General features: G+C 33.7%; 4 protein-coding genes and 1 long non-coding RNA gene across 7 annotated transcripts; 4 read left to right on the top strand and 1 right to left on the bottom strand.

Annotated features, from left to right (window-relative positions):
- Positions 1 to 28,517: 28,517 nt before the first annotated feature.
- On the top strand, positions 28,518 to 29,414 carry LOC111400337. The gene has a single exon (XM_023027752.1). The coding sequence runs from the start codon at positions 28,518 to 28,520 to the stop codon at positions 29,412 to 29,414; it is 897 nt and encodes a 298-aa protein (XP_022883520.1).
- A 54-nt stretch (positions 29,415 to 29,468) lies between these two features.
- Positions 29,469 to 30,587, top strand: LOC111400336. Its single transcript, XM_023027751.1, has 2 exons — positions 29,469 to 30,157; positions 30,203 to 30,587. Exons 1-2 carry the CDS (start codon positions 29,469 to 29,471, stop codon positions 30,585 to 30,587), a joined length of 1,074 nt encoding a protein of 357 aa, XP_022883519.1.
- Positions 30,588 to 32,932: 2,345 nt separating this feature from the next.
- On the top strand, positions 32,933 to 33,695 carry LOC111400335. The gene is made up of 2 exons (XM_023027750.1): positions 32,933 to 33,283; positions 33,597 to 33,695. Exons 1-2 carry the CDS (start codon positions 32,933 to 32,935, stop codon positions 33,693 to 33,695), a joined length of 450 nt encoding a protein of 149 aa, XP_022883518.1.
- A 4,593-nt stretch (positions 33,696 to 38,288) lies between these two features.
- Positions 38,289 to 39,649, bottom strand: LOC111402651 (probable carbohydrate esterase At4g34215). Its single transcript, XM_023031024.1, has 2 exons — positions 39,034 to 39,649; positions 38,289 to 38,576 (listed from the first exon to the last, which is right to left on the bottom strand). Exons 1-2 carry the CDS (start codon positions 39,619 to 39,621, stop codon positions 38,379 to 38,381), a joined length of 786 nt encoding a protein of 261 aa, XP_022886792.1. The 5' UTR covers positions 39,622 to 39,649; the 3' UTR covers positions 38,289 to 38,378.
- Positions 39,650 to 43,012: 3,363 nt separating this feature from the next.
- Positions 43,013 to 45,680, top strand: LOC111401361. 3 transcript variants are annotated; one of them, XR_002703998.1, is made up of 4 exons: positions 43,013 to 43,703; positions 43,964 to 44,075; positions 44,667 to 45,015; positions 45,403 to 45,680. It is a non-coding gene; the product is annotated as an uncharacterized LOC111401361 (long non-coding RNA). The 3 variants fall into 3 exon arrangements; XR_002703997.1 differs by having other exon boundaries at positions 43,014 to 43,703; positions 44,006 to 44,075; XR_002703996.1 differs by lacking the exon at positions 45,403 to 45,680 and having other exon boundaries at positions 43,018 to 43,703; positions 44,006 to 44,860.
- Positions 45,681 to 72,089: the final 26,409 nt, after the last annotated feature.

Below are 72,089 nucleotides of genomic sequence, written 5' to 3'. Positions count from 1 at the left end.
TTCAATTTGTGAGGGACTAAAATGACCTTATAACGATATTGAAATCGTTCCTAAAACACAAAATGACATCTATATTGTTTCAGTATTATAAACACAATACTTAATTGATTTGCGTAATGACATTGAAATCGTTCTTGAAATACAACAACGATGCGTATATCGTTTCAATATAAAATACACACTACTTAACTACTTAAGAGGCTTAGATGCATGCCATGGAATAAGTAAACAACATCCATGTCATTTTAGTACAATTTTCAGAAAGAGCCAAAGAAGATACATATTTCTATTGAAACAATTCGAATGTGAAAGACAATTATGGAATTATAAATGTTTTCATAGCTTCGTTTGAGTGAGATTGAACCTGGTCGATGACCTATTTTTATCGTCATATGTACGACTGACGTATAGAGGGTGACCATAGATTGTCGAATCATCATTTTTAAGCATAACAATACAATTGTCGTTGCAAGTGAAAAGAAACGATACCAATGTCCTTATAGTTATTATTTGAACTGTAACGATTTTGAACTTATCAAATTTGTAATGAAATAATATGGACGACGTTATGTTATATCGTGATTTGGTACATAATGATATTCATATCATTTCATTATAAATTTGACGAATTCGAAATCATTGCAGTTCAAATAAGAACTAAAACGACCTATACATCGTTTCTTCGAAAATAAAACGATATTTATATCGTTATGTCTAAAAACGATGACTCGATAGTCCACGACCACCAAACATATGTAAAATTATCGAAATAGGCAATCAAGTGGGTTCGGTCTCATTCGAAATAAACTATGGTAACATTTGTATTCCCATGATTGCATACCACCTTCGAACTATTCTTGAAGAAAGTATTTTTGTTCGCTCTTTCTAAGCCATTCAAGTGGTATCAACCCACTCGATGACTTCTTTTGATTGTCCCACTTATGTTGAAGGCACGACGGGTGCCTGTCGATGGTCGAATCATTATTTTTAGCTAGAACGATACCATTATCATTTTATATTTAAAGAAACGAAATCTATATCAATGTAATTGTGATTTGTATTGAAACGATTTTAAATTCATCAAATTTGTACGAAAGCGATATGAATATCGTTACTTTACTTGTGATTTTGATATATAACGATATCATTATCGTTTCAGTACAAGTTCGATGACGTTGATATCATTTTAGTTTAAGTCATAACTAAAACTCCATATATATTGTTTCAGTTAAAGTAAGACGACAATTATATCATTTCTGGTAAAAACAACGATTTGATTGTTCACGACCACCACACATGCATCTGACATATTTAAGATGATCAAAATAGGCAATCAAGTAGGTTCAATCTTATTCGAAAGAAAATATAGAAACATTTGTATTCCCATTATTGCATACCACCTTCGAATTATTCCTGTAGAAAGTACATTCGTTCGTTCTTTCTAAGCCATTCGAGTGGTATCAACTCACTTGACAACGGGTGTCAGTGGACGGTCGAATCGTTGTTTTTAACCAGAACGATATCGTTATCGTTTTATATGAAAAGAAACGATATCTATATCGTTGTAATTGTGATTTGTATTGAAACGATTTCCAACTCATCAAATTTATACTAAAATGATATAAATGTCATTACTTTACTTGTGATTTTAATGCATAACGATATCATTATTGTTTCAATATAAGTTTGACGACGTTGATATCATTTTAGTTTAAATCATAACTAAAACTACATATATATCGTTTTAGTTAAAGTAAAACGACAATTATATCGTTTCTGCTAAAAACAACGATTCGACCATTCACGACTACTAAACATGCATTTGCTATATATAGGATGATCAAAATAGGTAATTAAATGGGTTCGATCTCACTCGAAAGAAATTATGGGAACATTTGCGTGTCCAATGATTGTATACTACATTTGAACTATTTTGACGAAAAGTATCTTCCTTCGCTTCTTTTAAGCCCACTTTATGACCTCTTTTGATCATCCTACATATGTTGAAGGCATGACGGATGGTTGTGGATGGTTGAATTGTTATTATTAGTCAACACAATATAATTATTGCTTTGTATGAAAAGAAACGATAACTATATCGTTGTAATTGTGATTTGTATTAAAACGATTTCAAACTCGTCAAATTTGTACTAAAACGATTTGAATGTTGTTACAGGTTTGAATCAACATATATTATTTTGCTAAATTTAAATTCAACATTCAACCATTGTTATAGTGGTTAAGCTTCCAATATTTTAACTAAAGGTCAAAGGTTCGAATTCATTCCTTGTGGAGTTAATTTTGATAAATATTTTAAAAATAAAAATGTTGCTCCATTAATTGGGTGCAAAATGATTCGAACTTTGGACTTCCTATGTATAAATATAAGCTTTCACCAACTAAGCTACAAGAAGAGTTTGATAAAAAAGCAATTACCAGTTATATAATCTAAAAAAATTGCCTATCATCCAAAAAAAAAAAAAAAATTGTTTCCGGCACGCAGATCCTTCATACCCACTGTTGTCACGCACCACCATTACTGCAACTACCAATTTCAAGAGCATAAATACTCACTTTGTTCAACCTAATAGCCCCAAATCCACCGTCACTTTAAAACTCAGCACAATCTCTGGCCTAAGAAGAAGGAGAAAATATTATTTTTGACCTGAATGAGAAGTATTTGAGAATTTGAAGGAGAAGAATATTTATTTTTGTAATTATAAATTTGGAGAAGAAAGGTTTACGTGGGGGATGAAGGAGAAAATGCCAAAAATCTCATTTATTTGGTTATGGAAGAAAAGGGTAAAATATGCTTTTGATACTTTAAAATAATTAAGTTTTCTTACTTTTTAAAGAATTTGGTCAAAGGCCATTTAGACAAAATGACATTGAGGGGTGGTTATTCCAACTCATTTCCCCATAATTTATAGCAGGTGCAATAGCAACTGCAATAGGGTTGATTACTTGGAAAAAAAAGTTTAATATTCAAAACATGAGGTCAACATTTCAAAGCAATCAAACATCTCACTATTTCTCTCTTTTAGGATGTGTTTTAGTTGTTACAAAATGTACTAACCTACCGATTTGTAGGTAGTATGGGAAGTCAACTTCACCCTGCAATAAAAGTAATCAAATGAGTGAAGAGTACATTTAATGGCAATATTTTGTAAACCAAAAAGAAGGCCTAAATTTTGAACTGGTCGAAACATATATAATTCATGAGAAAAATAATAAATTTATTAATATCAATTCTGCAATAAATTTCCCAAGACAACTAAGGAGGGAAGTCCAATCAACCATCAAACAGCACTGAAAGGATTCGCCAGCCTCCAATGTGTGATTTTTAACAGCCTCGTGGAGACAGAATTATCATAACACCCTCTTTGGTGTTGGATTGAATTCTTTTAACTGTCCAATTCCTAGAGCAAAATGAAAAGACAAAAATTTCCCCATCACGGCATTATGGTCCCAACTCAAAATACCGAAAAATTCACTCTCCATGATAGCTAGAATGTCTCACGAAATAGTGAAAAAGTTGAGTAAAGTGAATTATTTCTTATTCTTTTACCTTGCTTGAGGATGGGTGCTGTGAGTATCAAATGCAAAACCAGCAAGAACTGCAACATCACCATGAAGAAAGTCGAACCCAAAAGAAATGTATAGGGACTTGCGGCCTAGATGCAGCATAGTCGAAGCTCATTGCTCAACCTCAAGATCACTAATTGAGTTGAAACCAACAACGAATAAAATGACTTGGATTCAAACAAAACATAAGTGTTTGTTAGCTAAGATGTGAGGTTACCATATTTTCTTAAACCACAGTTCAATCAAATATGCCATAGCTGGTGAAATTTGTCTCACACTAGTTCAAGTTTATGCAACAAATCTGTCTCACAACTTGTAACGAATTGTGATCAAATCAATCAGGGCAGAAATTGGAATTTTCAAATGGAGATATTTAGGCAGCTTAGTGTTTTAGAATAAAGTCATTTGGAATTTACATTGATAGAAAAATATCAAGTATTTATGAAAGGAAAATATAACAAAAGCAAACATAGTTAAAAAATTAAAAGACTTCTGAAATCGAAAAATGTATATGCAAACATAGTTAAAGGAACAATACGTTCCATAAAATTATCCAACAACGAGAAATTTTGGCTCTCCTCTGCCAAAGGGTAAGTGTCAACTATTCATTTTCACTATCATTTCCAGATTATGCTCAATATAATAAAGAAATAAAATTGAAAAATTGAAGTTTCTTAAATGCATTTATATAAAGAAAAATCAAAACATAACCACATGGTTAAGATGACTGAAACACAAAATTTTGATCAATTATCAAATTCAACAAGTAATATTTATTTGCAAAAATCAATACGTAATCATCGATTCTCCGTAATTAAATTAATTTCATACATTAGTCTTCATCACAATGTAAATCACATTTAATTTTTTTCTTCAAATGAATACATCAAAGTACACGAGAATATGCCTGTGAAAGAAATGCAGGTACCTAAGTTTCATGAAAATGCAATCTGAATACAACTCTTAGCTTGCTTCTCCATCGAGCTGACTTGAACATTTTTCATTATTTTACCTCAATCCCACATCATGTTTTCCTCAATCAACACATCAATCGTCGGAAACCTAATAAAGTTCCGATGCTTAACGAATACATCAGAGTACACGAGAATCTGCCTGTGAAAGAAATGAAGGTACCTAAGTTTCATGAAAATGCAATCTGAATACAACTCTTAACTTGTTCTCCTTGCTCCTCCATCGAGCTGACTTGAACATTTTTCATTATTTTACCTCAATCCCACATCCTGTTTTCCTCAATCAACACATCACTCATCGGAAACCTAATAAAGTTCAGATGCTTAATATTTCTTATTTCTAATAATGATTTAACATAATGTGTTATTTGTTAGATACATTCAACAACGTTACATAAAATATAGGTTACAGACATCTTTAAGCAAAGTTGAGGGAAGGTGTGGAGAATTTAGACTTAAGAAAGAATTCCTAAATCAATTGGTTCCTTTCTTGGTAAATGAGTCAGTTACCTATTTGGGTTAGATTTGATTGTAATTGCCTGTATGTTTTTTCTTTCCTAAATCCCAAAATATCAATGTTTATAATGAGTTTAGTTGCTCAATAAAAAAGATGCTAGAAAAAAATTGTTCATCCTAAACTCCAGCAGCCTTTGAGCATATTTGCAGTCCATGTTTTTCTTACTTTCTTGTACCAAAGCCCATCTACAATTACTAAGCGACTCTAGGAGGACAAAGGTATTACATGCCATCAATAGAGACTAACCTCTTTCTGGTGTGATTGTGTTTATTAAATCCCTAATTCTACAAGCAAACTGGAAAAGCCGTTCAAATTGCTACGTTTAAGAAATTAACAGAAAAACACATATATGAAGTCAACTGACAACAAAACTACAAGAGCAAATTAAATAATTATCCAAAAGAATAATGTACAAAGTACAAAAATCACCAAATGTAATCAATTTGAAGATTCTAATCCTTACATGTCAAAGAAAGTTTGAAGTTCGATCCCAGAATTCTTTCAGCTGAGCATTGTTGATGGCATCTCCGGTGATATTTCAACACTATCCAAGTGCATCAAAAAGTTCTCTGACAAATTCTTTTGATTCCTTGTTCTTATCTTTTGTTGGAAAATAACACTGATATTGTCCATATTATATTCACAAAATATGCCATTTATGTTCATGAAATCAAAACGCAATTTTGTCTAACCGAAATGAATTAGGGAAGATAAAACGACAGATTCAATCATTTCTTTTCTTTATTTCAAACCTACATGAAATCAAAAGAATGTTATTAATTTTCTGAAATCAAATACGAAGAAAGAATTAAGAAAGAATCAAGGTGAGATGCGAGTGATGCGATCAGCCGAGGCAAGTATTAAACACTTTGTCCTTAAGATGACTTTGCCCCGCATCGGTGCTAACGATTTTTCGGCAATCATCTCCCAAGATACAACGACCACGTCAAGCCATAGGAGCACTCCAAATGACTTTAACTAACGAACTCGAACGGAGTTCACTTGCTACCATAATCATGACTTTTTGATGCAAGTGTTTTATACAAACTAAAGTGTAAGCATGGAAATGAATGATATGAAACTATCTATTGACTTCCATGAATTTCTTGAATGATAAAATTTAAACATGGGGTCTATATATAGTAGTTGGAAAGGTATATCAAAAGACACAACCACACCAAGAGACACATCTCTTGAGACTTATTTCTATATATTAAGAGACACAATTATTAGAAATTAATCATACCCATATCAAGAGTCATGATCTTTCTTATGAAAATACACATATTTTCATCCACATATTTCTAGAATATTCTAGAATATTCTTTAGATTTTCCAACAATTTCAAGTATTAAGTGGCTTACATTTGGTTTAATTTCTCATTCACCAAATAAATAATTCCACTTAAATAATCATCTAAAATTGTTTGTGACAAATTTTCGATAAAAAATTCAACAATCTCCCACATAAATGAAAATTAATGCAAATGTTTATACAGACACTGGTAGAGAGAAAGAGAGAGAGAGAGAGAGAGCAGAAAACACTGCATCAGGTAAGGTAACTTCTGACTTTGAACCTTCTTTAGTGAAATACCATCGAATTTACTAGCTAATTAGCAAACGCGATGTTCTTGAACCATCAGCTGTTGGTGTAAACAAAGACAACAGTACTCACACAATGTCTCCTATAAACCGTTCATAGTTCTCATGAGTTGGTTCATTTTGGCCCTGAACCCATCTTGGTTCTGTGAGTGTTTAGAGAATTCAAACCTTGAATAATTCTCATTGAAGCGGCCCCACTTTACACTTACATAGGTGATCTCCTATTAAGAGTATTCTGTCATACTCTACTTGACTTAATCAAGATATAAGAATCATTAAAAGTTTATCTTAGCCTCCAACCACTCCGCAGAAAGCACTTTCGTATCATAAGAATGAGTTAAGAAATTAGTTTCTTAAGTGCTTCATGGAATTCTCATAACTTATTTGTCCCTTTGAACCAAGATCTTGGGATCTCCAGTCAACATGATAGGTTACCATCATAAGGACTCTTACTCAATAGGCTTAATCTCATTTCCTTCGATATGCAGTATACTTGATCTCTTTATAAATATATCCACATCTTTACACCAATGAGATCAACTGCTTATGGTATTATGTCGTCTAGACTTACCATTACATGTGACTTAGTATCTTATCAAATTTAGCTAGCCAACGATCGATTCATTTGACAAATACACATTGTCACCACCAAGAAATCCTCTTATGAAGTTACATGCTTCTCATTAGCTTTATCTAAAGCTTTATCAATTTCCAAACATGATTGGGGGATTTCTAACAAAACATTACATTAGTCTATCATATTTTCTAGTGGATTTCATACATGGGTATTCAATATCATCATTAAAGCATTGCAATGCATTTGAACTTTATGAATATTCTCTAATATTCCAATTGTTCTTATATATCCAAATAACCGTCATGATCGGTTTTCATCCCATTTTATCCACTTTAAGACTTTCATCCATAGACTTAGTGTATACCATCAAATCACAATATCCTTCAAATACCACAGGATATCTTGTGAAATGAAATTCATAGGTCATGTTGTATTTCAAATACCAAAGGACCCCTGTTAATGCCATCCAATAATCATGGCCTGGATTCCTCGTGAATTTACTAAGTTTATTCACAGCAAAAGCATTATCCAATCAAGTACAGTTCTTAATATATATTATAATGCCAATTACTTGTGAATATCTCAGTCGTGACACAGTTTCACTCTTATTTTGACAAAGTGTAGACTTGTGTCAATATGGTTTTTACCGAACTTTCCTTTAATACTTCAAACTTTTTAAATATTTTCTCAACATAATGAGACTAGGAAAGTACAATTCATTTTGATGTTCTAGAGATTTTTACCTCTAATATTACATCTGTCACACCCAAATCTTTCATGTCGTAATGCTTCGTAAGCATTTTCCTATCATTTAGCACCACTTCATGAATATTGCCCATCACCAACATATTATCTTCATATAGACACACAATCACATAGGCATTTGATGTATTTTTCACGTATACACACTTGTCACATTCATTTATTTTGAACTCGTTTGACAATATTGTTTTGTCAAACTTTTGGTGTCATTACTTAGGAGCTTGTTTCAATCTATATAAGGACTTAACAAGATTATAAACTTTATGGCTTTCACTTGGAGACACCTTCAAGTTGCTCCATGTATATCTCTTCTTCTAACTCACCATTTAGAAATCTCGATTTCACATCCATTTGGTGAATCTCAAGGTTATGTATTGCCGCAATTGGGATTAGTAACCTTATAGAAGTGATTCTTATCATGGGTGAGTAGGTAAAGAAGTTAAATCCTTTTTCCTACTTATATCATTTGGCAACCAATCTAACCATATATTTGTCAATGGATCCATCAAGTTTTAATCCATTTACACCCTAAGGCTTATTCCCATGTATGAATGAATTTACATTATGGAATCTATCTCACTATTGATAGCTTCCTTCCAATGCGGTACTTCCAGAATAGACATTGATTTTTCAGAAGTCTTTGGGTCATTTTCTACCATATATGTTAGAAAATTTCAGCCAAACGAAGTGGACGTTCTAGCCCTCTTACTATGCCTTGGTTCCTTCTCATTTGAAGACCCATTTGTAGTTTTATATGTTTTGTTATTCAACTTACATTTTCTTATCTTTGCAAGGAAACACATTCTTAAAGAATATCACATTCCTTAACTCAATTATGGTACCCTCGTATACATCTGATTTGTATACGAGAAAACGATAGGCATTACTATTATTGGCAAATCCAATAAATATGTAATCAATCGTTTTGAGACCAATCTTTATTTGTTTAGGCCTAAGAATCTCAACCTTCGTCAAACATCCCCACACTTTTAAGTGTTGGTAGGGATGATGATGACATTTTCGTAACTCATATGGAGCCTCTTCCATTTTCTTGAGAGGTACATGAAAGTGTAACTTTAAACTAAATTACCCCACAAGTCCTAAATTAGGGTTATATATCCAAGTAGTAGCGTTGTACCCACATGACTTGAACTTTTCATATAAGTTCTCAAGCATTTATGATAACCCCCATATTTTTGGATTATTCTTGAACTTTGAGTTTGTCAACTCTTTCATAGTTCAATCAATTTATCACTTAGATAATATCCAAATCGAATATTTGGTGAAAGTTTAAGTACTTTCAAGATAGTGGTCATTGCTTCACGTGACTGAAAAATTATTTTCCATTCGAAATTGTACTTCAATCAACCATATTAATTTAATCATCACTAGACCAACAATGCTTTTTCAATCATAAATCAACTTAATTGGTTCCACGATTGAAGTGAAATTCAACAATGAAGAAGACTGAGCATCTTCAACCATGTGCAACTTTCACATTTTTGACATTTCACAAATAATATTATCCACGTCAAATAATAAGGTACATTTCACATTATTCATCATATTCACATTTGAATGAATTAATCAACCATCAGTTGAAAAGTTGTGTTTGCAAACAACACAACCTTATAAGAGGACACACCTCTTAAAATTATTCCTAGAATATTTCATAATATTCTTCACAATTTTTGCATAACATTATTTTTATATTTTGCAAATGAATGTCATTTTACAATCATTATTTTTAAGGATTTTAGACACCACCACCAACTATAGACACCATTTGTGCTCTATAAACTATTTTCATACCCCAATAATTGGGCAAGCAATTTTCACTTCAAAATGATTAGGACAAAACCACGTTTTTTTCATTCTTATGCAACTATAATTTTGCACAAGTCATCTCATTTAATTTCATAGAAATAATTGAGGCTATCATCATCAATCAAGGTTTGTATAATTTCCAAACCAAAATCCATGGACATATATCGAATTTACAACTTCATACCACATATGTCACTTGTCGGATTGACGCATACCTTATTTGTAACTTACCGTATATGTCACTCACCGTATATACAACTTACCGTATATGCGGCTTACTGTATTGGCATCTTAACATATTTGCTGCTTATCGCATTTGCAGCATACCGTATATGCAGTTTACTGTATTTACACCAGCATACCGTATTTGCAATAGATTATCGTATTTGCACCAGCATACCATATATTCAACTTATATGTAACTTACAATATATACCAAATTTACATATACAAACCAAAAAGTCTATCCGAAATCTAAATCCTCGTATGGATTCACCAAATGAATTCACTATTTGGAATTCACATTTATACAAATGACACTATAATGTCTTGTTCCATATCTACTTTCCATGATTATCATATAGACACCCAACAAAGTTGCCTTTCCAACCGAAGGAACATAGATTTCCTCCATGCGTATTTGTATAATTATTCCAAACAAGGAGCAGGCCATTGTATTGACAAATAAATTCTATACATCAAAATCATGAAACTACGTGCCCATTCATAATTTTTAACTTTGAATTTTCAACTTGCAAAATAAGAAATGGTCCCACAATGTCCATTATAAATAATCAATTCATAATTGGAAATTATTAATGTCAAACATGCAATGGACACAAAGACAAAATGGGCACATGCATAAGTCTACCGTTTTCATTTTCTTTTGCATTTAAAATTGAAGAGTCACATTAATCCAAACATTTCCTCCCATGGCAGTTACAGAATATACAATGGGACATCAAAATGTATTCTATAATTTCAATACTAATGGTCAGAATTTAATCTCCAACATGAATTGCATTAGATATATATTTAGTGAATCCTTATTCTATGCAATAATTTGGAGTCCCTTCCAAATTAATTCATAATCATTCATTTCCTATTTTTCGGTTAGAAACATAAAGATAATATGGAAATTCCATGATAGTCCCCAATTTTCACACTACGATTTTACTCATATCCATGCCAATGCAAAATTATAGAAATGATACATTACATGAATCAACCAGTCGCCATATTGAGTAGATCCCATTTTCCACTGCAATTGGATGAGAAAGTCACCATTAAATATGCACTTGTTCAGCTGTTTATGTTTGTAATGTCCAAACTCAAACTAATTTATGGATTAATGAAAGAAAATATTCCAATAAAATCATGTAGCATATAAAGCCATTAATCTTTTAATATGGACAAACCCTTTGGATTTAAAGGTGCCATCATTTTTGTAAATAAAATTAACAAATGAACTGCTAACGTTTACAGTTCCAGCAAATAAAATTATTTGGAATAAGCAATATAATAAATTCCATCAACATGAATGCACAAAACCCAATTTGAACAATAAAGTAAACATGCTTTTTCAATTGGGCAATACATTTGGCAGATTTTTCATAGAATATAAAATGCACAACAAGCACCAAAATTCATCTTAAGATTGTTGGAAAATAACACCGATATTGTGCATATTATATTCACAAAACATGCCATTTATGTTCATGAAATCAAAATGCAATTTCGTCTTACTGAAATGAATTAGGGAAGATGAAACGACAGATTCAATCATTTTTTTCTTTATTTCTGTTTGAAAAATGTTGTAATTGGCAATCTGTGACCAAAAGGACTAATTTGTCGAGTTTGTAACGTCAAGGACCAATTTGTCAATGTCTAAAAGTTTAGGGACTTGTGTTGTAATTTTGCAATAATTAATGTATAGGTCTAGGGTAAAGTTGGATGCTTTGAAGATGAAAACGGCGCAAGATTGGTGCTAGGGTTTCGTCCTAACCTCGCTCGAGCCTAAATAACAAAACTAGCGCTGCTGGAGTTTCACCACCACTTCGCTCGAGCGAGAGTGCATCGCTAGAGTTTCGCCAGCACTTCGCTCGAGCGACAGTGTCATCCAACGTTTGGTAATTTTCCTTCCTCCTGAATTTTAAATACTCCATACTACAAAAAATGACCTACTATATAAACAAAAATTTCGCTTTTCATTAACAACCTTTGGCAAAACACATAGCACAATATTTTCCTCTCTACCAAAGGATCAATTGCAAAACTCTTCACCATTTGATTCATTGAAGAAAAAAAAAACATCAAACACCTTTTCAAACAAAACACCTATCAAAAATTCTCACTACTTCCAGAAGATCAGTTGATTGAAGATTCGGGAATGAGGTTGATTGAAGAGCTGGAGTTCTTGTTGATTCACGGGAAATAGAAGAAATACAAGGCTGGGATTTTGGCACAGATCTGCAGAATCCAGGAGAGCTTTGGTTGACATAGTTAGGAGGTCAGAGTATTGTTAGATATAGTCATGTCTGGTGTACTGTAAATTGGAGTCTTCTATAATGAATCCCTACTGGCTTGTGCCCAGAGTTTTTACCCAGTTGGATTTTTTCCGTCAACAATTTTTGTGTTATTTATTGCTTTCTGTCAATTTAAATTCAACCGGCAATTCAACATTGGTAGTTAAATCATGTGAATGAATCTGGACAAAGTTTAATTTATGTGACTTGTTGCATAACTTAATTAAATTGTTAAATTCCGTATAGACACAAATTCACCCCCCTCTAGGTGTTGGTTGGGTCGAACTATAGCCTTTTCAAGTGGTATCAGAGCTAAATCTCGAGTCCTAACCCATAGTTGTCTAGATGAGTCAATCACTTTTTGTACCTCCGTACTTTGACGGAAGTAATTATGCTTACTGGAAGGTTAAAATGCGTGCGTTTCTTAAATCCTTAGATGAGCATGTTTGGTTGAGTGTGCAAAATGGCTGGAAACCTCCCTCCACTATCGTATCAGGAACTGTTAACCTTACTGATATATCACTGTGGACTAAGGATGAGATAGCTGAGTGTAATTGGAATAGCAAGGGACTTCATGCCTTGTTTATGGCCATGTCTCCCGAAGAGTTTAGGAGAGTGTCAATGTGCGAAACTGCTAAAGAGGTGTGGGATATTCTTGAAACTACACATGAGGGAACTAAAACGGTAAAAAACTCGAAATTACAAATGCTAGCTTCTAGGTTTGAAGAAGTGAGGATGAAAGATGATGAATTTTATGCAAAATTGAATGATATTGTTAATTCTAGTTTCAATTTAGGCGAGAAAATTCCCGAGTCTAAAATTGTTAGAAAAGTACTTAGGTCCTTGCCCGAGAGATTTAGGCCTAAAGTTATTGCCATTGAGGAAAGTAAGGATCTAGATGAAGTTAAAATTGAAGAACTTGTAGGATCCTTGCAAACTTATGAACTCACTATCATACAATCTAAGAAAGGAAAGTCCATTGCTTTAAAATCCATCAAAGAGGGTGAATCTACCAATACTGAGTCTCTGAGGGACGATGAGAAATTTCAAAAGGCTCTCAAGAATAGGAGAAAGCCTCAGGATAGAAAAAGTGGAGTCCCTAGCAGATTCTCAAAAGAAAAAATTGAAAGGTTTAACAATAAAAGTTCTAGTGATAAACCACGTTAGGTTAGGTGCCATGAATGTCAAGGTATAGGTCACTATAGGAATGAGTGCCCTAGTTATAAGAAGAATCAAAGAAAAGGGCAGGGAAAGGCCTTAGTTGTTCCACTTACTGATAATGAGTTTGAGACCAATGATAGGCAGGAGTCATCTAGTAGTGAAGATGAAGGGAACTATATGGCATTTGTGTCTACTATTAAGAGTGAATCTGATAAGGAGAGTGACAAGGTTGAGGAAGAACTTCACAACAATAATTCTAGTAATGAGGATGAGGATGACATAGACATACATGAGGCCTATCAACACTTGTTCAATGAGAGTCTTAAAATTAAAAAGATCAATAAAGCCCTACTCAAAAAGGTTGATGAACTTGAAAGAGAAAAAGAGAGACATGCTAGTAATCTCCAGAATTCACTTAAGAGTGTCAGTGAGTTAAAATGTGTCAATGAGAAGTTGGAAGACAAGGTTAAGACATTAACTAGTGAATTGGAGAAATCTAATGCTCATCTTCAGACTTTCATAAGTGGAACTAAGAAATTGGATGATATTTTGGGAATGAATAAGCCTACGGGAGATAGGAAAGGTCTAGGATATGTTAAGGGTAATACACATGGTGTTGGTCCATCTAAAATTGTATTCATTTCTGCTTCTAGGAAGTCTAACGCTGTCAACAGTCCAAATAAGGGTAAGAATGTTTCGGGGGAACAAAGTCATCAATCACGTAGAAATTTTATGCCCAAACACCCACAGACACGTACCTTTGAGTCTAGGTTCATTCCCACCTGTCACCATTGTGGAGCTCTAGGACACACTAGGCCTAGATGTTATAAGTTAGGCAATGAGCGTAGAAATCAGAATATTCCAAATCAGGTCAGTTTTCTGACTAATTATGTTAGTCATTTGACTGGGTATGGTTACCTTTGGAGATGGGAGCTCTGTACCTATTCTTGGCAAAGGTACTGTACAAATACATAGATTACCTGTGATCTCAAATGTGCTTTATATGGAAGGTTTAAAGTCGAACTTGTTAAGTATTAGTCAGATTTGTGATGCTGATTTTGAGGTTAGCTTTGTGGAAAGAGATGTACCGTGTATGATTCATTCGGTGGGGTGGTCCTTGAAGGGGTTAGAACGTCTAATAACTGTTATGGAGTCCTACCTAATTCTAACTATGTGTGTAGGAGTGCAAAAATTGATGTGAGTGAACTCTGGCATAAAAGATTGGGTCATTTAAACTATAAGAGTCTAGTACAACTGGCTAAAAAGGAGTTGGTAGGTAGTTTGCCTAAAATAGGTCCTAGTGAAAATGTTGTGTGTGGACCATGTCAACTGGGTAAACATATTAAAGGAATCCATAAAAAGACTTCTAAAATTTTGACCAAAAGACCCCTGGAATTGATACACATGGATTTAATGGGACCATCTAGAACTGAGAGTCTAGGAGGTAAGCTGTATTCTAGTTGTGGTAGATGATTTCTCGAGGTTCACATGGATAGAATTTCTTAGGGAGAAATCTGATGCATGTGACCTTATAAAATCTTTGTGTAAACGGCTTAGTAATGAACTCAATCACAAAGTGTCCAGAATGCGAAGTGATCATGGAAAAGAGTTTGAAAATTTCAATCTTGAGAGCTTCTGCATGGATGAAGGGATACTACATGAGTTCTCTTCCCCTATCACTCCTCAACAAAATGGGGTGGTTGAAAGGAAGAATTGTGTTCTTTAGGACATGGCTAGAGCCATGCTTCATGACAAGGGGCTAGCCTTACATTTTTGGGGAGAAGCTGTTAATACTGCATGCCAGATAATCAATAGAGTTTACCTTAGACCCAAAACCGATCAGACTCCATATGAGATTCTAAAGGGTAAAAAGCCTATTGTCAAATACTTTCGCGTGTTTGGGAGTAAGTGCTACATTTTGCGTGATAGATAGAACTTGAGTAAGTTTGAATCTAAGAGTGACGAAGGAATCTTCTTAGGGTATTCTAGAAATAGTCGAGCATTCCGAGTATATAACTCACGTACTCGTACTATGATGGAGTCAGTCAATGTTATGATAGATGATGGTGTGAGTGAGGGGGAGAATGTTGAAAATTATGATAGAAATGGTAATCTTATAAGGTCTAGCGATCCTACTGAACCGCTTGTGCCTGAATCATCTCTTAAAATTTCTGAAACTCCTGAAAAGGAAACACATCCACAAGATCAAGACACAATCCCTAAGAAACCATTAACTAGGGTCAAGTCTAATCATCCTAAGGATAATATCATTGGGGATCTGGATGAAGGTATGAGACTTCGTAAGAGAGTACTGAACAATCTAGCATATACTAGCTATGTTTCACCAGTAGAGCCTAAGAAAGTCGAAGAGGCCCTTAGTGATGAGTGTTGGGTGAATGCAATGCAAGAGGAACTCAATCAATTTGCTAGAAACAATGTGTGGATCTTAGTACCCAGGCCTGAGAATTGTAACGTTATTGGTACTAAGTGGATCTTTACGAACAAGACAGATGACCAAGGTATTATAACTAGGAATAAGGCCAGATTAGTTGCTCAGGGTTATATTCAAGTTGAGGGAATTAATTTTGATGAGACTTTTGCCCCTGTTGCACGACTTGAGTCTATTCGGATTCTGCTTGCTGTTGCCTGTACCTTAGGGTTCAAGCTACATCAAATGGACATTAAGAGTGCCTTCTTGAATGGATTTCTTCAAGAAGAAGTCTATGTGGAACAACCAAAAGGATTTGTTAATCCAAAGTTTCCCCACTATGTCTACAAACCCCACAAAGCACTCTATGGTCTGAAACAAGCTCCTAGAGCTTGGTATGAGAGACTTACGTCATATCTTGAGGAACATGGTTTCTCTCGAGGTGGTGCTGATAGGACCTTATTTATTAGACATATTGAAGAGACCATCACTATCACTCAAATTTATGTCAATGACATCATTTTTGGTTCTCCTATTGAGTCTCTAGCATATGAGTTTGCCGAGTGTTTGAAGCAAGAATTTGAGATGAGTATGGTTGGTGAGTTGAGAGTTATTTCTTGGACTTCAGGTGAAACAGACTGAGGATGGCTTGTATATTTCACAGTCTAAGTATGCAAAGGATCTAGTTAAGCGATTTGGGTTAGACAGTAAGAAGCATACTAGGACACCTATGAGTACTAGCTTGAAGTTAGGTCGTGATCCTTCAGGTAAGAGTGTAGATCCTTCCCTATATCGAAGCATGATAGGTAGTCTTCTCTATCTCATAGCTACTAGACCTGACATTGCTTTTAGTGTTGGAGTGTGTGCTCGATTTCAGGCAGATCCCAAAGAATCACACTTAAACTCTGTTAGACGCATCATTAGATATGTGAGTGGTACTGTTGATCTAGGGATTTTCTGTTCTAGAAATTCTAATCTTGATTTGGCTGGCTACTCCGACGTCGATTGGGTGGGGAATGCAGATGATAGAAAAAGTACTTCTGGGTGCTGTTTCTACATGGATAGCAATCTAATAGCCTGGTTTAAGTAAGAAACAAAATTTCATATCCCTATCCACAGTAGAGGCCGAATACACAGCAGCTGGAAGTTGTTGCACTCAGCTTCTCTGGATGAAGCAGATGCTGAGTGATTATGGGATTAATTAAGGGACCATGACTGTTTTCTGTGATAATACCAGTGCTATAAATATTTCTAAGAATCCCATTCAACATTCCCGAACAAAACATATTGACATACGACATCATTTTATTCGTGAACTTGTTGAAACACATGTTGTCTCCTTAGATCATGTTTCTACTGACAACCAATTAGCCGATCTACTTACGAAACCACTAGATGGGATGAGGTTTGAGTCGCTTCGGACGGCTGTTGGTATTTGTTTGCCTATCTGATCATGAATTCATGCATTTATCATATCTGCACTTATTCATTTCATATCTTGTATTTGATAAAGTGTGTGTGGTGCATTTTGTTTGTTAGTTATTTTTTTTAGTTTTGATTTTGAGTATTAAGTTTGTATTTGAAATTTAGAATAAATAAATAAATAAATAAATAAAAAATAAATAAATAAAAATTTTTGTGTGCATCGTGTATGACGTTATGATGTTTGCATTCAGGATCAAACTCTATTTTTCATCATGTGTATGAGTCTGAGGTTCCATCGTAGTTCTCACTTTCTGTGGAGTTCTTGGTATATGGCTCATCATGCATTTTCGCACAGCACACACTGTAGTCCTGTAGGTAGGTCTTGACCGCATGGGTGAGACTTGGGATGGTATTCTTTTGTGATCGGGGTTGTTTGTCCATTTGACTTGATCTGTGACGAGTGTAACCTAATCAATATTGTCTTTCCCCATTTTGTACATTATTCTTTAAACTTATTTCTGTCTTTGGGGCCTATTTGACTCGAACAATTAAGCCTTAGGGGTTTCTAACCTGGTGCCCTATGGTCGTCTGGCTTGAGAGTCACCGGCCCAAATTTCGTTACAGGGGTCATTTCTGTCGCCTAATGAAGATAGGATTGCACCTAAGTTCTTATGTTATTAAAAACAAATATATATATATATATATATATATATAGGGGGAGTAAAATTGTGACAATTATACTGTTTGATATAGGTCCTCGTGGAATTGGATTTAACTGGCACTTGGTCAATATATACTCTTTTACAGTTGTTTTCACGTGTCATTTCTCACTAATTTAAGGTTTTGAGTCTAACTTGCATGGACTACATGGCACATTTCACGCTGATGTTTTGTATAAAATTTACTTCATAGGATTTTGAACTATGTGTGGACTTATGATTTGTCTACATGCTCTGAATGTCGGGTTTGTGATTTTGTGCATATTATTCGTATCGTCTACATATTTGGGTACGTGCGTCATCATTGATTTTTTAGTTTGACTTTACAAAAAAAAATAATAATATATACATACAACTGAAAATAAAAATAAAAGTTTTGGGACCTATTTTCGTTATTTTCCAAAATTGAGCTACTTTTCATAAATTTCAAATGTTTGATGCTATTTTTGACATTTCATTTTCGCTCGAGTCTCGCTTGGACTTCGTTCGAGCGACAAAAGTAGAAAGGATGTCGCTCGAGTTTTGCCCCGGTCTCGCTCGAGCGACATATATATTTAAAATGCGGTTGTTTCAATTTTTCGCGCATTTCATCATTTTTTTCCTCCTCCTTCAATTCTTTTCTTCTTCCATCAAAATTATTCACTCCCAATTCATTTTTGGCCTCAATTCGACATCTTTAACATAATCTTGGGTCTGAAACACTGACTTCTTGGCAAAATCTTTAGGTAATTTCCAACTTTCTTTGCTTTCAATTTTTTTTGGTTTGTTTGATCTCTTTTCTTGATCGTTGTGTTGTTTTGTGTTATTTTGGCATTACATCTTGCTTGTACACATGTTTTGCATCAAGTATTGCTTTCCATTTCCCAAATTATAGTGCATTCCTATGGTTTTCTTCACATTTTTTCTAAGTTTTTGGTCCATGTTCATCAATGTAGTTCTTGCACCTTGTTGATTCGTTTGATGTGTGGTTTGTTTGATTGTGAATTCCATAGCATGTAGTTTTTAGGGATGTGTTTGGATTTGTGATTGGGTCTCGTATGTGCTTGGAATTTGGTGCCGAAGTCACGCATGCCACATGTTCGATGAAAGTTCACTTTTTTATGCTTATTTGGTTTCTTTTGATTTTTTTTGATTTCCTTCTTTTCCTTCTATTCTTTCCTACTTGTTTGAGTGTCATTGCATGCCATGTGTGTTTTCATTCATGTTTATGTGATTGGATCATATGTGCTTCCGTGTGTGCATCTTCTCATATCATGTTGCATCGTGATGCGTGCATTTCACATTATGCTTATTCTTTTCAACTCCGCATGTGCCAGATGGCTTGTAAGCGCTCTCGTACCTCTGTACAGCCCGCTAGTGGATCAACATCTTATAGTAGATCCCGATTTATTTCTGCTACAACTCAGGAAGTTTTCACGTCTCAGTTCTCCTTACGCCCCATTCTCATGGAGCGTGAGGTAATTCTATCTGACCTTCCTGTTGAAGTCGCCGCTATTTTTGTTTTTCGGAGTTGGGAGCCCCTTCTTGTTGGTCTTACACCGCCGCCTCCACTCCCCGTTCAAGAGTTTTATGCTAATATTTATGAGGTGGATGGGTCGTCGTTTAGGAGTTTTCTTAGAGGTCATTCTTTTCGAGTTACTCCATCTGCAATAGCTCTTGCGTTAGGTATACCTCAGATTCCTCATCCGACGTATCCCTATCTTCTCCCTGCTTCTCTTCTGGCCGATGCCCTTGTTCGGTTGACTCTTTTGAACACCCCGTCTACTGGGGGGCCTACGGCTATGGCCACGGGTTCATTACCCACTGATCGACAGGTTTTGTTGCGCATCGTGTGCACAAACCTGTGGTCTGTTGCCCATACTTCTTCTTTACCGATGGTATGGGCTCGTTTTCTATATGTACCACTTCATGGGGTGTCTATTGACCTTCCTACTTTTGTGTGCCAGTAGATTCTAGCTTCTTTTCATACTCCTGGGGGTCATTTAAGGTGACCTTATGCCTATTTGATTCATCGGGTTGTCCTTTCTCTTGGTGCATCTTTCCCCGAGGGGTCTTATACTCGTATAGGTCGCCCGATAGGACAGCAGACCATTCACCAGAGTCGATCCCATGTCTCATCCTCTTCGGCTCATGCTGCTGCTCAGGCTGAGCCCGTTGATATTTTTGATTTTTCGGAGCCCTTTGATCTTATTACTGATATTCTTAATGGGGGTTCCGTGTCTTTCTTCCTCCTCGTTCGGATTTTTCTTCAGCGTTTCACTTCGAGCTGCCTTTCCTTCGACATCTACTTCTACTCTAGGGGTGGCTTCCTTGCCTGTTGATCCCATGGTGATGCTTATGGGTCAGATGTCTACTTTAGTCGCGTAGCAGACTCGTATGATGGCAGAGATCATGCAGTTACGTGCTGCTTTAGAGCATCAGTCTACTAAGCTTTCTTCATTTCGGCATGCTCTATCAGTGTGTCAGCGTCAGTTGCGTTGGATTCGTGATCGATTAGATGAGAGCTCGAGTGACGAGACTAGTGATGAGTCACCGAGTGCGGGTGGTGCTGCTTCTTAGTTTTAGTTTTAGTTTTCGATCCTTTGTCATTTGTGACAAAAAGGGGGAGTAGATAGTTTAATCTCAATTTAACTGTGATATATTGGATTAACTGTGATATAACTGTGGTTTGATATCTATTTAATGACTAGATTAAGTTTTGATATCTTAGCAATATTGATGTATGTTTTTGGTGTTTTTTGACTTACATTAATATTGCTTCTTAATCTGGTTAATTACATATGTACTATTCCTTATTTTATCTACTGTTTCCATTTCATGTGCTTTTACACTTGGTATTGAGTTTCTGTATTTCAGGAAACAGGTTCGACAGGAGATAGTTGCTTTGGTTGGATGAATAGGTCGTTAGGAGTTACATTTTTTTGTGACTGTCTTGTGTAATTTTGTCACATAATACCAAATGGGAAGTTTGTTAGGAAAATGTTGTAATTGGCAATCTGTGACCAAAAGGACTAATTTGTCGAGTTTGTAACGTTAAGGACCAATTTGTCAATGTCTAAAAGTTCAGGGACTTGTGTTGCAATTTTATAATAATTAATATATAGGTCTAGGGTAAAGTTGGATGCTTTGAAGATGAAAACGGCGCAAGATTGGTGCTAGAGTTTTGCCCTGACCTCGCTCGAGCCTAAATAATAGAACTTGCGTCGCTGGAGTTTCGCCACCACTTCGCTCGAGCGAGAGTGCGTCGCTAGAGTTTCGCCGGCACTTCGTTCGAGCGACAGTGTCATCCGGTGTTTGGTAATTTTCCTTCCTCGGGAATTTTAAACGCTCCATACTTCCAAAAATGACCTACTATATAAACAAAAATTTCGCTTTTTATTAACAACCTTTGGCAAAACACATAGCACAATATTTTCCTCTCCACCAAAGGATCAATTGCAAAACTCTTCACCATATGATTCATTGAAGAAAAAAACATCAAACACCTATCAAAAATCCTCACTACTTTCAGAAGATCAGTTAATTGAAGATCTGGGAAGGAGGTTGATTGAAGAACTGGAGTTCTTGTTGATTCACGGGAAATACAAGAAATACAAGACTGGGATTTTGGCGCAGATCTGCAGAATCCAGGAGAGCTTTGGTTGATACAGTAAGGAGGTCAGAGTGTTGTTAGATACAGTCATGTTGGGCGTACTGTAAGTTGGAGTCTTCTATAGTGAATCCCTACTGGCTTGTGCCCGGAGTTTTTACCCAGTTGGATTTTTTCCGTCAACAATTTTTGTGTTATTTATTACTTTCTGTCAATTTCAATTCAACCGGCAATTCAACATAGGTAGTTAAATCATGTGAATGAATTTGGACGATGTTTAATTTATGTGACTTGTTGCATAACTTAATTAAATTGTTAAATTTCGCGTAGACACCTATTCACCACCCCACTAGGTGTTGGTTGGGTCGAACTATAGCCTTTCGATTTCAAACCTCCATGAAATCAAAAGAATGTTATTAATTTTCTGAAATCAAATACGAAGAAAGAAGTCAGAAAGAATCAAGGTGAGATACGAGTGATGCGATCGGGCAAGGCAAGTGTTGGACACTTTGTCCTTAAGATGAATTTGCCCGGCATCAGTGCTTATGATTTTTCGTCAATCATCTCCCAAGATACAACGACCACGTCAAGCCATATGAGCACTCCAAATGACTTTGACCAACGAACTCGAACGGAGTTCCCTCTCTACCACAATCATGACTTTGATGCAAGTGTTCTATGCAAACTAAAGTATTAGCATGGAAATGAATGATATGAAACTATCTATTGACTTTCATGAATTTCTTGAATGATGAAATTCAAACACATGGGGGTCTATATATAGTAGTCGGAAAGGTATGTCAAAAGATACAACCATACCAAAAGACACATCTCTTGAAACTTATTTCTATATATTAAGAGACACAATTATTAGAAATTAATCACTATTAGAAATTAATCACACCCATACTAAGAGTCATGATCTTTCATATAAAAAGACACATCTTTTCATCCACATATTTCAAGAATATTCCACAATATTCTGTACGATTTTCCAACTATTTCAAGTATTAAGTGGCTTACATTTGGTTTAGTTTCTCATTCACCAAATAAAGAATTCCACTTAAATAATCATCTAAAATTGGTCACAACCAATTTCCAATAAAAAATTCCAACATCTTTTAATAACACAAAAAATCGCAAGGACTAGATTAAAATCTAAAAAAGAATAACATGACCAGAGCTTCAACAACACCAAATCGAAACTTGTCAAAATAAAATTTGTTGATTCCAAAATCCCTATTTTCTCTAAAATCTCAAATTTCTTCTTAAAAAAAAATAACACCCAGAAAAACGAAGAAAAATAGGATCAAGATTGAGCATACGAATCAAAACTCCCAGAACATATCTCAAATTTATGTGTCAAATAGAAAGCCCTCAATCTGTAACACACCAAGAGAATTTAAGGAGAGAATGATGACTAAAAAATGAAAATCAATTCTTCAAATGCGTAGAGAAATGATGGAGAGAAGATAGCCGAAAAAATGAAAGAAAGAAGATTGTCGAATACAGTTGTGAAGAGAAATGGGGAGCGAGATGGTTGCTTTAAAGTAAAAGCAAAATACTTTTCAAGTTTTTATAGGTTGAAGAAAAAATATAAAATATATTCAAAGTTGTAAGGAGAGAGAGCATTTAAGGCAAAAGCCAAAAAAAAGCAAAAAAAATTGACACATTCCTATGAAGAGTGCCAGGATGAAGTTTCTCTTTATTGTATAGGGAAATTGAATGAAAAATTAATTGTTCCAATGGTTACTGAACTTCGGCCCATGTATTTGATTGGTCACTGAAATTTAAAATGTTGAGTTTTGGTCACTGAACTTAGGTCTATGTCTTCGATTACTTACTGAGGTTTAAAATGTTAAGTTTTGGCCATTGAACATTGAAAAATGTCGTACGTTACTCATTAATATAAATGTTGAATTTTGAAAAACATCGAGTTTACAGTGAGTAATGTAAAATATTTTTCAAAGTTCACTAGCTAAAACTCGATATTTTAAACTTCAATGAGTAATCAAAGACATGGACATAAGTTCAGTGATCAAAACTTGACATTTTAAACTTTAGTGACCAGTCATAGACATAGGCCTAAGTTCAGTGACCATTGGAACAATTAGCTCTTGAATTAAACACAATGATATTGCTTTAGCCATGACCTTGAACTTCCAAGACCAGAGGGAATAATATTAAGTACAGGAGTGCAAGAAAGTTACTTGGAGGCCTCGAGTTTGTTTGGAACTTTCTTATCTTTCTTTCTCTTCCTGGTTTGCCTTTTATTTGCCCTGGTGAATGTTTTTCTCTTCCTAGTTTCCATGAAAATGAAAAGAACTATAACATCTCAAAGGAAGTGAAGCAAAGAGTGAGAAAGTTGAGTTTGTACAGTAGTGTTTCTTCTCAGATATTAGAAAGAACAATACAGATGTTGTCAAAGTTCATTAGATGTCATCCAACTGCAAAATTCTCGGTGTATAACTTCTTGAAACATGATTACGTCACATGGTTGCACTCATTTCATTTTCTATTGACAACAAATTAAAAAGTCACTCTTCCATATATTGAATGTGTGCAAATATTACATTGACATGTACGCATATCCCTAATGATCTAAATTGCTAGCATTATGATTTTGGTTGCATGCAATAGGAACATCATATTCCAATAATTTTTGTGAATTTTGCTGTGGAAGAACATACATTACAAGGATACAAAAGGCTGAATCCATCCTGTGACCAAGGAGAAATATTTAATGAAACTAGGCTTATCAAATTTTTGGAACTTGATTAGGCTTTTTATTTTGGATTTTCCATTATAGTTTAGACTACACGTGTTTTCATAGTTTGAATTGGAATTGACTTGTAAATATTTTGCCTTGAAAATATGTTGCTAGAGGCTTTTGGTTGTGACTATTGTTGTTCGATTTCGGATTTTTTTTATTGGTACATTGTGTTTGATTGGCTTGTTGATCTGCTTTATAATTTTTATTATCGCAGTAAAATACAATCCAAATTTACTACCTTGAATTTTGTTGGTTGGAAAATTCATTATTTTCTTGACAAATGTCACTTGATTTCTTGGTCAGCATATGTATGTTATTGTCGACTAATTGTTATGGTCAGCCTGTGTTTACTACCATTACTCATGACTTGTTTATTGCCGACTTATTTAGAAATTTACTTGCAAAAGTATGGTTTGCAAAAAGTTTTGTCATTACAAACCAACAATTTTTTGGCCAATCAAAATCTCCATTTTTCCCAATAAAGTATAGATTGGTCTGTAAAACCCTTCTTTGGGTGGCTTTTGGTGACCAGCAGCCAATCAACATTTTTTAGTTATAAATTGGATTTACCGACTGATTTTGGATTTTTACCGACCAATGTCTTGATCAGCAAAAGTTGCATTTCTTGTTGTGCTCGGATCTCTTGCCTGAAAGAAGGTAATCCTTTTGCACTCGTTATATGAGGAGATTTTCGTTTCAATCTTGTGATAGGCTTATTGAGCTTCTTTTGGCTTTCCATGTTTTAAAAATGCTTAGATGGATGACAACTATGAAGGTAATATGGGCTTCTTTTGGTTCATTGTGCAAATTATTCACTTAATGATTCTCCATAAACTGTAGCATATCTTTCTTTGTAACACATACCTATGTACCTACATAACTCTATAGCAGTGAGGTATATACATTTCTGTTTAATTTGGTTTCCTAATGCGGCAAATTTACACTTTTTCAACACAACAGAGACTTTGATGATTTCTTAATGGGGACAATGTAATTGGATTCCTAATAAGAGGGTTTTATTTTAAAAAATTTCAACTTGGATCTCCTCAATGTACTTCTGTTCCTAGTAGCGACGTTTGTTTTCCCATTTTTGACATTCGCAATGCCTTTAAAATGTGACGTTAGATAGTACCAATAACTATTCACCACAATCGGCGAGGTAAATGTAACCCATGAACACTCTACGTAGAGCACCCAATGCTAGATTGTCGACCACTGAGAAGCCTCTACATCCATGCTAGGTTGTTGACCACTGAGAGGTTCTCTACATCTATGATAGGTAGTCGATCCATATGAGACCATCAAATACGACAAGTCCAACATAACCCTCATCCATGAAAACATTGTTGAATTAGATAAGGTTTATTTAATGGTTATCACGGACACAACCAGTAGCTAGATAAACGATGGTCTTTCACTCAGAACGTGGGGGTAGTGGAAGGTGCTATGCGGGACACGTGGCAATAAATCGCACAACAGATACAGGGCTTAAATCAATTATTAATATCCCCAAGGTGAGACACGTATGGATCTAAAATTTTTTTGGCTATCTGAATACACACTTTGCCTTTCCCGGCACTCTTAAATTAAATACTAATTCTCATGTTGGAGTTAAAATGGGGAAAAAAGCCATTTTGTAGGTAACATTAGATCACCGGAGTAGTAGAAGCACCTTACGCTACCAGGAGGATACGAAGGTTTGCTCTATTATTATTTCATTGACACTATCTGTGAGAAACCGCAGGACAGAAAAGCTATGCCGAGAAAACTAACAAGAAGTGATACATGCTTGGAGAGTATTTTAGAAGTGTCTGATGAGTGATTTACAATTATTATATTATGCCATTAAATTCTTGATTTGGCTATCTTGGAGAGTATTTTAGACGTGCTAATATGTGATTTTGATGTTGTTTTGTAGATCGATGGAAGTGATAAAAAAGAGTACAAAAGAAGAAGGAATTGAAGATAAATAATGCATTGGAATTCAAATTTGGGCTTCAACTCCTAAATTGGACAAAGTTTAATTGCCCATGGGAATTGCAAAGGAATCTGCCGGAAGTGGAAATAACACATTGGGCCTAAGTTGGACTTGTTTGGAATCAAAATGTAATCATGCTTTGGACCCCTAATTGGACTACAACAAGGGTTTAATTGTTGAGGTATATATATACAAACACATGTAGAAAAAAGGGAGAGCGGAGGGAATTGCAAAACTGTCGGTTGCCTGGGGAATGGAACAGATTGGAGCGTCGGCCAATATTATAATTTTCACATAAGTTGGCCGGCTGCTGGAGGAATTAAATAGAGGACTCAAAACAATAATTATGCAACCTAGATTATTAGATTATGCACAAAAAGTGAAGAGAAGGAGAATCAATAGAGTCTATCGGCGCTGAAATTTATTACATATCACACGGAAACTGAAGCGGAAGAAGAGACAGAATTGAGCAACACATACAAACACATAAGCGGCTTCTTTTCAAGGTGCTTTGGCTGAAATTGAATTGTGGAATTAACAATAAAAGTGGCAGATTACACGGAGATGGATGCGCGACAGAGAGAAACAATTCCAGAATTTTTTTGGTGCAAATAATTCATCAAGATTGTGCCAAGAATTTGGAATTAATTACGTTTTGTCAATTATCGGTGATGTGGTTCCACTTTTATTTATTTAATTCTCGCATCATGTTTGGCTAATCCCATTTCACGTATTGGATGATGACAAAATTGTTTAATTTTTAGTTTTAATTCGAGACCTATGTTTTTATGTTAATTATTGCGTTGTGATTTCATTAATATGCATAATTAGATTGTTTTAATGTATGCGCACTATTAGGATAACAAGTTGCTTTTTCGTAGTGTTGGAAAACTCATGATAGGTAGAACACTATTATTGGGATATGCGGGCAATAAATATTAGGAATAATATTTGTGGCGTGCGCGATCTTATGTGATAATCCTAAATGTCAATGCATGGTTGTCATATAAAGTCGGACTAGGAATAGGATTGTCTCGTGGTAATCATAGGTTTATTATATCTTGGAAAAGAATAATAAATAATAGTGGAATTATCGATCGTCGCAACTGCATAAATTGAAATAATTATTATTGGTCGAGAATTAAAACTAAGAATTAATGGCGTCAGAAATTCAATACGTTCATACATTTGAATTTTTAAACCAATTTTAATTATTTTCACAAGTCTTAGATATAAAAAATTCTTTAGCTATTCCTTCGATCATCTTTTAGTTACAAACACGAATTCAAATATATCAAATATACTAAAATTGATCCTTATTCCTCGTGGGACGATAACTCTCTCATCATGATTATTACTTGTTAACGAACCTATACGCTTGCTGGAATTTGACGAACAAGTTTTTGGTGCCGTTGTCGGGGAATAACGGTGTTAATTTTAGTTATTAGATATTTTCGATTCGTTTTTATTTTTACTTTTATTGTTTTTATTTTCATTTAATTTTTTAGTTGTTTTTAGGCTACCATGACACTTTTTAGGCAACTTTAGTTTATGCAAAATCCTGACGAGCCAGATCTCTTTCCAATAGACCACAAAATTGAAAGACCATTTAGAAATCGCAGAAGAGTTCAACGTCAAGCAAAGAGAATGGCTGATAACCAAAATCAACCACAAAATCCAATTCTCGAGCCAGCACTGCAGCCAAATCAACTGAGAGCTAACTTGAACGAAGCTCCTGTTTTAGTTGGATATTAAATCAATCCAATTCTCGCACCAGTACAACCTGCTATGGTATATCCTCCCTTCGGACAACCTAACTTTCACCTCAGACCAGATGTCATCAATTTGTTTCAAAATCACCACGACATCAGGTTCTATGGAAAAGCCACGAAAATTTCTCATCAGCATATTTATGCTTTTGGCATGTTATGTGAAGTGATCAGTCACGAAGGGATATCAGCAGATGCATTCCGAATGAGATTATTCCCTCACACCTTGAAGGACACTGCTAGAGAATGGTTTCTTTATTTACCACCAGGGAGTATTCAATCATGAAAAAATATGGTTCAAAAATTCACGATGAGATTCTTTCCACCTTCTCGAACTCACCAAATTATGAATGACGTTCACACCTTCAAGCAAAAAGATTTAGAGAGCTATCCTGAGGCATGGAAGAGGTTCAAGAATTTTTTCAAAAACTGCCCCAACCTTGACATTCCCAAGCAGGCTCAGCAATATCTTTTCTACTACGGTCTAAAACAAGAGTTTAGAAATATGATAGATGCTTCAGCAGGAGGATCGGTTATGACACTTGATGTTGATGAGGCATATGACCTGTATGAAAAAATAGCTGAAAACCAATCGATGTGGCCAACTGATAGGGAAGCTCCAAGGAAAACATCAGGGTTACACAACGTAGATGCAATGACAGCACTGGCCGTGCAAATGGAAGTTCTTACAATGAAAATGGACAATCTATCTAAGTCAGTCAACATGGTACACCAATCGCCACCTGTTTGTGAAGGCTGTGGAGCGGATCATGCTAGTACACGCTGCCCTTTGGCGTCTACACATGTTAATCAATTCAAAGAAGTTAGCTACGCACTGAACTTTCAGAGACAGCAAAATAATCCTTTCTCCAACACATTTAATCCGGGTTGGAAGAACCATCCAAATTTCTCTTGGTCTAATAATCAAGGACAAGAACAGGGAAGAAGCAATCAGAATAAACCACCAGGTTTTCAACAGCAACAACAGCAAGGGAGAAGGCCATCGTTGGAAGATTTGCTGGCTCAATACATTACTAAAACTGAGATCAACTTTCAAAACCAACAAGCTTCGATCAAGAATTTAGAACAACAGGTTGGACAGATTGTAGCCGCACTATCAAGTAGAGCTCAAGGGACATTGCCCAGCAATATTGAAACAAATCTTAAGGAACAGGTCAAAGCAATCACTACACATAGTGGCATCTAGTTACCAGAAATACATGTAAAGCGGCCAGCAACTATCATAGAAAAGGCACCTACCATGGACGAGGACCAAGTGGATGAATTAGACAAGGCCGCTAAGGAAAATCAAGTTGAATCATCAGGTAGTCCACAGGTGAAGGCAACTGCTCCAGTCAAAGCATATGTTCCTCCAATTCCATTTCCACAGAGATTGCAAAAACATAAGAAATTTTTGGATGTGTTCAAGAAGCTGCATATTAACATACCATTTGCTGAAGCTTTAGCCCAAATGCCCAGCTATGCCAAGTTCATGAAGGATATTCTATCAAATAAGAGGAAGCTAGAAGACAATGAAATAGTAATGCTTACTGAGGAGTATAGCACAATTCTCCAACACAAATTACCACCGAAACTAAAAGACCCAGGGAGTTTTACTATTCCTTATCACATTGGTAATCTGTATATAGATAAGGCATTGTGTGATCTAGGAGCTAGCATTAATTTAATGCCTTTATCTCTTTTCCGAAAACTAGGTTTGGGGGAAGCAAAACCGACAACAGCTTCACTACAGTTGGCTGACAGGTCGATCAAACACCGTCGTGTTATTTGTGAAGATATTTTGGTGAAGGTTGATAAGTTTATATTCCCAGCAGACTTCATTATTCTGGATACAGAAGAAGATAGAGACGTCCCCCTCATATTGGGTCGTCCATTTTTGGCCACGGGAAGAGCTCTGATAGATGTGCAAAAGGGTCCGTTGATATTAAGGTTAAATAAAGAAGAACTGACAATCAACGTGTTTTGAGCTTTCAGATTTCAGAGCGAACCAAATTCTTGCATGCAGATTGATATAATAAAAGAAGCGATGTCAAAGGAATTCAAACTAGATCACCCTCAGGATCCGCTTGAGGCTTGTTTAGTGCATTCGCAAGATTTACCATCAGAAAATGAGGAAATAAAAGAATGTGCACGGTATTTGGCAGCCATGCCACCATTCTTCAAGCAACCACGTCTGGAACTCGGTGAAAGACTCACAACACGTTTATCATCTATACAACAAGCTCCAACTCTTGAACTCAAACAACTACCAACTCATCTTCGTTATGCATACTTGGGGGAAAAGAATTCACTTCCAGTAATCATCTCAAACAATCTTACAGAAGTGGAATCAATTGCTGAGGGCGCTTCGAGAGCGTAAGACAGCAATAGGATGGACAATATCGGATATAAAAGGGATCAGCCCTTCGCTTTGCGTGCATAAATACTGATGGAAGATGATTACAAAGTTTCAATTGAGCATCAACGCAGATTAAATCCGACTATGCAGGAAGTGGTAAGGAAAGAGATATTAAAGCTTCTGGATACAGGGATCATCTATCCCATATCAGACAGTCATTGGGTAAGTCCAGTACAAGTCGTACCAAAAAAGGGAGGGAGCACAGTGGTTCCCAATGAAAACAATGAGCTCATCCCGACACGAATAGTCACGGGTTGGAGAGTTTACATTGATTATCGCAAACTCAACAACGCCACAAGGAAGGATCACTTTCCCCTTCCTTTCATTGATCAGATGCTAGAGAGACTTGCTGGACATGCGTACTATTGCTTCCTGGATGGTTATTCGGGGTACAATCAAATTCCTATAGCACCAGATGACCAAGAGAAGATGACCTTTACATGCCCTTATGGCACTTTTGCTTATAGGAGGATGCTATTCGGCCTTTGCAACACTCCAGCCACCTTTCAACACTGTATGATGTCTATTTTCTCAGACATGGTGGGACATATTATTGAGGTGTTTATGGATGATTTCTCAGTGTTTGGAAAATCATTCAAGGAATGCCTTGAACATTTGGAAAAAGTGTTACAGCGGTGTGAAGACACAAACCTTGTATTAAATTGGGAAAAATGTCATTTCATGGTTCAGGAAGGGATTGTGTTAGGACATTTAATTTCAGCACGGGGTATTGAGGTTGATATAGCTAAGATACAAGTCATCAAAAAACTACCATCGCCTGTAATAGTAAATGAGTTAGAAGTTTTCTGGATCACGCTGGGTTCTACCGTCGCTTCATCAAAGACTTTTCCAAAATCTCGAAGCCATTGTGCAATTTACTAGAAAAAGGGACCCCATTTCACTTCTCTGAGGAGTGCTTGACAGCTTTCAATGCCTTAAAAGAAAAATTGGTTTCTGCTCCAGTATTGACTTCTCCAGATTGGAATTATCTGTTCGAGCTTATGTGTGATGCCAGTGATCATGCAGTGGGCGTAGTGTTAGGTCAACGAAAGGAGAAAAGTTCTCATGTGATTCACTATGCCAATAAGACTTTGGATGAGGCTCAAATGAATTATGTGGCTATAGAGAAAGAGCTACTGGCAGCAGTGTTCGCCGTTGACAAATTCAGATCATACTTGATTGGGTCAAAAGTGATTGTCTATACAGATCATTCAGCGTTAAAATATCTAATGAGCAAGAGGGATGCAAAGTCGAGACTTATTCGTCGGATACTCCTATTGCAAGAGTTTGATCCGAAAATTAGAGATAAAAAGGGGAGTGAGAATGTTGTGGTAGATCACCTCTCACGCCTTGAATCACACGAGTCAAATCCTACATTGGAGATCAATGAAGTCTTTCCTGATGAAACACTCTTTCAGATTATCACTACACCATGGTACGCTGATTATGTCAATTATTTGGCCCTTCCATCATCCCACCAGACTACTTAAGTCATCAAAAGAAGAAATTCTTCAGTGACATAAAACACTACTTCCAGATCAGATTATACGCTGTTGTGTACCAGAGGTAGATCAGCATCAAGTATTAGAGTCATGTCACTCTGCACCGTATAGAGGCCACTTCGCAGCAACTAAGACATCAACAAAGGTACTGCAATCGGGTTTTTATTGGCCTACCTTATTAAAGGATGCCCATTATATGGTAAAACACGGTGATAAGTGCCAGAGGACTGGAAATATCTCAAGGAGGAACGAGATGCCTTTGAACAGTATTTTGGAGGTTGAAATATTCGACGTTTGGGGCATTGACCTCATGGGACCATTTCCTCCATCTTATTGTCAACAATATATACTGGTGGCAGTGGATTAGGTGTCTAAGTGGGTTGAAGCTATAGCTTTGCCAACTAATGACGGCCCAGTAGTGACTCAATTTCTGAAGAAGAATATTTTCACAAGGTATGGCACCCCGAGGGCAATTATTAGTGATGGTGGAAAGCATTTTTGTAACCGCTTATTTGCTTCTTTGTTGGCCAAATATGGAGTGAAACATCATGTCTCGACTCCATACCACCCTTAGACTAGTGGGCAGGTGGAAATCTCTAACAAGGAGTTAAAGAAGATTCTCGAAGCTACGGTCAATGCATCACGTAAAGATTGGGCTAAGAAACTAGAAGATGCACTTTGGGCATATAGAACAGCATTTAAGACTCCAATTGGCATGTCTCCATATTGACTGCTATTTGGAAAGGCCTGTCATCTGCCGGTTGAGTTAGAGCATACTGGGTGACACACTTGCTCAATTTCTATATGAGAGCAACAGGAGAAAAGAGGGTTCTACAACTTCATGAGTTAGATGAGTTTCATTTGGATTCGTATGAGAATGTAAAGATTTATAAGGAAAAGATCAAGAGATGGCACGACAGGCATATAAGGGAGAAGGAGTTTGAGATTGGTCAACAAGTATTGATGTTCAATTCACGCTTCAAGCTTTTTCCGAGAAAGCTGAAGTCTCGGTGGTCGGTTCCATTTACAGTAGTAGCTGTGTTTTCACATGGTGCTATGGAAGTGGTGTCTCAAGATCAACAAAGGAGGTTCAAAGTAAATGAACAACGGTTGAAAGCTTATTGGGGAGGTGATTACTCCAGTGAAAAAACAACCGTACCACTTGATAATGTAGAGTAGACAGGATAACAAAATCTAGTTAAAGACTATAAATTAAGCGCTTATTGGGAGGCAACCTAATTTCTAAACCTTTAATTTATTTTGTTTTCTGCATCGCATTACATATAGATTTGTTTTAATTATTAGTTGCATTAGATTTAGGCACATTTAAATTTATAGAGTATCATCATCCGATCATGTTTTCATTGAGGCTCTTAAATATAATGTTGGTTATTTTGAGTGTTTGGGCTAAGTAACGCATGTTTTGGATTTTTTGATCTCTACTGTTTGATTTGATTGCCATATGTAGGAACATGACGTCGTAGAACACTCAAACCAACATCGACCAAGGGGAAAGTATGATGAGAAAGATAGTCTAGCCGTCACCTATAGTATCTTCCATGTTTAATAGAAATATTTGGGGAGTACCTTCGTCATTTTCTTCCCCGTCCCCTTATATTCTTAATTATATTTTAAGACATTGAGCACAATGTCGAACTTAGTTTGGGGGTGGGAAGCACTTTGTGTTTTTGGTTTCAGTATGCTTTCGTGCGTTGTTTACTTATGTTTAAAAAAAATTTAAAAATTTTTTTTTAAAAATTATTTTATTTTATTTGTGTGTTTTGTTTTTAATTTCTTAATTGTTTGCATTGTTAAAAAAAATGAATTTTAATTTTTTTTATTATTTTGCATGCTTGTGTGAGTTAGATAACCTTGCAAGTATTGATTTTTGTAATTAAGAACATGTGTTATTTTATGAATTATGGACGAGTTATGTATTCAAATTAGATTTTTGCTTATTCATGTGAAATGGAAAATATTTATGCACTTGAGTTGATTGTGACGTTGGGCATGAGTAGGTTGATTTATGTTTATAGGTTGAATAAGAAAACTTAAATGCTAAACCCAAACAATCTTTAAACATCATTATATCCTTAAACCAAATATAGGCTGTTTGGTAGGCTAAGCTGTTGTAGGGAAACTTGGAGATATGTGTGGATTCCGTGTGTGCTAAATTTTGTGTGGATTGTCTGAAACTAATATGATGAAAATTGGGTGAAAACCTTAAGTTAGAGGTCAATTTTCTAGAATAAATGTTTAATAAGGGGCATTGCACAAAAAAATAAATAAATAAATAAAATTTAAGATACCAATGAGGACAACTTTAATAATCTCATTGTGAATTGTCTCTTCGTAGCCTTTATAACTCGAGTGATTAAGCCTGTAGAGGTTTAAAACCTGGTGCCTTAAAGTCGTCTGATTTGTGAGTCATCGGCCTAAAACTCGCTATATGGGTCATTTAGAAAGCTTAACGGAGGGACGTTCGCACAAAGGATGATTAAGGAATAAAATCTATATCTGAAAAAAAAAACTTGGAAATCACATGCCTTGATTAAGCCCCGAACACTTGTTTTAGAAAATTAGACCTTTAATAAGGGGTTAGTAACTTGATTTATTCTTAGAGGTTGAAGCGGCCAAAAATAAGGAGAATCCTCATTTGTTGTCATGATGAACTGCAATTAGTGACGTCTAACCAAACTTGAGCGGTGTAAGAGTTTAGTATTGGAAATTAACTTTAGAATATACCTTGGGAAGTGAAAAGAGAACAAGTTTGGGGGTGTGTGAATCCCACGAGCGAAGTTAGGAAATATTTGACGTTTAAGGTCGGGAATTGAATCAATTTACTATTGTACAGCGTTGCAATTAACTTCTCAGACACACATCCGTTTTGCATTGAATAGGTGAGAATTCTAACTTGTGCATCATAACCTTGAAGTAATTCATGCAATTGACGCTATGTTTTTAATCTCGAGCCATGAAAGCAAGCTATCTAGCGAAATTTGTTTTAAGTGATTTTGTTTGTCTTTGTTGTGTTTGTATGTCCATTAATTAATTTTGTTGGTTTGGTGTTTGCTCGAGGACAAGCAAAAAGTTAAGTTTGGGGGTATTTGATGAGTGATTTACAATTATTATATTATGCCATTAAATTCATGATTTGGCTATCTTGGAGAGTATTTTAGAAGTGCTAATATGTGATTTTGATGTTGTTTTGTAGATCGATAGAAGTCATAAAAAAGAGTGCAAAAGAAGAAGGAATTGAAGATAAATAATGCATTGGAATTCAAATTTGGGCTTCAACTCCTAAATTGGACAACGTTTAATTGCCCATGGGAATTGCAAAGGAATCTGCCGGAAATGGAAATAACACATTGGGCCTAAATTAGACTTGTTTGGAATCAAAATTTAATCATGCTTTGGACCCCTAATTGGGCTACAACAAGGGTTTAATTGTTGAGGTATATATATACAAACACATGTAGAAAAAAGGAAGAGCGGAGGGAATTGTAAAACTGCCGGCTGCCTGGGGAATGGAACATATTGGAGTGTCGGCCAATATTATAATTTTCACATAGGTTGGCCGGCTGCTGGAGGAATTAAACAGAGGACTCAAAACAATAATTAGGCAACCTAGATTATTAGATTATGCACAAAAAGCCGAGAGAAGGAGAATTAATAGAGTCTGTCGGCATTGAAATTTATTACATATCACACGGAAACTGAAGCGGGAGAAGAGGCAGAATTGAGCAATACATACAAACACATAAGCGGCTTCTTTTCAAGGTGCTTTGGCTGAAATTGAATTTTGGAATTAACAATAAAAGTGGCAGATTACACGGAGACCGATCCACGGCAGAGAGAAAAAATTCCAGAATTTTTTTTTGGTGCAAATAATTCATCAAGATTGTGCCAAGAATTTGGAATTAATTACGGTTTGTCAATTATCGGTGATGTTGTTCCACTTTTATTTATTTAATTCTCGCATCATGTTTGGCTAATCCCTTTTCACGTATTGGATGATGACAAAATTGTTTAATTTTTAGTTTTAATTCGAGACCTATGTTTTTATGTTAATTATTGCGTTGTGATTTCATTAATATGCATAATTAGATTGTTTTAATGTATGCGCACCATTAGGATAATAAGTTGCTTTTTCATAGTGTTGGAAAACTCATGATAGGTAGAACACTATTATTAAGACATGCGGGCAATAAATATTAGGAATAATATTTGTGGTGTGTGCGATCTTATGTGATAATCCTAAATGTCAATGCATGATTGTCATATGAAGTCGGACTAGGAATAGGATCGTCTCGTGGTAATCATATGTTTATTATATTCTGGAAAAGAATAATAAATAATAGTGGAATTATCGATCGTCACAACTGCATAAATTGAAATAATTATTATTGGTCGAGAATTAGAACTAGAAATTAATTAATGGCGTCAGAAATCCAATGCATTCATACATTTGAATTTTTAAACCAATTTTAATTATTTTCACAAGTTTTAGATATAAAAAATTCTTTAGCTATTCCTTCGATCATCTTTTAGTTACAAACACGAATTCAAATATATCAAATATACTAAAATTGATCCTTATTCCTTGTGGGACGACAACTTTCTCATCACGATTATTACTTGTTAACGAACCCGTATGCTTGCGGGAATTTGACAAACAGTGTCCATAAAACTTCCTATGCGAAGTTCTTAATGACTGGCATTGTCTGAAACGAATAATTGTGACAAACTGGTTAATTAAATAGGCTTTAGTACTTAGAAGAATTGACTAGTATGAGATAATTAGATTGATAGGGAACGTAACTTGATGACTGTTATTGCCGAAGAGTATAACTTCCAAGGAGATAGTTACTAGCTGACATTATTTTAACATACCAACTATGGGTCCAAGACTAAATAGAAGACTGTATATAAGAAGTACGTTAAATCCAATGTAATGTCTAGCTCCTATTTCAACTTCCATGTTGTATGTACTGCAATAGAAACATCATAACATGGACACTGCAACTTAGATTATGGCACTTGCCTTTCAAAAATCTAACGAGATAGGATTACAAGGTGCAAGTGGTTTTTTCCATTAATTTCATTTATTCATGTTGAAAAACGGTATGCTTACGAAAGATATGATATCATATGATATGGTCATCCAGTACCAAAGTTATGATATATTATGAGCTATTATTGGTTTCTAAAGATATGACACAACGGTATAATTATTTTGACACTTGAATTGATATTTTATTTGGGATTGCACATTTACTCATGTCCTATTGAATGCTCCCTCACCCTTTTCTCCTACTTCTTACAGACTAGAACAGGTAGTTGGTTGTTGGGCGATGAGGTACCATCGTTGTGCTAGGACTCAATAAAGTAAACTTAAAATAAAGTGGCTGAAATTTTATTCCTAGTAGTAATTTTAATTTCATGATTATATGAATCTGTTTATTTGTTTAGAATTCTAGAACCTATGTTATTTGGTTATGTTTTTGTCATGTCTTATCACTCGTTGGCATATATTTTTACTAGGCAATGACTTGGTTATTGTTTAATCACTTGCAGCATGATATTTTCTCCTAAATAACAACGTTTCAAATTTATAAATTAAATGGTACTTATTATGCATGTGATAAATTATGTCCCTAATTCTTAAATGGTAGATTGATTTTATTTGCTCTTTCCAAACATATACTGTAAAGATATGACTTAGGAAAATATTCGTTATGTCCTTATGAATATATAAAGGTTTTTTTTTTTTTACATGAATTTTTATAAATCATCATTACATAATTTTATCTATATTGTATGCAATGTTTTTTAAAGGTTAAATGAAACTTTTGATAGCGACTTAAATATTAAAAATTTGGGTCATTATAATAAAATTACCAACAATAAATCTTAATTCTTTATTTCATGGACTTTCTTCTAAATTTTGGAACAAAAGTTGTTTCTATTTAAAGTTTTCTACTGTGACTTGATGAGTTCTAACTAGTTACAATTTTGTTGGTCTTCTTTATTCAACTTGTTTCGATTAGTTAATGTTGATTTGGAGTGTTTACAATACTGTGAGTAATTTTGACAAATTTATTTATCGTCTCTGTGCACATCCAATTACGTTGTTTGAATGTAAAGTATTGACGGTGACTTGTCGAAATTTGCTGCCGCGCGCATGTCTTTATTGCTTTGTAATAATTAAATAAATTGAAAACTTTTAAATCATGCCCTGATCAATCCTCTAAATTCCAATCCGAAGAAAGGCATTAGCTAGCATCTTTCCTAGTTGGACTTGGGCCGAAGTGGTAAGGTGCAGTGTATCATTTTCCTTCACCTCAAGTCCCATAGCATCCACACATACCACATTTGGAAGTTCGGTCCGTAGTTGGGCCTCTCTTACAACCTCGAAGTAGGGTCCCACATCTGAAGCCAATGCCACCTGCAACCAGTTATCATTTAATTTTGTGAATAATTTGATATAAGATATTGAATTTACTGACGTATCAAAATGTAGCAGAGCTGCTACAGGAACTTTAAATGTCCACGAAACTGTTAGGCATAAGTACAAGAAAACCAATTGGCAACTAATTTCAGCCCAATTTTAGATTAAAACTCTTTAATGACGAACTGAACACCCCATTTTTAGAAAAATCGATCTGAAAACAAAAATTACCAGAACATTGTTAGAAAGGAAAGTAAAAAATCAGGCCAACAGCAAATGTTTATCAATGGAAGTAAAATGCAGAATCCATTTGTGCAACGAAAATGAGCAATCAGAAGATTTTTAAAAAATCCATTTGCTCAAAAATTAAAACCCCATTTGATTGATTAAGAAAATGACCAAGAAGAAAAATTAAATCAGTTCACCTTAGGGAAAATTTGTAGAGTAACCATACCTGAACAATTGGGAGAGCTGGGGAAGCTAAATCTCTCCGGATGTCAAGGAAAAATTCTATCAACCTCATCTTATACATCTCAGCCCTTGTTTCATCTGTGGAATCACTTTCGCCTTGATACCACAGAATTGCACGAATTTTTCCTCCATCTTGTAGTGCTGCATAAGCCCTCGTCAAGAGCCGATTATAAAGTTCGGAGCCTCGTTTCCACCTGGTTATATTGGTTCCACCAAAAGCACAGGGGACTAAACCGATCACCCCGAGGCAAGGATCTCTTTCCAGCACTAAGTTCGCAAATGACATTCCTGGCCCCACCCCACAAGGATTACTTGTGTCGATGCCTGCATGAAGAGGTTCACGTGCCTCCTCCCACACCAGGTTGGCGTTAAGTCGAAGAATCCTTGGGTCAGGACGGCATTCACGAGGGACACAACCATCCCAAGTCCCTTTTGCCACACCACCTCTGCCAGCCATGTTGCTCTGGCCGGCGAGTATGAAGATACTCTTTTCACTGCATGCAAATGCTAGACATTCAGAACTTTGTAATTGAAAAGCAGCTAAGAACATGAACATGATTAAAGGAAACATCTCGAAGTTGTATCTACAACAAACTGAAAATTTGATCTTGTTTTCTCTCTTTCTCGCATCTGTTCATCTTTATATACATGGAGGAGGGTCGGGTTGGCAGATTGTTTTGACAATGACTAATAAATGTCTCAAACGAACCATGGATAATAAAATTAAAATGATGAGAAAATTAAGAGTAATATATTAATGAACAATAAGTGGAAGTCGCAGGACGTGCCTAAAACCACAGAAGCAAGATACAGGATCATTTTTACACGGTAAAAGCTATGATTTTGAGGTGATTTTGCGTGGCTGTTGAATAATTATTCATGTAACGATCAAAACAGTATATTTTTGACATGTCGTCTCACCTTATATGTGTATAAAGAATTTCGTAATCACATACATGCACGTTATTATATTAAAGTATTTGTTAAATGAAGTAAACCCTCACCATATCATCATTACAGTCCATTTTCACATGGTGGATACATAAATTAATTAAACTACTTTTATATGCATGCGCTTCCAGCAATCAATTGTTAATGCACAAATAAAAATTCTTGTTATTACTCTACGTGTATGAAGATATAATATTCCATAGCATGCTTCGGGTTAGGCCGTCCTTATTGTTTAAAAAAAGAAAAGAAAAGAAATTAAACTTTCAATTTATGTTAGGAGAACTTCGTTTGGTCACGTGATATTTGTACTCAGAATATATTTCGAGCGGCAAAAAATATATGAATATATATGGAGAAAAATAGTACCAATTTTACAGTAATACTAGTTTAAGGAAGGAAAGCAAAAGAGTTGTTTCTTCCATTTTCATAGTATGTTCGCACAAGGTTTGGACAGACAATAGATTTAAAGATTTTCTTTAAAATATTTGTTTAGTACTCTAAACATCATTTTCTATGTTTTCGAATGGATGGATCTCACCAATTTATGGAGTTTAGCTTTTCCATCTTCTCATGTGAAATATGTTAGCATTTTGATCTAATTGTACTTGTTACATAAAAAGAGAGGAAAATTGGCAAGTTGTTCGCTACATAAATTAGGAACAAAAAGCCGTGCCATGGACATATAACTAGATTACACCTAATAATTAACTGATTCAATAATGTATGATATCTCATTGCAACGAGTTGATAAGAGTTTGGCCTATTGGCAAACCAAAGTTGGCTCAATGAGGTGAAACGAGTAGTGACTTTTGCTTTTAGAGTGGGAGAATAAGATGACTTGTCATTAAAACGATTTGTCACTTATTCTAGAAATAAAATGGGAACCTTCGAGTAGGTCCAGTGTCCTAAAAATATAATATATTAGAGTAGCTTATGCAAGGTTAGTTTAGCTTTTGTTTTCCTAAGGTGCCCTAAAAATGGGAACCTAGGAGTAGGTCTAGGAACATAAAAAAGGGAAGAGAAATAGTTGGCCACGAGGTAAAAGATTTTTAATGACAACTATGATATAATTGCAAACTGACGGGTGCACGAATTTAATAGGAAAAAAGGTGCTTTTGATGGCGTTTGATGGGCTTCTTATTAGAATATTTTTATTCGTCATTAATAGAGATCGTCGTTAATCTTGATGACAATCTAATAATAACTATTCTTGAGACCATAATTGAATTTCTAGTTGTCAATGAATTTACATAATGTTACTGATTGTTAATAAGTCATTACAATCTGTAGATGACATTTGTGACATCATTTCATATAAATTAATAGATTTCATCATTCTAGAAATGGAATTAGCTTTGATTTTAAGAGAATTTGACTACAAATAAACTTGGTCACAATCAAGAACTGAACGGTAGCATGTTGAGAACTGTAGTCAAACTCAACCCATTTGTTAGTCATGATGATCCGCTTGGGGTTAACCAAACAAATAGAAAATTAATGTTATTTTTACTTTTATTCATCTTTCCTTTTCAGAAAAATGAAAAATCGTGGTTATAGCCATACGTTATGATGAATCTTGTCATTTTCATAATCTCAAAGCGAGAGTAAGCTTACTGTGGGGTTAATAATGTGAATGATCAATGTACTTTTAATTTTATTAATTGTCTTTTTTTTATGCTTTTATTCCTTTTGGTATTAACATTATATATCGTATTTTTTCTTGTATTTTTTTCAATTTTTATAATTAATTTTTTTAATTTTTAATTTGTATTATCACTTGCACTCGTACTTCTCTTTGTAATGTAAATTAATTTCTTCATCTTTATATATATTAATAATTTTTTCATATGTATATATCTCCTTTATTGTTCTTATTATTAATTTTTCTAATATTTGTTCTTTTATTGCTTTAGGTAAATCTTTAACTATTGTTAATGTCATTATTTTTAATTTATTAGAAATAGGTTTTAAAAATATATAACTTCCACTACAACAAAATTGTGATTTCGCGACAAGTTTTTTTGCGACATACGAAAAGCTGTTGCAATAAGTGATTTAGCGCGACACAGTTTTAAAGTTTGTCGCTAAGATTGTAGTGAAAAAAATAAGTATAAAAATATATAAAGCGACATAAAAAATTGTCGTGAAATATAAGAAGTTGCGACAAATAATAAAGACCGTTGCCAAAAACACGAGGCAAGGAAGGCGCCAAAATATTTTTTGGTGGGAAACTTAGGGCGACAAATTTTTATTTCTTGCAACAAAAAGTTTGTGATGCAATAGAGTCTACTTTTTGTAACAAGGAATATTTGTCGCTAAAAGTTCAATGTATGAAGAAAAAAATCATTACAAGAAAATTATTGTTTGCAACGACCAAAAAATGTTGCCATAGGTCTTCAACAAAATTTACCCGTATGTTGTGGGCTCTGATATTGTCATAGAGTCGAAGGACACAACAACGTGCAATGTATTGTTGTTTTATTATGCTTAAAAAATATATATTAAATTATCGATAGAATTGTCAACAGAGGACTCTGGGCACTAATATTCCATTTCTAATCCGTTGGTGAAAAGTTTAAAAATAAGTAAATAATAAATTAAAATATTTTCACTAGACAATTAATTATTTAAATCATTTAATAGTAATAGTTACAAATTAAAATATTTTACCAATTAATTAAATAAGTATTTATTGTTAATTTAATAAATTATAGAAAATAAAAGTATAATTATAGAAAATTTTAAATAATTATTTTTCACCTTCATTTCATTTTCCACATTCTAAAAATTATTGGTGATGAATTAAATTATTACTAGTTAATTAGAAATATTTATTTTTAATTCAATCAATTAAAAAACTAATCGTAAATAAATTGTAAACAATCAATTTCCATTTAATTTCATTTCTCCCTATTAAATTTTCACTACCCGCCTAATATTTTACTTGGCTTTAAAAACTTAATTTGACACTCAAAATATTAATTTGAATATATATCAAGCAATTTTCACTGGTGCTTTTCATTTTACAGTAGTCATATTTCAAAACCCTAACCTCAAATTCGTAACTTCATCTCTTCTAATGTATGCGTGCTGCCTCTCTCTCTCTCTCGCTCTCTCTGAGCACATTCAGAGAAAATGAAACCTCAAATCTCAATCTCTATCATCGTCGATATCAAGCATAGCCCATTTCCAGCCCCCAATTGCACACCCATAATCACTCTCAAGAAAATGGAAGAATGGTAAGTATGAAATTGTGGAAGAAATTGAAGAGATGGAAAGAAGTCCAGATCTAGTGACATGGATTATGAGGAGGATGAACTGTTGTCAGATAGTGATCCTGAAGGAGAGGATAAACTGTTGTCAGGATCTCTAAGAGTTACCAACCGAGAAAAAGAGGGAAATGATACTTACAACACGCCAGCGGGCCCTTCTAAGCAAGGATGCCTCTTCTGCATCCGGGAAAAGTCAAATTGAGTTCCCAAATGGTTTACCCCCACAGCCGTCTCGAAGCGAGTATCTTTATTTCATTTTTCTGATTTTTTGTTCATTTCCTAGTTATTTACTAGTCATGTCTCGTCTTTGCCAATTACCTATGTTCCAGTGCAAAAGGAGAAATTGTCAGAAATCGAATAGCAATTGAAGAAAATTGTGGCCCCTTAGAAGTGTAGAATGCTAAATGAGAAAGCAGCCCAGTAATAAGAGGTTTGCCTTTTAATGTTGCTAAATTTTATTTTCATTTGTTTTATATAGCTTTTAAAACTTGTCAGAATGAGTATGGTACATTAAAAATATGCAAGCTTAAGCAATTATAAAGTAAACGGCCAAGATTCCAGTATGAAGAAATGAGGAGAAAGTGAAGAAGCAGCAGGAAGAGTTAGCAACGGCATTGATCTTTTACAATATTTAATGAGATGTGGGATTGAGATTTGTTTCTGATGTGTAATATCAACATTTTCCTGTAGGCTAAGATAAACATTGGCCTTTTTCTCTGTGTTGGCTTGCAGTTTGAAGTGTCAGAATCAAATTAATCAGCTATTGGATCGAGTTTCTCCGGCAACATCCACATTTTCAATGGTATGCTGCTTTCAAACTTTAAAGAAGAGTATCTCTGTTTCTGAACTCTGTTTTTTTACTTAGACTTGCACTATTTAGGTGCATTGCATGATATTTATATGATAATAGTTATTGTTGCACTAATGAAGTGAATGAGCGGTCACATTGTCGTTCTCTAAGACATTAGAGATAATGTTTGTTGGTTTTTTAATCTATTTTGTACTCAAAGAGATGACAAGATGAGCACAAATGTAGATGTTTTTCCTTCATTAGATTGTATTAAAGATGTAAAAGGATAAAGGAAAGGCTTTGTTACCTTCTGATTGTGGAGTTAATGAATATTATGCCCATGATCTTCACTGATTATCTAGATTTGCCCAGCCATGATCTCACCTAGCATTTGATAAAAATAGATTTAAAATACCACCAGACTGACTTTGGTTTCCAATCTAGCTAGTTCAAAGTTGTGCATTTTATTTGAATTTATGATTTTTATTACTTGTACAAATGTATTTTATTTGCATGTATGTGTAGTGTAATGAATATATTTCTTTTGAGTTGATTTGTGTGGAGCTTTATGATGTTGGAAATTTGTCTTGTTTGTGATTATAGATGGCACTGTAATGGTACATTTGATGTACGCAATAGAACTGGAGGTTGTTTTGGAACCATGAGGTTCCATACTGAGCTGGCTCATGGAGCCAACAATGGCATTGACATTGCTTTTAGGTTCTCGTAGCCCATTAGGGAGCAATTCTCTTTCCTTTATCTTACTGATTTCTATCAAGAAGTTTATTGATTCAGAATGTTTATATTACGTAATTTGTTTCGTTTGCTTTATTAAATATATATATTTTTTAAAGAAATTGGATTATTTTCATCCTCATCTTGCACATAGTTGGCTGCTGGTGTTGTTGAAGTTACTGGAGTACGTAAAATTCCAATCCATCTAGGAAGGCTGGTTAGTATTTTTTTTTCCCACTCAAGTGATGCATTTAACAATTTTATGTTTATAATCTGCATGTACAAATTGTGATATGCACATTTTTTTGAGTTATTATGTTGTCTATTCATTATTAAGAAGCCATGTTTTAGAATGTGGTATAGCTTGTGTGGTTGTAAAGAGTAAGACACAATTTATCCCTTTATGAATTTAAATGTCTATTCATTTTTTGCATTTGAACTTCGTCTTAAATTTGTAGTCACATACAACTTGTAAGAATTGAACCTAGATGTTTTGCATCATTATTTATGATATGAGATATTTGATATATTTTTCCTCTAAATAATATTTTATTACTTTTTATATGTTCGTCTTTGACTAAAGTTTTGGAGCTTGTCCTTTCAGGAATCCTCATTTAACCAAATAACAAATTGTGGTTGAGCTGAAAGTATATCTTGGAGTCAAGAAAGTTATTTGATTGTCCTGTGAATTTGTAGTTATTTATTCAGTCTTTGGATTTGATTTTCTTCTTTTTAGGTTTGATGAACTACACTAAGTAGTTCATTCATGAAATTGTTAGCATATATTTTATTGGTATTTGTTTTGGTTTTGGAGGTAACCAAGTTTGTAAATAATGCTTTGACCTATATTTATTTGATTGACAATTGAGTTTTTTTTCTATATTTTGAAATCATTTAAATTTTAATAATTGTACATTGAAGCATTTTTTTTCATAAATTCATGAGCTGTTTTTAGTAAAGTAGGTTACATTAACTTTATGTTGTGAAATAAATTTAATTACAAGCACAGCTTATTGCATAAATAAATACTATTGACAAAAATTAATTTATTCAATAATTTTATGTCGTAAAATGAAATACGTGACATGTAAATAATTATGAAATAAATTAGGCAACAATTATGCATCGCTGCACAAATGATGATGCGACAAACTCTGTGTTGTGAAATAATTTTAATTACAAGCATCACTTCTTACATATTAAATTGTACTTTAAATGTTGAATATATTTATATATATTATGCAACATATCAAAGGCGTTGTAAATTATATTTTGCGACAAATATGACATGTTATTAAAGACATATCACTACATGCATGTTTTGTTGCAAAATAGAATATGTAATAAAAAGTTATACTTTTAAAATAATATTCGCAACAAATATTTCTCTCGCAAAAACTTTACTACAATAATCGTTGCGACAAATGACTTGTCGCTCTTTTAATTTTTTGCGACAAATATGCGTTGCGACAATATTATGGTGACAAATATCCTGTTGCTATTTCGTACTTTTTGCCTCAAACTAATAGTGTTGCAAGTTTATTACCACGATGAATGATTAAGAGTTGTTGCAAAATACATTCCGTGACTTGTATAGTGCGACAATGCCGGCAACAAACATCTTGTGGTCGCTAAATTATTTTTGCAACAAAAGATCTATTTTTGCGACAACAATTTTTTATCGCAAAATCAATTATTTTTTGTAGTGTTCCTTTTCCTTCTTCTAATTTATAATAATAATATATTTTTCTTATTTTAATTTCCATGATCTCTATGGCCCTGATACCAATTAGGGGGCTACTTAGAGTGAATAAAAATCAAATAAATCTATAAACAATAAATCTATCAAGTAAAATTTAATTTTAAGGACTAAAATGCAAGATTTCTATATTATATTAGTTTGTTATGCAATATTCAAAAGGAGGGGTATTTTAGGTATATTTATATGATAAAATTGGTCAAAGGTCATTTTGAAAAAACGGCCTCTTTGTTTAGGCTATTTCCATGTATTTCCTGGGATAGCATGTTGAGAAAGATAGTCAAACTCAACCGATTTGTTAGTCATGATGATCCGCTGTGTCACGCAATGTGTTGTAGCTATGTTACATTTAAAAATAAAAAACATTAGCTGACTTGACTTGATAAGGTTTGAGCCGAATGTTCTGGTCGAGTCTCGATTTTTTGGCCGAACAAAAGCTCGACTCAGCTCTGACCAAAAAAAAAAAACCCCAAACCGTTTTTACTCAAGCCGAGCCAGAATCTCAAGTTTCGGTTGGTGAGTCGGCTCGACTTGACTCGCTGATATCCCAATATAAACTATCGTCACAAGGTACGAGAAAAGGACAAGAGTATGGCGAAATATTTTCCGTCGAGCTGTCTCTACATAAGGAGTAAAACGGTTGCACATTTTATTTTCTGTTGTACTAAACAAAGAGACAACTTATGTTTAGCCAAAATTCCGCTAAAATTTTCTCTATCATTTCTTTTTTTTCTTTTTCCCCTTTGCCTTTCTTCTCCGGGTTCTTTTTTCTATTCCTTCCCATGCCCTTTTACACATGCACTGTACTATTTGCAAATAGGAAACATGTTTATCTTTATTTATTTTTTCTCGAAAATTTACAAAAAATTTACAAAATATTTGGAATTTATACTAGTATCTACAAATTTATTATTATAAAAAATTAAACAGAACGAAATACCTTTTAATTAAAAATTACAAATCACACTTATATATTGATTTATTTAACACCTCACATACTATTTATTTAATTTTTTATTATTTTTTAAAATTTATTACTAAAGGCATATGATGTATTATTCAATGTTTTTTTTAGCATATCAAGTATTATTAAAAGTTTTTTTTTAAAACATTGGTTAGAAAATTTATTATCTTCTTTTCTTTAAACTACAACTTGAAAAAGGGGGAAAAATAGTCAATTAATAATATGTTGTAAAAAATAGGAAAAAAATCATTTAAATTTTATTATTAAATGGACTGATTGTTAGTTGTCATCATTTACTAAATAAGAGCATCTACAAAAGACTCTGTAAATACAAGATGCTCCATACTTTAGAGAATTAATACTTAAAATAAGCTCAAAAATATTTTATTTTACTTTTTCAAAATAGAGAGTCAAGCTCAACTATAATTTTAATTTATAATGATAGCAGTTAATAAGTTACAAATTCCAATACTCTACTTTCTATTAAAAAAAAAAAAGGTACTTTATGTTGTGAATGATTTTATAAACCCATAAACATATCAAGAAATCCAATTTACTTAAATATAAAAGTAAATTGACCACCATCATTTATGCTTGTGTAATTTATCATTCATCAAAGTTTTTCATATGAAACTTGTCATTTTTCAAGGATCGAATTTTGTTAGACATATTCATGCTAGACAAAGTGTTAAAGAAAGAATAATAAATTTAAAAACATATTGAAAAAGACTAAATAGACTGGAAGTCACCAATCATGCTTTCAACATTTTCAGTATTCTATCTCAATCTTCTTTTCTTTCTTTCTTTGCAGTTATAGCTATAATTAATTAAATCTACATTTGTTTTAGTTAATTATTTTCCTAGTAGGGAGGGATTTGTCATTATATGTCTACATTTTGTTTTCTTGGGATTATCTAATACTATATCCATTGTCATTGTATTTTAATTAAGCACATTAAAATGTAATAAATTAAATGATTTGGATATATCTTCTACTTGAATCAAATTATAAAGAAAAGAACACTAACTGAATGCATTTTGTGAGTCAAGTAATCCGAAGCCATTTTAATTTTTATTATAATTAAAGAAAATGCGAATAAAAATGAAATTTTAATCAATAAGAACTCTATGAAAACATATTCTTTTCACAAATCATTAAATAGTGCACTATGCACATGGGAAGAAAATGGTTCAATCAAGAGGTTAAAGATATGTCAATTCCAATAATAATTTCATTTGGTGCAAGTTCATTTCCATTAAATGTGCTTCCAATTAAATCTCCCAATGAACAAGTCACTCTTAGGGTTTCCTGTCAATCTTGACACTATATAGAAAGAAATAGAGTTAGGTCTAGTAAATAGATTGCACGAGAAGGTATTATGACAACTTTAATATTTATTGTACTTTAATGCTTGATGGATAAAAATGTGTGGATCACGCTTGAGGAAATTTGTTGATATTTTTGTACGGCGATGTGTATGTGGACCCACCTTAAATTCTTTTACAAAAGTCATTTATACATATATCATGTGTAGATTTTTTAATATTCAATTAAAGTTCTAGCGATACAAGTCCTTTTCAATTGTAAATTTTGATTGTCCCAAACTTTTTCTTAAAAAAAAAAAAAAAATTTAAATCTTTAAAGTTCTAATAAACTATATTTCCGTACTATAATTTGCTCATTTTGCATGGCTAAAACAAAAACTTGAATTCCATTTTAACGTCATGTACATCATAATTTTGATAGAAATTCAATAAAGTTAAGCGGTAACATCATTTTTATATCATATCTATAGCATTTTTAGACACATTTTCCCACCCAAAATTGTTAATTTTTACGCCCAAATCATTAGTATTGTACAAGTAACGACCATAAGCAAAATTCACCATAGGATTATCTAACATTATGTCCATTGTCAGTCACATTCCCAAATTTCAAGCTCAAAAAGGGTGAAATTGAATCTGAAATATGTAAGCATGTGTATTATGCAGCATCAACATTAATAAATAGAAAATATCAGCAACCCTACGAACTTATTACAATATATAGAATTTTTTTTAATACGTTTTACAAATCATAATCAACCTTCATGTTTCTATTTTTGAGTATAAACTATATCCCCAACAGCTTTTTGAGTCATATAACATCTAAAATAAGGCTGATATACCAAAAACACCATTGAGAATAAATTTTATAATTTTCTTCATTTAGTTATAGTTAATTTGCTCATAGTAAACTATAAGAATGTAAATTAATATGTACAGAGCTCCTTCGACATAGTTTATGTTGTGGTTTGACCCAAATTCCTGTGGGTATAGGAGTCATAATTGGAGTGGCCTTGAAGAGATCATAAATATGGACCGGGAGAAAAATAAACCACAATTTTACTAGCTGGATGCTCGAGCGTCGTGAGCAGAAACCCTGTTGCTCGATTTTTTTGGGCTTTCTGCTCTAGCGAAAGCAAAGCTGGTTGAGCGACAGTGATAACTAGGTAGTTTAGGATGTTGCGTTTTAGACTTCTATTCATCTACAACTTAGTCTCTTGAGTTTCCTATATATACAACTTGTCGTTTATTGTTGCCTTTACTTTGGGAGATTGTATGAGAACAATTATAAAGCATCTTGAGAGTTTTAGATTTCAATTGAGTGCATTGAGATCTTGAGAAAAGAAGCAAAAAAATGGTGGTAATCGTGGAGGTGTGGAGGTAATGGTGACATTCGGTGGATTTTATAGGCGGAGTTTTATTATTCCGAGAATGACGTGTAAAGAATTTTAAACGATCGTGTGGGATTATATATGTAAATTATTGTATATTAAATTAAAGGCTATCAAATTTGACTGAGCCCATTTAAAAGTGATGTAATAAGGTTTGGGTTTTTTGGGCTTTAATGCATCCAACTAAAGTGTGAGTCTTTTAAGTGTAGAGATCGGGCTCAGGTTCCTAACTCTATGATAGGCCAAATTAGGTCTAAGGACGTCAATATATAAATATGGTTATGGTCCCCAAATTACACGAGATTTGCTCATTCTGTTCTGCCTATCATCAGAAAGAATTAAGGGCCGTGTGTTGATTTGGAATACTAAACCACATGATTCTATCGTTGCAATTAACAATGTCTGATTGAGATACGCCTCAGCTATAATTTTTGAATTTCTTGATGATCCAACATGAAAGATCCGGAGATTATGAAGGTAACAATTTCTCCTACAAGTGGTATCGGAGCCTTTTCATGTTGACTCATTGAGATTCAAGGTTTTGGAATTTGGTTCTTGCATATTTTTAATGTTTTCAAATTTAACAATTTCTGGTCTATATTTTGTTGAATTTGAAAACTTTAGTGAATGTTTTAATTGTTGTCTTCCATTTTTTGGATTAGAATGGTAGGGGGTGGATGTGGATGTGGAGGAATATAATGTCCATCCATGACAAGGGTTTAGTCTATCTTATCACAATTTCCTTAAAAGTATAACTAAACGAATGAAAAATGATAAAAATTCAGGATATCTAGTACATGGTGGATTGGAGTAACATAGGTTGGTTATCTGTAGAACCAAAATTTCTAATCTAGGCGAACATATTACATTAATTTACGGTTAGTTAATTGTATTAGTTGTTAAAAACTTTACACTTACTATCAATTATGTTGGGAGAAAATGAGTGATGGTGAATCATAACATGAATTGCATAAGTTAAAATAAATAAAATTAATCTAACACAAAATTAGAGAAGGGAATTTAAATTTGATATATATTCGTGGTTCAAATTCGTTTCTACCTAAAAAAGATAGTTATTAAATTCCAAAGAGAAATTATTAGTCCTAACACATGACCTGCTCTTTAAAGAAGTTGAAAAAGAAACATAAATGGAAATCAATTGCTGTCTAAAATGTCATTTTCTTGCCAATAAAGATTTCTTTAAAAAAAATGTAAAAAACCCTCTGTTTGGAGAACATGTACTTAGTAAATTAAAACTTAGTTCTACTACTCAATCAAAATCAAAATATAACTTCAACCACACATTCAAAACTTGCACTCATTATTATCTCCATTTCCAGATCCCCATCGTTTTTTCTCTTTGAAAAGTTACTAATAATTTTTCCAAGTCTATTGTTAGCTACATTTATTCTGTTTGAAAAAATAATTTATCGCATATTAAAGGGATGGGTCCGGTCATTATTGTCATTTGCTTTGCATTTTTCTTCATAAGAACCCAACAATTGTGCCAAACTATTCAAGAACAAAACTCACCAAACCTACGAGTGGTTCAAATTTTAATTAATTAACGCACATATTTCTTTTAAACTAAGACAAGAATTAAAGATGAGGAAATATAAAAGAAAAAGAGAGGAAAATTGGCAAGTTGTTCGCTACATAAGTTAGGAACAAAAAGCCGTGCCATGGACATATAACTAGATTACACCTAATAATTAACTGCATCAATAATGTATGTTATCTCATTGCAACGAGTTGATAAGAGTTTGGCCTATTTGCAAACCAAAGTTGGCTCAATGAGGTGAAACGAGTAGTGTCTCTTGCATTGAGAGTGGGAGAATAAGATGGCTTGTCATTATTTAAAACGATTTGTCACTTATTCCAGAGATAAAACGGGAACCTTTGAGTAGGTCCAGTGTCCTAAAAATATAATATATCAGAGTAGCTTATGCAAGGTTAGTTTAGCTTTTGTTTTCCTAAGGTGCCCTAAAAATGGGAACCTGGGAGTAGGTCTAGGAACATAAAAAAGGGAAGAGAAATAGTTGGGCACGAGGTGAAAGATTTTTAATGACAACTATGATATAATTGCAAACTGACGGGTGCACGAATTTAATAGAAAAAAAGGTGCTTTTGATGGCGTTCAATGGGCTTCTTATTAGAATATTGTTATTTGTCATTAATAGAGATCGTCGTTGATCTTGATGACAATAACTAAGAACTATTCTTGAAACCATTTATGAATTTCTAGTTGTCAATGAATTTACATAATGTTACTAATTGTTAATAAGTCATTGCAATCTGTAGATGACATTTGTGACATCATTTCATATAAATTAATAGATTTCATCATTCTAGAAATGGAATTAGCTTTGACTTCAGGAGAATTTGACTACAAATAAACTTGGTCATCTATAACAAATATGTTGGATGCAATTAATTACTTCACTAATCAAACTACTGCTACATGGCCAAAGTTTATGCACACAACCGCTTTCCAATTTTCCTTTCATCTTCCGTTATCTCCCCTTCTTTGATTAATGATCTGGTTTAAAAGAAGTGCGCTAATTAACTAAAATTTTCAATGGTAGACCCTCTTGAACCACTAGTCCATTTGGTGGAGCTTATTGCTTCAATAGTTTGACATGAATGATCGAGTTCTTGGGATGAAAATGTAACAAAATTTTAATTAATTATATAATTTAATCTTCAACAAGAACTGCTAAGCTTCAAAAACTAGAAAGTTTTTCAAATCAACTAAACCCAGATAAATTTATTCCCAAAATAAATAATAGTTTTAACAGATGTAAATAATTACATATACGAGCATAACTAATTTTGTATATCTAAATAAAACACGTTTCGGTAAAAGAAGAAGAAAAAAAAAAATTTGAAACAGGAAACCAGAAAATCTTCTACATTTTTCAAGGGTAGGAATAGCAGCGCCTGAAGCAGGTGAGTGACAGTACCGAAATGGGCTCCGACGATCACGGGAGTTCGACGAAGCCGATAAAGAATTTGGGGCAGCCGATGAATCTCCATTGCAGTTTTGCCGATCTTGACAGCACTCTGTTCGTCCGAGGTTTTTTAAGAGTAGCTACTTTGCACACGGATTCCTATTGGGTAGATTTTAGAAGAATAGGCCCTAAATATTCGCTTAAATTGTAAGCAACGCACCCTCCCAAATGTGGACGTAACACGTGTTAATTTTAGGAGCTTTGCGTCCAAACGGGGGGACGCCATGTGTTAATTTTAGGATCTTTGCTACTTGGATAGGACTGTGGCTCTATTTGGACAGGGCCAAGAGATTTATTGTAATTTTTAATGTGTCAAACTAACGAGTACCTTATATGACCTTTTTCATGACGTTCTTCCAGTCGATCCAACGATTATCTAAAACAGGAAAGAAAGTAGAAATTGTCAAAATATCAAATCAATTTGGAACCATATTTTCAAAATCGTTGTTTAGAACCTATATGGACTTTCAATGATTTGATAATTAGCAGGTTTGATGTGGCTATGCTCTTTTATTTTAGGGATAGAAGTTTCAAACATTTCAAAAGTATGGAGATTACATTTAAACCCTTAAGTCGTAGTTGCACAAATCCCAAACTTTTTAGAATTGTGAGATGAATGGACTTTTGGATGGTTTTTGTCTAAAGGCACATTAATTGGCCAAGAAAAAACTCGACTTGATCTTGACCAATCAAATGAATGGCACCATTGGATTTGGAGGAGTGCATTGCTTCTCTAGTCATTCAAAGCTAATCGAGCATTACCTATCCTCCATTTGGACATCTAAATTTTCAATTCAAGTTGGATGTGATCAATCTTTTCAAAGGACATCTCCAATTCTATGAAATATCCCTGTACTCACATCTTGCAATTTTTGGAGATTTACAATAATTTACTTATCTGGACATCTTGGAGGTTGGAGGAGGATATATGAGGTTCACTACAACATATGGGAGTTGTCCTGTAGCGTATAAATCGATCCTATTTTCTTTCACATATGACGTGGGATTGTGGCTACTATAATCACCCAACCTTAAGGAAGCCAACGTCTTCATTCGCTACACTTCTGACAATGGCACGGCATCTAGAGGCAGTAAAGTGGGCCATTAAGAGTCACCAACTTCATTCAAAATGTCTAAAATTGTGCCTTCTTGGATGGAAGGAGAAAATTGGGCGTGGTACTAAGAAAGGAGTACATTATATGGATAATTTCTATCATGAGATAGCTAATCATGTTCGTCACGCTTGCAATGTCAAGGGGAGAATTAATTGGATTTTGCATCGCTGCTTGGAACATATATAATTTCATTACGCTAATTACATTTTTCCAGATTTATTTTCTAATGTAGATGCTTTAGGCTTCAAATGTTGATACATGCATTTTAGCTAAAAATCGTCGTGTATGCTTGAGTAAAAGTGAAATTCAATATGCATTAATTCATAAGAATGACTTGGCTGTACTTGTTGAAACATGAAGGCGAAGTTCATGGAATTTTTTGGTATTTTCATGCAATGATCAAGATTCAATCCTTATCTAAAATCATCCTGACAATGGTGGAGGATGTAAATCAAGAATTTCGAGCTTCATGGTCTACTTCATGAAAACTCTTGTACTCAAGCTGTGCAGCAAAATGGGGTTGCCAATGAAAGAGTAGACATATCTTGGAATAGTCTGTTAAGAATTATAAACTCTAATTCTATTCCGTTGAAAGCAATCAATTTGAAGAAAAATAAATACTCAAGGATGCGTAAAACTTATAGAGGTTCGCCTCAAATCAATGTGAGACTACGTCCCCTCTCATCTCTGTAGTAATTCACTATGATAAAAAAGAGATTTACACAAAAAAAATAAAAATCGCACTCCTATCTTCTCTAGCATCTCTCTCTTTTTAATGATAATAATAAAGTTTAAAGACGATTCCCTATTTTTAATATAAATTAGGGCAAAATCAAAATATACAAGAATATCAATTCCTTAATAGAATTTTACAAGAATATGCATCCTTAAACAACACTTAGATTAAATTTTAGTTTAGGGTTCTTTGCCCCCCTGCACCCCTTGGGAGGAGGACTTGTTGCCCCCTTCCAGCCCCTATGACGACCTCATCTCGGAGGTCAACCCGCAATCAGCTCCATGAATTGGAAATAATTATGATGATAATAACTAGGTTCTACAACTTGATATAACCTTCGCTTTAGTGATTGGGTCACATATGCCCTGCCCTAAATGGGATGAGGCAATTTTTACTTCACAATTGTTGAATTGTATTCCATCAAATGTATTGCAACTAAAAATCCCATATATAGGTTTTTTCTCATCATGTTTTCCTACCTTTTGTATTGTTGATTCCTCCAAGCACCTTTGGACGTGTCATTTTCATTCACATTAATAAAAATCAACATACAAAGCTTGACCCATACGTAGTTCAGTGTATTTATTTGGGGTGTATGCTGCACATGCAAGAGGTAGTTTGCTACAATCTGGCTATCAAGCGAACCTATGTTACTTTGGACGTCACTTTCTTAGAATGTGGAACATTTTTCCTGTCATAAATTAAAAGAAAAAATAAATAAACAATTATTCAACAAAACAAACGTAATAGGCAAGCATAAAGGATTCCCAACTTTTAACTATCTGTTTATCGATGAGTTTGTGAAAGAAAGACCGAACAACTCAACTGAAGGAAGACATTTGAGATTTTTGTACCTAGTTAAGTAATGAGGTAGCCTAACAGTAAATGTGACATAGCTTCAATAATTTAACAATTTCATATCTCCAATTCAAGGAGCATGGATTTCATGACGGTTTAAAATTCAAAAAATAGTCGATTGCCTGAATTCTTTTTGTATTAATCTATTACACATTATATATAGAGGTCTTAAATAAGTGGAACTAATAAATTCAAAAATCAAGATCATCTATACAAGGCTAGAGACTTATATGCATGGTTTGAGGATTTAATATATTTGAGAAAAGGTATATTGGTCATTTTACTTGGATCTGAATGTTGGACATGATCTATGGCTAATACAAAAATAATAATTATGATGATGTAATTATGTTAATTGATCGATTGACTTCACAAATATATGAATCATGACAAATAATAAAATGCATATATGAGTCTGAATATTATTCCCTTAAAAACAAACCATTGACTATCAATTTTTATTCTAACATAGCTTCAACCAAATTAATGTAGTCAATTTATTAAAAAATTCAAGATTTTAATTTATCACTAATTTATACTAAGTTAACTTAACTAATTTAACTGGTAGGGACTTATGGATTAACTGGTTAGGAATTCTGAATTCGCCTATGTCAATTTATATTCATTCAATCCAATATCATTCAACCCTTTTTTCATATGTTTATTAACAAAAGAGTTAATCAATTTAAATGGAAATCTCTCACAATCTAATCATTTTCACAAGCCTGGATTTATTATATATCAATGTAAATTCATATACATATAAAAGAATTTAATTTTAAGAATTCAATCATGATTGTATTACCTATAATCATATCTCGATGTCTTATAACGCGGAACATGCTAGATGTATTTAATTTTTTTTACCTAATGCTTTACATATACTCACAATAGGGGTGTGAGGTCCACATGATGGAATTATTTTATTCACGCGGGGTCCACGTGCTTGTGAGAGTAGGTAAACCATTTGGTAAACCAAATTATGTACACTTAGAATTATCTCTTATAACACCTATGTTGCTTCTAGCATGAATTAGACAAATATATCTCTTATCGGTTTCGATATTGTCCTTTAAATCAAATAATGGTGATCAAGCAATTATTTATAATTAAACTCACAATAAGTAATTAACAAATAATCAAGGTTGTAAGAAATCAATTGAATTAAATAAAAATTAGACCTAAACTACACCGTTCATCCCAGTAACCAATTATTTAAATCTCCAGGGTAATTGCGTACTTCAACCTGCACTTTCGAAATTGAGATACAAATGGTTAGGATTCAATGTATTTTTAATGTGTAATAATGCCTCAATATTGTATCTAGCCTTCCCAAATTTCGAATGGAAGATTTCATATTTATAGACCTAAACTAGGTCTAAAATAAAGTTTCAAAAGTCTTGGGGACCATAATCTTAGTCAATTGATGATATATCAAATTGCTGGAATTTAATATTTCCGTGTGCAGTTTCGTATGCGTTTCCTCTTTTTGTTGAGATTGAGTATTAAATATTGTAACTACGGTCTTTCAAATTCAAACGTGGCTCATTGGTCCTCAACTTCCTCAACATGTCCAATTTTAATCTTTTTTGCTCAATTATTGTTTCCTTTTTCATCTATTCTCCTCCAATACTGAGTTTTTTTATTTTTTATTTTATTTTTTAAAGCACAAAACTTCAAGTGTCTAGTTCAAAATTATTCCCAAAAACTATTTTTAATGGTCATGATAAATATAATACTTATCAAATACCCCAAACTTAAAGATGTGTTCGTGCTCAAATAAGCCACAATAGAAGATCAAGGAGACTCTATATGGTATACTCAATTCAATATACATAATTCAAAGTTTCCAAAAAAAATGCACATCTAAATCACAAAATTTAAAGAAGTTAATGAAACACAAAATTTAACGGTTATTTCACAAACTCTACATAACATATATTCGGCTTTTGAATGTTTAAGTGTTAAACAATCTCAATTCCATCAATGCTACTTGAATCAAGTCATTATATTTTAACTTCCTAAGTTTCTTTCCCTGAACAAAATCAATTCTCAAATATATCAATATAATCTATCATCACTCATAGTACTCTCTTGGTTTTTCAATTTCTTTTTTCAAATGTGAACTAAATAAGTGATATTGATCTTGTTTTCGTCATCAATTAACCATTCTTCAAATTCCAATTAACAACCGAGAATTAGCCAGACACTGGGGCAGTTATAGTTCTTTTGCTACTGTCTCTACATTGACGCATTTCATTATTTTTATTTTTATTTATTTATTTATTTATTTTTTGTCGGGGTGGGGTGGGGGGAGGGGCGATTTTTCTGATTTTCAAAGATAGTTATCATTACATATTGTAGGCAGCCCTCTTTTTAACAGATTATCTCCTAAACATTTATGATGAATAGGACCCCATTACTCAAGACTTGCTTCACACTATATTATAGTTAACTTTTTCCTCCATATCACAGTTAGTGCAATATCTTCCACTTTTTGGGACAATGATAAGAATAGTAAAATCATTATGTTATTAATTTTGTTGGGTTTTGACCTAAATTAGGATGGATTTTTTTTTTTTTTTTGGAAATAAATTATTTCCTTATTTTCATGTGAGAAAATTTGTTTCCTTATATTTCACTTGATTTTTATGGAAATATATTGTTTCCTTATTCCACATTATTTTCATCTTTATGTTATACTATGTACCTATAAATAATGATTTTCTCTTTCAATTTTGTTCAAGCAAGAATTGTTGAGTTCTTGTATTTTTCTTCATATTGTCGATTAATAAAATGTCATGTTTCTGTGATTAACTCTCTTTGTTAATTTCTTTATTTTTAAATCTTGTTTCTCATTGCCTTATTCATTACTTCATATTGCGTCATTAATCTCATTCTCTACAATCCTTCCGGGTCCAACAAATGGTATCAGAGCTTAGTTCTTGTTGTGGATTGGTTGAGGTTTTTCGGATATGACTGCTTTGAAGTGTAATATTCCGCAATTGGATCACAATATAAATTTTTCCTTGTGGCAAGTAAAAATGAGAGCTATTTGGCACAGTTGAATTTGGATGGTGTGTTGCTGAATTATAAGAAGATATCAGCTAATTGGACAACGAAATAGAAACAACGGAAGGATCGGAAGGCTTTGTCGTTGATTTATCTTCATCTATCCAACAATATTCTGCAATATGTCTTAAAGGAGAAAACAACAACTACTTTGTGGTTGAAACTAGAGTAGTTATGTATGATCAAGAGTCATGCCAGTAAACTGGCTCTAAAGCAGAAGCTGTATTCCCATCGCATGATAGAAGGAGGGTCATTGGAAAACCATATTCGTGTTCAAGGAAATTTTTGTGGATTTGAAGACATTGGAGGTTAAGTACGATGAAGAGCTTGTCTTGATCCTGTTATGCTCGTTGCTTGGCCTTTATGCGTCATTTCGGACACCATTTTGTATAGTCGAGATACTTTGATTATAAATGACGTCTATGATGCTTTGTACTCAGAGGAAAAGTTGAAGTTTTTGGTTAGAGCTACATTGAGGGATGAGGAAACTCTTGTATTTCATGGTGGTCGATGGAGGTGCAGATTGAAGAATAATAGCAATTTGTTTTACTTTTACTGCAGACGTAAGGGACATATTCAGAATGATTGTGATACGTTGCATGCTAAAGGTGATTTAGCTGCAAATCGTAGAGCACAATCTTTGACTTCAAACAAAACAAAAGTAGTTGAGGATTTTTCAGATAGCAGAGATGTGATATTGGCTTTGGTATTTGACATGGAATTTAAGATTGATGAGGAGTGGATTCTTGATTCGGCATGTTCACATCATATGTGTTCCCATCAAAATTTCTTTCAGACAAATGAAACTGTCAAGTAAGGTGGAGTTGTAATTGGAAACAACAACTCTTATTGTGTTGATGGGATCTGTTGAGCTAGATTAAGGTTGCAAGATGTAACGATCAAAATAATTGATCAGGCTTGACATGTTCCAAACCGAAAAGGAATCTTATCTCGCTGAGTACTCTGGATGCAAAATGGTATAAATTCTCTAGTAGATGTGAAGTTTTGAAGGTCTAAATGGCTGTTCAGGTTGTATTGGAGGGATGGAAGAAGTCTCAGTTGTACATCTTGTAGGGAAGCGCGAAACCAGTTATGAGATATCGGGACAAGTTCAGTATCGTGGTGGATATTTAGTTTGGTACAGTACTTCCTGTAACGAGCTCTGGATCAGTTCAGAACATTGCTTAGGAGAGCATTAGTGATTCCGCTTTGTCAACAATTTCAGCAGATACATTGTGTTCATTTGTTAGCGTTGGATTCATGGAGCGTAGGTACTATGATGTCAATAATGTCTGGGATGCTTTTGAGGACGCTGAAGGCTGTAGTTCTAGCAATGGGCCTTCTGATCCAGCATGTGGTATCGTTTCTACTACAGGGTGTACTTTAACCCTACTTCGTCAATAGTAGTTCCTCAGTGAAATTTTGAGAACCCAAGATTTACGTTCAGGTGTCGTTTGCGAACGCCTTGCAGAGGACAATGATTTGGTTTGGAGAGTTTTAGTTACTGAGTTGAGGAGATAGGCTATTTCGATGCAGACAAATTCGAAAATCTTGGAGTTTTGTTCATTGCACCAAAATTTGGGTCAAGTTAGAAATTGTTGGGTTTGTGAGCAAAATTAGGATGGATTTTTTTTCTTTTTTTTGGAAATAAATTGTTTCTTTATTTTCACGTGAAAAAATTTGTTTCTTTATATTTCACGTGATTTTTATGGAAATGTATTATTTCCGTATTCCATATTATTTCCATCTTTATGCTATGTCATATACCTATAAATAGTGACATTCTCTTTCAGTTTTGTTCAAGTAAGAATTGCTAAATTCTTATATTTCTCTCCATATTATTGATTAATAAAAACGTCGTACTTTTGCGATTAACTCTCTTTTTTAATTTCCTTATTTTTAAATCTTGTTTCTCGTTGCAATATTCATTACTTCATATCGCGTCATTAATCTCATTCACTACACTCCTTCCAGGTCTAACAAATTTTGGATGGATCTAATCGCCCCCAATTTATTCTAAATGGGTTTTCATATTATAATTGGGCGATTAATGTAATAATGAATTTCTGTGGTCTTAAAAGACTCCAACGTAATTAATTTGTACAACTAATTTCAAAGTTGTGTATAGGCAAAATCAAGAATGAACTCTTACATCAAGTACAAAATAATGAAATTCAAGAAATAATTGAAAATTCAAGAGTTCGCACGAATGGATTCAAATTTTGATAATAGATATATCCAAAATATCATTGGATATGAATCATTTCGCCTAAGTCACACATCCAAGCAAGCATAATGAAGCTAAATTATTTTTTCTTTAAAAACTAAACCTAGATTAAACACGCTAAAGGAATTTATGCAAATTAAATTGGAATGAATCTTAGATTTCCCATCCCTAAACTTAATTCCTATTCCTCAATGTAGGTTTATGAAGCACAAACTCTCGAAATTAAATAAAAGAGATTAATTTTAGGCTCGTCGGATAAGTAATGTACGATAGGATTCGCCTTGAAACTTGTATAATCATTTTTTTTTCCTCTTTATCCTCCTTTAGAACGGATTTTTGTTATTTATGCCAATTTTTCCTACAATAAAATTTATAAGTAACATTAAAAACTATTTAGTAATAATATTGAAAATGAAAAAAAAAATTTCAAATACATCAACTACATATTAAATCTACCTTAATTCATTGAGATAAGTTGGTGGCTGTGTGAATTTGAAATTCAATTACGTAAAAGGGGGAGAATTTCAAAAATTTGAAGTGAAACTTATTATAATTTAAATAAAAAAAGTACGTATGTATATATATATATATTTTCTATGTCAAAAGGTGTTTATATTTTTTAAGAATTGTTTTCAATATTTTTCTATTAACTCGCAGTCAACCGACAAGTGAATATATGAGTCTGAATATCATCCCCGCACGGAACAAGTAATCACCAATATCATTCAACCTCTTCCATATATATTAACAATCGAATTAATCAATTTTAAATAGTAATCTTTCTCCGAAAAAATTAACCATTTTCACATGCTCAAATTGACTATATCTCTATATAAATTCATTCATATGCAAAAGCATTTAATTATAGAAATTCAATCATGTTTGCATAGCCTCTAATCATCTCTCAACCTCTTATAACACATAAGCCACTTATTGCATGAAATTAATAAATATATCTCCTCTCAATTGCAATATTGTCCTTAAATCAAATAATCCGTGATCAAGCAATGAAATGTAATTAAATACACAGTAAGCAATTAGTACATAATCAAGATAGTAAGAAATCAATTGAATTAAATAAATATTAAACATAAACTAAATCATTCATTGTATTCATCCTAACAACAAAATATTTTAACTTCGAAATTAAATAATAAAAAGTGGAAGAAATCACCGAGTTCACACAATAAAGGAATAAAAGTATCAAAACAATTTTTGTTCTTCGACATTCAATTCCCAGTAATGAATTATCAAACTCTTCTTAGATGACTGTAAAACTATCGACCAATTTTGTTCTTCAACCTTCAAATCCCAAATTGGGATACAAATCTTGAGGATTCAATATATTTGGATGTGTAATTATGTCTCAAGACTGTTTCTCTAGCCATCCTCGATTTTAAATGAAAGATTTCATATTAACCAATTTTAGCATGTAATCTTTCCCAAGCAAAACTAACATTATTCGCCTAACCCAATTTAGCATATTTCTTTTTCTATGTAAATTCATACTCATGTAAAAGCATTCAATTGTAGGAATTCAATCATGATTGCATAGGCTATGTTCACCTCTCGATCTCTTACAACAACTACCACTTATTGCATGAGCAGAACAAATAAATTGACTCTCGATTTGAATATTGTCCTTGAATCAAAAAATTGGTGATGAAATAATTTAATGTCAACTAAACACAAACAAGAAACTAACACATAATCAAAGTTGTATGAAATCAATTTAATTAAGCAAACATTAACTTAAGATATATCATTCATCCTAACAACCATTTATTTATCCACTCGTAATTGTTGAATTAAAAACGAAAAGGATTAAGAACCATCGAATTCAGTATGATAAACGAAATTCCAAGTAATTGTTGTTATTTAGTACCCAATTTCCAACAGTTGATTAGCAAATTCTTCTTGGCTGATCGTAAATTTCTCAGACAATTGTGTTCTTCAACTTTCAAACCCCAAATTGAAATACAAATCTTGATTATTAACTATATTTGAGTGTGTAATTTTGCATCAAGATTTTCTCTCTCTCTCTCTCTCTCTCTCTCTCATTCATTAAAAATATCTATTTATTGACCTCAATTTTAGTCTACAATAAAATTTCAAGGTAATAGGTAACTATGATCTTAGTAATTTATACTTTCGCTTGTATTATTTGGTCGATGTTTCCTTTTTTCATTGATTAAGTCCTCAGATATTGCATTTGAGGTCCTTCAACTTTGAAACATAACTCCTTGCTCCTAAGTTCTAGAATATGTCCAACTATAATCATTTTCAATCAACTATCATTCATTTTCATCCATTTCTCATTCATTAGTTTTGAGTTTTATCCTAAAACAATCAATAAACAAGTATAACCACATATCAAGCTCGTAATATTCACCCCCAAAGGCTACTTTGATGGCCATGATAAGTGTAACATTTACGCTTATTAACTATTTCAATAGTTGAATGACAATTTTCTTACTTTTTTCTTTAGATATTCAATGTCTATGCTTTAAGCCATTAAATTGGAAGGAATGAAACTATCTACGTATTTTCAAAGGAACGACTTATAATCCTCTCTTACAACCACCTGCCACCTTTAGGCATTGGTTATATTGAGTTATTTAAATCATGAAGTAAATTATTATTTCATGACAAGAACGTGGGACTTTATGGAAGATGGGATGAATTCACAAATTATTGTCAAATATAATTATTAAATCTGGGCTAAATTGAGCAACGTAGCTTGAGAAAAAACCACCCTGATACCAAAATTCAGTTGGACTAACTAGTAACCTCTCAGATTAGAACTAATGTAGTTGAACAGTTAATTAAATCCTTCGCCTGGCAACATTTATAAATCCCTTATATGTGGTCAAATTTTATTTTCAACCACACATTCCAACATATCCACAAGTATTATCCACTAATTATTTCTATCAAATTATAATTAAATTGTTCAAGAATTCTTCCTATACACTCGTTAAACTGAAAATTAGTCAAAACATACTAGATGAAACTAGTCTACATCAACATATCAATTCTATCAATTGCTATAATAATTTGCTTGACTAAAGCTCTACTCATATCAAAATCAAACTTGAACTCTTCATTATCTTTTAATTTATATGAGTTCAATACGTTGAAGTGAATACAGAAAATTAAAAATGATAAATGTACTTTAAATCTATCAGTTGTTCAATAAGAGGTGACTGAACAAGTTTGGAGTCTTGGACAAAATATTTATGGGGGTCTTTTCAAAAATAATCTTAAAAAGTTGAATAGAAAACGATGATGAATTGAATCATCGATTGCATCACATGAAATCCAAAATTTATCACTGACTCAAATGACATTACCGAAAATAAATCCCATTAGTGACCATTGACACATGCGTTCATAATTATCGATGGCGATAATTGCTACCAATGAAGTACTTATTATTTCTTCACTTTCATTTTTAATTTTTTAATATTTCGTTAATAAGTTAAAAAAATTTTAATCAAAAAAAGTCAAAGAAGAGATGTTGAAGATCAGCGACCAAAATATCATTGGTGATTGTTGAAAACATCATGGATGATATTACCATCGATATATAATGGCTGATGTGTATCGGTGATCACTAATGGTATTGCTATTAGACAAGTGTTAATTTTCTTCAGTAAAGTCAGAAATTTTGTTAGTGATTCTTTTTACCTCTTTTTTTTTTTTTTTTTTTTTTTTTTTTGAATAAAATTCTCTAAAATTTAGGACCTTGAAGAAATGTGAGCCCTTAGACAATAATCTCACTTGATTAAATAGTTGACGTATTTTTTGATGCCTAACTTGTGTTCTCTCAACATAAATTCCTCTGAACTATCTCCAATGGGAACCCAATCGATCTACTAGCCAGGTTTAACGATATCATATTATGTTATCGTTGAAATAATATTCTTTAATTTATTTGTCAAATAAAGCATTTCTTAATAACTGTACCTAAATTTTAATCATCAAAATACCTACAAATATGTTATTTTAACTTTTTTACATTGTGGCAAGAAATTGTTAGAAATCGATAGCATATAATTCTATGCAAGAACACAAATCAGACATATGAACTATCGTTGGGCAAATATGTTAAGAAACACAATTAGAGTTATAGTATTATTGGATAAAATATTCCACAATAAAAAATATAGCCTCGAGAAACATGAATAAGATAAAGATTACATATCATATACCCTCTTTTACAAGTCTTGTTTAAGGGTACCTCTAACGTAATATTATAAAAATAACAAAAATCAAATTTATAAATGGGTAAATAAGATTACACAATACAGCAAATGATAATTTATAAATTCCAAAATAATAGTGTCATAAGAAGTATGGATAAGATTATAACCGTACCAATCAAATTTATGATATCAATAAATAAGACTATAAGACTATAATAAATCAGATTTATAACATAAATAAATAATTAATAATATTAGACGTTACCACAAATCCTATATATAGCTTCCACATTACTCTATATCTTCAAGAAAACATGAATTTCTTCAAATTTCAGTTGCCTATACTTCTCCTGATTCTCCTAGCATACAACCCTATAGTATATTCAAAAAAATTTAATATAAACATCATTAATGATTTAGATAATCCACTAACTCTCAAATGCCATGTTCAAGGCCGTTGGATTCCGAAGATAGTTGGTATATCACCTCATGGAGGTGTTGCCAAGTTTAGTGTTGACACGGAGAACAAAAATCCCCATATTTACGCCCAAATGGATACCAAAAGTTTTGATTACGGTCTCATGATCATTATTAATATGGAAAGAGATTGTAAGGAATGTGCTGATTCTGAAAGTGGGTGCTTTTGGAGTGTAAGACAAAGTGGATTATATCAATTGATTAATGAAGAATGGGTCTTGAGAGATTACTTGCAAGGGGATTGATAAAAGAGAAAGCGAGTTCTAAGAATTTGCAAGGAAATTAAAACAGTTTTCATCAATGAAGACAACATGTTTTTTACCTGCGGTTTTTCGTTTCTTTGTTTGATTAATGAGTTGAGTAAAAAAGGAATTTGTTTGAAATTAGGGTTAAAAATTGAGTTCATCAACAAACTTTCAAAATATTTCATTTAATTAACAAACTTATTTTTAGTATAAATGGTGATCAAGTTCTTTAAATTATGACCAAGTTTGGCCCCCTATTTTTAGTACCATGGCGTTAAAACATCTGTTAAAGTAGCACTTATGTGGCATTAAATGGGAGATATAACTAAATGAATCACTTAATTCTACCTTTCATAGAGCATATCACTTAGCGCCATTTAAACTAGTTTAGATAGCCCTTTTTTTTTTTCCTTTCTTTTTAAAACTCATTTAACCGCATATTTCATGAGATCAATAATTTTTATCAACTTTTCAACCATCTCATCAACTTGTAAAAATTTACCAAAAATATGATTTTCAATAAAACCAAACAAGGGCTAAGTCACAAACATGTGTTAATTGATTTAACAATTTTGTGTTTTATGGTGAAGCTTGTCTAGCAAACAAAAATGACAATAGCTCAAAAATCTGCATTTAACTTGGAGTTATATTGAGACTTCTAGCATCAAAATGAGTGTTCTAAAACCAAAATATGATGTAGACTAGATGTTCTCTATGTTATTAAAGTCATCTCACCAAAGTCATCAAAGCAATGTGACATAGAAGTGTAAGGTCCAATGTTGTAATTGACAATTATGTGAACAAAAAGGACTTAATTGATCATGTGTAAAAAGTCAAGGACTTGGGTTACAATTCTGTATAGATGGTTAGGCTAGGGTTTGAATTTGGAACTAGGTATAAGACTCGCCAAATTTTTGCTAGCTGCTCGCTTGTTGCCCTGCGTCGCTCGCTTTTCGTCGAGTTGTCGCTCGAGCGACAGTGACATGTGGCCAAACCCTAGGTTGTGATTTAAAGAGTTTTAAACGGCCCATGACACCTATTTGGCCCCAAGTATAAATACAAGAGTTTGGGACGTCAAATTTGTGGTTGCTACATTGTGCCTTCACTTCTACATATCTTCATAACATCATTGAGAGATCTAAGGAGAGCTTCATACATTGAATTCATCAGGTTGGCCTCGTGATCAAGAAACCAACTTTTCGAAAAACATCAAGTTAGTGAATATAAAACACCGTGTTTCCTTAATCTTTTAAGGAAGTGACTCTCTCATTGGAGGATAGAGAGATGTGGACTCGAGTGCAATGAAAAGCACAAGAACAAGTGATTTTTGGTGTTTCACATAGTAAAGACATTTAGACTAAGAGGCCGGAAGTAGACAACAGATTGGGTTGTAGGAGGTAGATTGGGGGTCTAGTAGGACGCTAGAGATATCGAAGATAATAGGAGGCTACAGGATATAGAACAAAAGGTTTGGCATGAGGTTAGAGGTATCCACAGCAATAGGAGGCTACAGGAGATAGATCAGGAGGTCTAGTAGGCTAGAGGTATCCACAGCAGCATATCGTAAGACTGGAATAGAGACAACGGATCTCAGTGGATACAACAATTACAGAGCTAGAATGAGTGAAGTTGCTAGGATGGAATTGCCATATATTCCCTGAATTGTCTATGGTGGAGTTAACTGGCTTGGTCCTGAAGTTTTTCCCACGTTGGGTTTTGCCATCATCAAATTCTGTGTTTTTTTACCACTTTCCATAATTTACAAACTGCGACATTCAGACATAGGATTAACTGGACTTGTTTGTTTAAACATCTCAAAGCTAATTAAAAGTGACTTATTGCTTTGATTAGTATAATTCCACACGTAAGGTCGAACTTATAAATTGGCTAGAATGTAAACTCAGTAACACTAAAGTTTGAATTGATATTGTAGCAAGCTAGTCGATCTATAGAGTGGTGGTAGATCGTTCTAGGTCTCTCACAAGTGGTATCAGAGTCTAAACACGTCCTGACCTTACATTATCTAGATGAGTACCCCGTTGAGTGTGCCGCCCTATTTTGATGGTAGTAACTATGCCTACTGGAAAGTTAGGATGAAAACGTTCTTGAAATATATGGATGGAAGGATTTGGTAGAGTGTAGTTAACGGTTGGTCTGTCCCTCATAACATGGTTGACAATGTCGTTACTCCCACCCCTATAGAAAATTGGTTTAGGGCTAAACTAGATAGGTGCAAGTGGAATAGCAAAGCCTTTCGTGCCCTTTTTATGGCTATTTCCTTCAAGGTGTTTAGGAGTGTGTCCATGTGTGAGGTTGCGGAAGAAGTTTGGAATATCTTAGAAACCACACATGAGGGAACACATGCGATTAAGAGCTCCAAATTGCAGATGTTTATCACTAGGTTTGAAGAGATTAGGACGACGCATGATGAGACATTTAGTGTATTCTATGCAAGCCTTAATGACATGGTGAATTATTCTTCTAACCTAGGTGAGAAAATCCCCTAGTCTAAGATAGTGAGAGATCCTTGTTCGAGCATTTCATAGACACTATCAAGGTAGATGAGTTAGTAGGATCACAACACACCTATGAGTTGACCTTAGACAACCCAGCTAAGGAAAATTCCTTGCCCTTGAAATCTGCCAGGAATAATCTGATCAAATCTTCTAATTCAGATTCACCCAATAATAAGGAGATGGCCTACCCAGCTAAAAAATTCTGTAAGATTAGGAATTAGAAGAAGCTACAAAAGAAACTACAATGTGGCTCGAGTGAATCTAGGAAAAGATCTAAATCTATGAGGTGCTATAATTGTCAAGGTTGATGTCATTTTAAAAAAGAGTGCCCTAGTGCTAGGAGAGTCAAACAAAAGGCTATGAATATTACTCTCACTGATGATGAGTCTAGCTTGGACAATCAGAGTAAGAAATCAACTCGTGAGGAAATTGGAAACTATGTTGCCTTCATTGCTAGGGTTACCAATGGATCCAATCGACAGAGTGAAAAGGATGAGGACATATATAGTGGTAAGATTTTGGAGATGAGTTTGTGAGGAGGAAGATATTGAGGAGGCTTATGAGAGCCTTAAGATCCTCAATAAAAACAAGGCCTTAAGTACAACTATTTAGGAGCTTCAATTGGAGAAATAAAGTTCGAAGCATACGTTAAGGAATTCTCCATTGTCTTGAGTGAACTTAAGTCTATGAATGCAACTCTCAGGTTAAGAATCTCACCCATAAGTTTGAGAGGTCCTCTAGGAAAGTCAGTGAGTTGACCGTCATGAATGAGACTTTAGAAATCCAGGTTGTAAACCTTGTGAGCGATTTAGAGCATTCTAAGTCTCAACTACTTGCCTTCACCAGTGGGTCGTCTAAGTTAGACAACATTCTAAGAATAGACAAGCCGTTTGGAAATAGGGGAGGTCTAGGATATAAGGGAAAAGCTCATGATGTCGCTAGCATGTCTAAGACCACATTTGTCTCTGCTACTGACCAGCCTAAACATGTGCCTAACCTCAAACCTAATGATAAGGAAACTGTAGGACAGAGACCTATCAGACAGCATAGGACCCGTCGACCAAGGAATAAACGTTAGCATTCACATTACATGTCTTAGATTTATCACGACATGCTTTCATTGTGGTGAGTTAGGTCATATCCGCCCTAAATGTCATCAGTACCGAAAAAAAAAAGAACTTGAGAAAGAACAAAAATCACGTGTCTATTGGTCAGATTAGATTCCTTACTGATCAAGTAAATCGTTTGATCAAAATGGTGATATAACTGTCTGGGAACTGTTCTCCCACTAGACAGGTTTGGGTGAAGAAGAGTGATCTGCCAGATCTTGTTGTAGATGCCAGTCTTAATTGCCATATAAATTTTGCATGCATCACATATATTTGTTTATTTTTTTGTTTCATGCATGTGCATTATTTAGTTTTGTTTTTTGTTCTTGACTTCATTTTCTTTTGTGCGTGAGACATTCATTTTTCGAAAAATGAAAAACACAAAAAAATTTTAAAATAGAAAAATACCAAAAATAGTTGGTTATGGAAAATCCCTACAGCATGACATATAATGGTTGAACTTACATGTTGTGATCATGTATAAGTTAAAATTGATAAGCTATAGCAAAATTTCCATTACATGTTTAGGTCATTTTGGATTCTTAGTATATGTATCTTCATGTATCATCTGCAATGTACACACTATGAATTTGTTAGTGTGACTCTATCGTATGTGTGAGATTTGGTATGACTGTTACATGTTAATAGGGTTACTTCAAACATGAGTTTTCCAAATTTAGTAAACCTAAGCCCAAAAAGATTTTCCCCATGTAAAAGCTAATCTTAATGTTCTTCTTCGGGGCCTATTTGACTCGAGCAATTAAGCCTGTGGGATTTCTTAAAACATGGTGCCTATTGATTAGTGTCTAAAAGTACTTCAAAAATATATCATTTACAAGACATTTTACATTCAATCTGTTTAAATTCACTAATGTTAGCCTCTAATTTCAATTTTCTTGCCGTAAATTCAATTTTCATAAATACATGGTTAAAAGTGAAATTAATCAAAATACATATTTAAATACATGTTGGCATGAGTATTATACTTTTGAAAGAGTATTTATTTGGTGTATTTTACATGTATTTCCAAGGTAGAACAAGTGGTGCAAGTGGAAAAAAATGTTGAAAAGTCAAGAATATCAGCTGTCTCCAGTAAAGATGCAGCTATCTAGGTAAAATCGTTATAACTCAAGCTGTAGATATCGAAACAAGGTGATTCAAGTTGGGTTAGAAAGAAAAGATATGTATCTACAACTTTCATGTTAACCAGGAAATCGAATTCGCATCAAAAGGCAGCCAAAATTACCGTGAAAAGTCTAGCTTGTTCTTGTCGAATACAGCTTTTCCACCTATGAAGCAGCGCTCATTGTTTTGGTCATATATGGAGTTATAGAGATCCAATGGATCTGATATTTGTGCCAATGGAAATTTAACTCAAGTGGTAACAATTTATCTGTTGATCATAAGTCCAAATTAAAAGCAGGAAGTATATAAAAATTGACATCAAATTGCAGGTTCCAGCTATCTTGAAGATGGACAGAAACAAGTTGCATTTTCTACTTGCATTTTGGATGTTCCTTTGCCTATAAAAAGAGACCTTGGCCAAGATTTTGAGGGTATCAATTCCTCTTCATCATATTCTATTTTTCTTCATCTTCTTTGTAACATGTCATTATGTATTTCTAAAACATTAGCTAAAGCTAGGGGTGAAACTTTAGTGAATGCGTAATATTGTCTTTGATCTTTCACTTTATTATTCAATGTTCATCTTTTTACTTGGTTGAAGTATATGTTCTAAAAATGGTTTTGGTTTGTTAAAGACTTTGATTTATTCTTGAGAATTTTGGCACAATAAATGCTTAGATAATCTCTACCAACAACTTATTTAGACATATTCTCTCAAACAATTATCAAGATCTATCTTTTAGTATATTTGCGATTAATGTTTTATCTTCCATATGAGATCACTCCTTAGTTGATTTTCATATGAGTTATATAACAGATCAAGGGCAATTTCTACTCATTTATCCGAAGTGAATCCCCAACGCTCTAGTGTTCTTCTTCATCCTATTTTCACCAACCATTTACTACTCATAGAATAGTTTATTTCCTTCCGATTCCCGGTGGTTCAAACTCGGACTTCTGAGTTTATTACTTGAGATAATATGTACTTAGGTTTGCAACCTTAAATTTGGAGCACCTATAGTCAACTGACTTGGGTTAACTAGCTTAAAACTCGCTAGAAGGGTCATCTCAGTAGCATAATAAAGAAGAACCTGCACTTAAGATGAAAAATAAATGGGCTTGAAAAATATGATGAGCTAGAAAAATGTGAAA

This window comes from Olea europaea, chromosome 10, assembly GCF_002742605.1.
Source record: "Olea europaea var. sylvestris chromosome 10, O_europaea_v1, whole genome shotgun sequence".
NCBI lineage: Eukaryota > Viridiplantae > Streptophyta > Magnoliopsida > Lamiales > Oleaceae > Olea > Olea europaea.
This window is presented reverse-complemented; position numbering and strand designations above follow the sequence as displayed.

What these genes read in the sequence shown, in the direction of transcription:
- LOC111400336 (XM_023027751.1), top strand. Translation starts at nt 29,469, where the DNA reads ATGGACGAGGACCAAGTGGATGAATTAGACAAGGCCGCTAAGGAAAAT. An exon ending in AAGGGTCCGTTGATATTAAG is followed by an intron (nt 30,158 to 30,202) that starts GTTAAATAAAGA and finishes TTGAGCTTTCAG; the next exon opens with ATTTCAGAGCGAACCAAATT.
- LOC111400335 (XM_023027750.1), top strand. Translation starts at nt 32,933, where the DNA reads ATGAGAGCAACAGGAGAAAAGAGGGTTCTACAACTTCATGAGTTAGAT. An exon ending in ACTCCAGTGAAAAAACAACC is followed by an intron (nt 33,284 to 33,596) that starts GTACCACTTGAT and finishes TGCCATATGTAG; the next exon opens with GAACATGACGTCGTAGAACA.
- LOC111400337 (XM_023027752.1), top strand. Translation starts at nt 28,518, where the DNA reads ATGAGATTCTTTCCACCTTCTCGAACTCACCAAATTATGAATGACGTT.
- LOC111402651 (XM_023031024.1), bottom strand. Translation starts at nt 39,621, where the DNA reads ATGTTTCCTTTAATCATGTTCATGTTCTTAGCTGCTTTTCAATTACAA. An exon ending in CAGCTCTCCCAATTGTTCAG is followed by an intron (nt 38,577 to 39,033) that starts GTATGGTTACTC and finishes AACTGGTTGCAG; the next exon opens with GTGGCATTGGCTTCAGATGT.